The 72089-nt window shown below is 36.4% G+C and overlaps 1 long non-coding RNA gene across 1 annotated transcript; it reads right to left on the reverse strand.

The window, feature by feature from the left end:
- Window positions 1–1220: 1220 nt before the first annotated feature.
- Window positions 1221–56014, reverse strand: LOC147914685 (uncharacterized). Its single transcript, XR_015554876.1, has 3 exons — window positions 55930–56014; window positions 2557–2646; window positions 1221–1336 (listed from the first exon to the last, which is right to left on the reverse strand). It is a non-coding gene; the product is annotated as an uncharacterized LOC147914685 (long non-coding RNA).
- Between the last annotated feature and the right edge of the window lie 16075 nt (window positions 56015–72089).

Consider the following 72089-nt stretch of genomic DNA (forward strand, 5'->3'; position numbering starts at 1 on the left):
GTGAAAGATGAACTGTTTGTTTATGGTTAAAAGAGATTCTTGAACTGTATAGAATCATAAGCCCCCAAATATATTATTTGGGATTCAATTTCTATTTTTTCATAATATGAATGACTTAATGTGTTAAACAATGGACTAGCCTTTTTTTTTTTTTACCCAGTTCATGGTACTATTTTCTTACTCATGTAAAAGTAAATGTATAACTTGTTTTAGTAAAGATGTGGGTTAAACTGCACACCCATTTATTGGTATTTCTAAAGCAAAGTATACAACTCTGAGAAAAATGTATCAGCCCAGAGACTGGTAAGGTTATGCTCTTGTAGTGGAAAAGGGGGAAGGGCTACTTCTGCTAATTTCGTATGTTGATTTTGTCTTTGTTTTTCCAATTTGGTCTTCATTGATGCCTGTGCTAATTGAAATAACTGTTATCTCTTGTCCTAATAATCATACCAAGTATTTTTCTCAGTAAGTCTAGTTGTTAATATTACCAGCTTTGTCCTTGACTCACACATTCTCCTGGAAAATCAGAAAAGGCAAGTTCACCTCTGGTCTTCAATCAGGTTCCTGCTCCCCTGCTCTGTCGCCACCCATAGCCTCACTTTCTCCCCCAGGTTTCTGCTCTGCTGGTTTCAATGTTAGGGAATATTTCTTCTTAAGTGTTTTAGCTCATTTAGTCAACACTGATGAAAAAGCTCTGAATCGGCATCAGCTTTTGTTAAGGCTCTCAAAAAGTAGAGTTTTCTGAGGAAGATTGGCCCTGAGCTAACATCTGTTGCCAATCTTCCTCTTTTTTTTTTCTTTTTTCTCCCCAAAGCCCTGGTACATAGTTGTATATCCTAGTTGTAGGTCCTTCTAGTTCTTTCTGTGTGGGACGCTACCTCACTATGGCTTGATGAACCATGAGTAGGTCTGCGCCCAGGATCCGAACTGGTGAACCCCAGGTTGCCGAAGCATAATGTACAAAATTAACCACTACGCCACTGGGCTGGCCCCCTGAAAAAGCAGATTTTTATGTTGAAAAGCAAAATAAAAATATTCTACGAGTTAGGTTGGGGGGAATGTGAATGACTGCACTCAGTAGGATACTCAAAAACAAATCCTTTCTGTGCCTCCTGATCTCATCTCTTCCCCTCCTTCCCCCCCCCCCCCCAAGCCCAATTGGCAATTGTCTTAGTCTGCCTGGGCTGCTATAACAAAAATGCCATAGACTGGGTGGCTTAAAAAACATTTATTTCTCTCAGTTCTGGAGGTTGGGAAGTCCAAGATCAAGGAGCCAGCAGGTTCAGTGAATCCATTTCCTGGATCATTGATGGCTGTCTTCTTGCTCTGTCCCCATCTGGAGGAAGGAGGAAGAGAGCTCTCTGGGATTCTTTATAAGGGCACTAATCCCATTCCTGAGGGATCCACCCTCATGACCTAATCACCTCCCAATTATGAGGCCTGCCTCATAATACCATCATATTGGGGGTTAGGATTTCAACATTTGAATTTTGAGGGAGACATAATGGACATTCAGTCCATTACATCAATTAAATTCATTTTAAATTCATTGAATTTTATTCTGCTCCAAGCACTAGTCTTAGAACTGGACATATGATGTTTGGAAGAATCTGGTCCTAGGTCTTATTGAGCATGTTGTGCTATAATACTATAATACAGAAGTAAAAACTGCCTGAGGAGAACAGAGGAAGAAGTAAGTAAATCAATCTGGAGAACCAAGGCGTAATCAAAGAGTTACATTTCAGCTGAACTTTGAAAAATAAGTCATATTCTGCCACATGGAGTGGGGGAGCAGGGAAGTGTTTCTAGGAAAGGGGATGCCACATGTGCAAAGGCACAGAAGCATGCAAGATCATGGGCCATTAAGGGAACAAAAGGCATGGTGTTGGAGAGGCAGATGATGAATGAATTCGGAATTAGAGATGGGGCCATCTTGGGTCATATGTGCTTTGTTTAGTCCTATCTTGAGGAGCTTTTGGTTTTTTGACTAACCAGGAGTCTCACTATCATTATGCCAGTGGGATTTGTGACATATCTTGATATATGAATATTACCAGAGTGAGAATATTGTTGTGCCCACTATGGAAGCTAATGACCATATTGCTACTTGTAACTCTATTTATGGGATAATATTTGTATATCACTTAAATGTTCCAAATTAGGGAAATTGTGAAGTTAATCATGGTACATCCATAAAACAGAATATTATGAAATAATTTAAACATAATGATTGTGACATTGAGGAAAATCTCAATAGCATATTGCATTGCTCAATCACATAGCTAATAAATGGCAAATCGTAGTTTAAACTTTAGTCCTTTTGACTCCTAGTCCAATTCTCCCCATCACTAAACCATAAATATGAATTTTTCTTATGAATGAGAAAATACACTTTAGTAAAGTGTTTTCATTCATTTATCTCACAAACATTCATTAAATCATTATTATGTACTCATATTTTTCTTATTAAATGTGACATCTTTACATATAGCATACAGATCTTAAAATATAGTAGGAAAATATTTGCCTAATATTGGTAGAACGTCATTGTAAAACCTGTTTTAAATCTTGTTGGTGTCATCAGGATATGTTGATTTCCTCTGATTATCTTTCTGGTAGAGAATTCAGCAATTGGCACCATGAGAGCTAAATAAGGAAAAGTTATAAGCTTATTAAAATGAAAGATCCAAAGTACATTAGCAATCTAAGGAAAGAAAACCTATGTTTAATTACTTATAAGAAATGCAAAATTTATATCCAATCCCCAATCAAAAGTAATTGGATGCAAGATTTCATGAAAAGATAAATAAGCACTATTAATCTGTACGTAATTCATGTAAATCTGGAACTACACTGGATTGATATGACTTTGTAATTTTGTGAGTGTTAATGAAATTTTTAAAAAATGTTTTTTTGCAAATCAGTTTCTTTCTTCTGGCATAAGACTTGGCTAGAAACCTTGACAGGTGTGTTCATTCTCTTAGCTCACTGAGGAACCATTAAATGAATTACTTCTGCTGTGCACTTAGTGGCACTGGAGGTTTAAATCGTGAAAGCATGTTCCTATAAGCCTGAATTATTCCCAGGGAATATTTTACAGGTATCATGAAAAATCCTGCCATTATTTTTGTTTCTTCTGGAGCAACGAAGGAGCAACTTTAGAAAATAAGTGAGCCTATATCTTATTGCCCATTTCTTTTAACCAGAATATTCTTTAGGTTTTTGTGTGTCAATTTCAAATTGCTCAACTCTATTTTCTGGAAAGTCATATATATGACTTTTATTGAAACAGCTTTATTGAGGTTATAACTGACATGGCATAAACTATGCATATTTAGAGTGTATAGCTCGATGTTCTGAGGTATATACAACCATAAAACTAACATCACAATCAAGAAAATGAACATATTCATCACCCCTCAAAGTTTTCTCAGGCCTCTTTGTACTGTCTCCCTCCTGCCCTTCTTCCTTTTCCCCAAGCAACCACTCATCTGCTTTCTGTTGATATGAGTGAGTTTGCATTTTCTAGAGTTTTATATAGTGGGAATCACACAATGTTTACTCTTTTTATCTGGTTTCTTTCCCTCAGCATAATTATCTTGAGATTTATCTATGTTTTTGTGTGTGTCAACAATTTATTGCTTTTTTTGCTGAAAAATATTCCATTGTATCGCTATACTGCAACTTATTTATCTATTCACCTATGGATGACATTCGGTTGCTTTCAGTTTGGGGCTATTAACAAGTAAATAGCTATGGACATTTGTGTACCATTCTTTGTACAGAAATATCCTTCCATTTTTCTTGGGTAAATACCTGTAATAGCTGTGTCATATGGTAGATATATGTTTGAAATTTTTATGGAAACTTTTATATTTATTTAGTCTTTTTTTATGGCACAGAATATGATCTTACTTTGTAAATGTTCTTACTGCACTTCTAACAAATGTTTACTCCACTTTTTCCTAGGTGGAGCATTCAATGAATGTCAAGTAGGTTAGAACGGTTGAAATGCTATTCAAATCTCCTATGTCATTACTGATTTCTGTGCTTACTTATTTTTTCAATCGAGAGAAGACTATTGAAATTTTGTGCTATAAATATAGATATGTCTTTTTCTCTTTACAGTTCTATAAGTTTTTGTTTCATGTATTTTATTAGGTCCATAAATGTTTGGAATGATTATATCCTCTGGAGGAATTGACTCACATATCATTTGGAAATGTACTTTGTATAATATTAATAGGGACATTCCAGATTTCTTTTGATTCATGTTGACATGTTATATATTTTCTCATTCTTTTGCATTTAAGCTAGTTGTGTGTTTGTATTTAAAGTGGATTTCTTATAGGCAAGTACATAGTGGGGTCTTTATTTTTATCCATTCTGACAGTCTCTCTCTGTTAATTGGTGTATTTAGACCATTTACATGTAATGTTATTATCTGTAAGACTGAGTTTAAATCTAATATGTTGATATTTGTTTTATATTTATCTTTTCCTATCTTAATTCCCTTTTTCTTTATTTTGCCTTATTTTGGATTGGGTATTGTTTATAAGTTCATTTTATCTCTTTTGTTGGATTATTAGCTCTCTCAGTGGTTGCTTCAATGTTATTGTATGCATCTTTACCTTATCGCAGCCTGCAGTCAAGTTATATTCTTCACTTTCAGTATAATAACCTTCAAAATTACATTTCCATTTTTTTCCTTCTGGTCTTTGTGTTACAGGTGTTGTACATTTCACTTCTATTTATGTTACACTGCTTTTGTTTTACATTCGATTTTTTAAATAGATGCAAGTAATAAGAAAAATGTTTTTTTATTTACCCATGTAGTTATCATTCCTGGTGCTCATCATTGCTTTGTGCAGATAGAGATTTTCAACTGTTGTCATTTTCCTTCTGCCTGAAGGATTTTCTTTAACATATTTTGTACTACAGGTCTGCTGCAATGAAGTTTGATTTTCATCTCTCTGCTTAAAATGTTCACTTATGGATTCTAATTATAATAATGGATTTATTGTTCTTTTACATTAATTATACCATCTGAGACATTTCTGGGTCTATTTTTATGGATTGATTTTTCTGCTCATGTGGGCCACATTTTTCTTGCTTCTTTGTGTGCCTGTTGATTTTTTACCGGCAGCTAGATATTGTGAATGTTACCTTACTGTGTAAGGGTATTTCCTATAAATAATTCTTGAGCATTTTTCCAAGATTCAGCTAGCTGGAAGAGTTTAACTCACTCAAGTATTGCTTTTAAACTTTGTTATGCAGGGCCAGAATAATATTGCATGTGGGCCTAGTTCTTCCCACTATTGAGGCAAAACCCTTCTGAAGACTCTCCTTAGTATCCCATAATTATGAGATTTTCCACTCTGGCTGGTGGGAGCAGGATCTCCTCTCAGCCATGTGTGATATCCAGGGACTGTACCCTCGAGTCTTTTCTGGGCATTCTTTTACCAGTCTCAGTAGATCCTTCATACACATGCAATGATTAACATTCAGCTAAAGCCTCAAAGGAGCCCCCTGAAGACATCTGGAGCTCTCTCTGTCTCTGTCTCTGCCTCTGTCACTGTCTCTCTCTCAAGAATCATTCTTGATCTCTCCAAAAATTCTAAGAGAATGGATTTTAAGACACAAGTATCATAAAATAGAAATATTCTAATATAACAGTAATTTCTTTTTATACAAAAGACTCCAAAGAAAATAATTCATTAGTTTCTTTCAGTCAACATGTACTACTAAATACAAGCTATTACTTGACACCATTCTAAGTATTGTATAAATGTATAAGAGGTGGTATTTTAGCTCAAATATCTACAATATAATATGTGTACAAAAATGTTGGAAATTTCCACTCTAGGAAATTATGGGAAACAGTATTATCTCATAAAACACATACTTTGAAACCAAGCCTGCATTCAAATCCTGTTTTTGCCATTTACTAGCAATAATACAGACAACTCAATTAACAAATATTTTGCCTTGTGGATCTTATATTCTAGTGGTAAACAATGAATAAATGAACTAGGACATATACAATATACCATATGTTAAAAAGCTCTATGAAAAAATAAAACTGGGTAGGAGAGATAGGGAGTAAGGAAGGTTAAAGTATATGGCAGGTGCTTTTTTTTAATAGAGTTTTTAAAGAAGAACTTGTGATAATTGTGTCATTTGAGCAGTGTCTAAAGGAAGTAAGGAAGTGAATCAATTAGATATTTGGGTGAAGAGAGTTCTAGGAGAAGAAAACAGCAAATATAAATACTTTAAGGTAGTGGCAAGTTTGATGTATTTAGATAAAGAAGAAGCCCTATATAGTTGAAGTAAAAGAGGGAGAGAACAGGAGATAAGATCAGAAGATCATCTAGGCCATTTGAAGGACTTTGGTATCTGTGCTGAACACTGGGCAGGCATTTTAGTAGATAGTGCAATATAGTGATGAATAAGACTTACATTGTTCCTAATGTCAGAGAGTTTAAAACCAATCAAAGAACACAGTAAATCCTCCCTCCCTAGATGTTACTTGAAAGGTACAGAGATTTTAGGTAAATTATTTAAGTAAATTTCAAGTAAATTTATTAATGCCATTTGCCTGCTAAGAACAAAACTTATATTTGAACTCATCATTTTATTCAAGAACTCCTATTACCTTGAGTTATTTCACTCCAAACACCGGCCACATTCATAGATGATTACCTATTGTCTATCATTCCTCAATTCTTGTCTGCCATAATTGTCTTCTTTTATTATCTAAAGTAAGATTTCATCCCCTACAACCCTAACCCAAATTGATACATCTACCTTCAGATCTTGAAATATATATTAGGTCATAACAATTGTAGAATATGGAACAGAATTAAGACATAATCTGAAAAAGGTTCACGTATATTGGACTTATTGTGTAGAGGGAGCACACAAACTGGATCATGTATCTTTCAGAATCTTTTCTGTGGTAAACCTGAATCAGGGTTTTTGAACATAAAGCCAAGAAGTTTTTGCACTTTTTCTTAACTTATTAAAAGAATGAAAAGATACTAGGAAAATGTATTTTAACCTTCAAGTTCCTTGCAATTGATAGCAGATAATGTTGGGTTTGTGTTGGAAAATATTTCTTCCAGAGATATTTCTTGAAGGGCTTCGATTATAGTCACTTTTATCTTTTCTATTGAAGATGCTCCCTACCTATAGGAGCTTTTGCACATACCAGGAGGACAGAAACAATATTTGACAATGAAAGCACTTTCTATTGGACAGCTTGATTGGGAATGGTACATTTATAAGACGGTAAAATTGTAACACACAGTGGTACATTGTAACACACAATGTTTGCCAAGGAATAATGAATAAATTAACATTATGTCTGTCACGATCTGTCTTCAGGAGGTGACACAGAGTACTACAGGACCACATAGTCTCTTGGAGTCCCCGAATGAGTTTCACCTCAGAGTTACCAGGGAGAGACAAGGAATCTCCCAATCTTTGGGTCCTTTGTTCTTGGCAATGCACTGTGCTGTTAAACCTCTTCTGGATTTGGCCGCGCAAATCTCTCTCAGCTATTCCACAAATTATTTGTTATATCTTCTTCTAGCTGTATTTTTCTTAGGTAATCAGTGAAGCTAAAGTTCTGCTTAAGCAAAATCTTTCTCATTCCTTCTCAGGGTTACCAATATTGACAGGCTCACTTTTTTTAGGGGTCCACACACTTCCAGCTTCATTTTATAATTGCTTTGTGCCCCATCCTGGTTATCACAGCCCCTACCTACAACCCAGGTGGAAACATGGCTCTCAAGACGTGGAGTGGGTGTGCCCGGTGCCCTTGCTTCCATGCACTGGGCTTGGAGTAGGGTCAGAGATAGGCCGAAGGAACAACACCCTTTCTTTCATTTTTAGTTAATTTCTCTCAAAGCTTGTAACTAGATCTACCATGAAGACCAAACCATTTCTTGGTCTTAAAAATTTGGCATTTATTTATGCATACTATTTTTATTAAAAAATTATCAGTTTATATGATAAAATCATCTTTTTCTCTTAGAAAGAATAACTCTTTTCACCTGTAAATTATTAATATGCAAAATCAAACTACTACAATAAAGTTTACACTTCTAAAATATGTTTTAATTTCAAGTATAGTTTTATAAATAAGAGGAAAAGGTATTATTCTTGAATATTCTTATTTATGTTTTACATGAAAAATTGTATATTTTTCTGGTCAAGTCCTACTTTTGAGCTGTATTTTTATTTATTTTTTTTTTTTTTTAAATTTTTTGTTTATTGCAGTAACATTGGTTTATAACATTGTAAAAATTTCAGGTGTACATCATTGTACTTCTATTTCTGCATAGATTACATCATGTTCACCACAAAAATACTAATTACAACCCATCACCACACACATGTACCCAATTATCCCTTTCACCCTCCTCCCTCCCCCCTTCCCCTCTGGTAACCACCAATCCAATCTCTGTCCCTATGTGTTTGTTTATTGTTGTTATTATCTACTACTTAATGAAGGAAATCATACGGTATTTGACCTTCTCCCTCTGACTTATTTCACTTTGCATCATGCCCTCAATGTCCATCCATGTTGTCACAAATGGCTGGATTTCATCGTTTCTTATGGCTGAGTAGTATTCCATTGTGTATATATACCACAGCTTTTTTATCCATTCGTCCCTTGATGGGCACTTAGGTTGCTTCCAAGTCTTGGCTATCGTGAATAAGGCTGCAATGAACACAGGGGTGCATGTACCTTTGCAAATTGGTGTTTTCAAGTTCTTTGGATAAATACCCAACAGTGGAATAGCTGGATCATATGGTAGTTCTATCCTTGATTTTTTGAGGAATCTCCATACTGTTTTCCATAGTGGCTGCACCAGTTTGCACTCCCACCAGCAGTGTATAAGAGTTCCCTTCTCTCCACAACCTCTCCAACACATGTTGTTCCCTGTCTTGTTAATTATAGCCATTCCGACGGGCGTGAGGTGATATCTCATTGTAGTTTTGATTTGCATTTCCCTGATAGTTAGTGATTTTGAACATCTTTTCATGTGTCTGTTGGCCATCTGTATATCTTCTTTGGAGAAATGTCTGTTCAGGTCTTTTGCCCATTTTTTAATTGGGTTGGTAGTTTTTTTGTTGTTGAGATGCATGAGTTCTTTATATATTTTGGAGATTAAGCCCTTATCAGATGTATGGTTTGCAAATATCTTCTCCCAATTGTTAGGTTGTCTTTTTGTTTTGTTGATGGTTTCCTTTGCTGTGCAGAAGCTTTTTAGTTTGATGTAGTCCCATTTGTTTATTTTTTCTATTGTTTCTCTTGCCCGGTCAGATGTGGTGTTTGAAAAGATGTTGCTAAGACTGATGTCGAAGAGCGTACTGCCTATGTTTTCTTCTAGAACTTTCACAGCTTCAGGTCTTACATTCAAGTCTTTAATCCATTTGGAGTTAATTTTTGTGTATGGTGTAAGGTAAGGGTCTACTTTCATTTTTTTGCATATGGCTATCCAGTTTTCCCAACACCATTTGTTGAAGAGACTTTCTTTCCCCACTTGTATGTTCTTGGCTCCTTTGTCAAAGATTAGCTGTCCATAGATGTGTGGGTTTATTTCTGCGCTTTCGATTCTATTCCATTGATCTGTGTGTCTGTTTTTGTGCCAGTACCATGCTGTTTTGGTTACTATAGCTTTGTAGTATATTTTGAAATCAGGGAGTGTGGTACCTCCAGCTTTGTTCTTTTTCTCAGGATTCCTTTAGCTATTCGGGTCTTTTGTTGTTCCATATAAATTTTAGGATTCTTTGTTCTATTTCTGTGAAAAATGTTGTTGGAACTTTGATAGGGATTGCATTGAATCTATAGATGGCTTTAGGAAGTATGGACATCTTAACTATGTTAATTCTTCCAATCCAAGAGCATGGAATATCTTTCCATTTCTTTGTGTCTTCTTCAATTTCTTTCAGAAATGTTTTATAGTTTTCGTGTACAGATCTTTCACCTCTTTGGTTAAGTTTATTCCTAGGTATTTTATTCTTTTTGTTGCAATTGTAAATGGGATGGTATTCTTGATTTCTCTTTCTGCTACTTCGTTGTTAGTGTACAGAAATGCAACTGATTTTTGTATGTTGATTTTGTATCCTGCAACTTTCCCATATTCGTTTATTACTTCTAAAAGTTTTCTGGTGGATTCTTTAGGGTTTTCTATATATAAAATCATGTCATCTGCAAATAGTGACAGTTTCACTTCTTCCTTTCCCATTTGGATCCCTTTTATTTCTTTCTCTTGCCTGATTGCTCTGGCTAGGACTTCCAATACTATGTTAAATAGGAGTGGTGACAGTGGGCATCCTTGTCTGGTTCCTGTTCTTAGAGGGATAGCTTTCAGTTTTTCACCATTGAGGATGATATTAGCTGTGGGTTTCTCATATATGGTCTTTATTATGTTGAGGTACTTTCCTTCTATCCCCATTTTATTCAGAGTTTTTATCATAAATGGATGCTGGATCTTGTCAAATGCTTTCTCTGCATCTATTGAGATGATCATGTGATTTTTGTTCTTCATTTTATTAATGTAGTGTATTACGTTGATTGATTTGCGAATGTTAAACCATCCCTGCATACCTGGAATAAATCCCACTTGATCATGGTGTATAATCTTTTAACGTATTGTTGTATGCGATTTGCTAGTATTTTGTTGAGGATTTTCGCATCGATGTTCATCAGTGATATTGGCCTGTAATTTTCTTTTTGTGTTGTCCTTGTCTGGTTTTGGTATCAGGGTAATGTCAGCTTCAGAGAATGAGGTAGGAGCTTCCCCCTCCTCAATTTTTGGAAGAGTTTGAGAAGGATAGGTATTAAGTCTTCTTTGAATGTTTGGTAGAATTCACCAGGGAAGCCGTCTGGTCCTGGACTTTTATTTTTGGGGAGGTTTTTGATTACTGTTTCGATCTCCTTACTGGTGATTGGTCTATTCAAATTCTCTACTTCTTCTTGATCCAGTTTTGGAAGGTTGTATGATTCTAAGAATTTATCCATTTCTTCCAGATTGTCGAATTGGTTGGCATATAGTTTTTCATAGTATTCTCTTATAATCTTTTGTATTTCTGAGGTGTCTGTTGTAACCTCTCTTCTTTCATTTCTGATTTTACTTATTTGTGCCTTCTCTCTTTTTTTCTTGGTGAGTCTAGCTAAAGGTTTGTCTATTTTGTTGATCTTTTCAAAGAACCAGCTCTTGGTTTTATTAATTTTTCTATTGTTTTTTGGTCTCTATTTCATTTATTTCTGCTCTGATTTTTATTATTTCCCTTCTTCTACTGATTTTGGGCTTTGTTTGTTCTTCTTTTTCCAGTTCCTTTAGGTGCATTGTTAGATTGTTTATTTGAGATTTTTCTTGTTTGTTGAGATAGGCCTGTATTGCTATAAACTTCCCTCTTAGAACCGCTTTTGCTGTATCCCATAAATTCTGGCATGTCGTATTTTCATTTTCATTTGTCTCCAGGTATTTTTGATTTCTTCTTTGATTTCTTCATTAACCCAGTCGTTGTTCAGTAGCATTTTGTTTAATCTCCATGTATTTGTGGCTTTTCTGATTTTCTTCCTATAGTTGATTTCTAGTTTCATACCTTTGTGGTCAGAAAAGATGCTTGGTATTATTTCAATCTTCTTAAATTTATGGAGACTTGTTTTGTGGCCTAATATGTGATCAATCCTGGAGAACGTTCCATGTGCATTTGAAAAGAACGTGTGTTCTTCGGTTTTTGGATGGAATGCTCTGTATATATCTACTAGGTCCATCTGTTCTAGTGTGTCGTTCAAGGCCAATGTTTCCTTATTGATCTTCTGTTTGGATGATCTATCCGTTGGTGCAAGTGGAGTGTTAAAGTCCCCTACTATTATTGTGTTACTGTCTATTTCTGTTTTTATGTCTGTTAATAATTGCTTTATATATTTAGGTGCACCTACATTGGAGTGCGTAGATATTTACAAGTGTTATATCCTCTTGTTGGATTGTTCCCTTGATCATTATGTAATGCCCTTCTTTGTCTCGTTTTACAGTTTTTGTTTTAAAGTCTATTTTGTCTGATATGAGTACTGCTACCCCAGCTTTCTTTTCATTGCCATTTGCGTGGAGTATCTTTTTCCATCCCTTCACTTTCAGTTTGTGAGTGTCTTTAGGTCTGAAATGTGTCTCTTGTATGCAGCATATATATGGGTCTTGTTTTTTTATCCAGTCAGCCACCCTATGCCTTTTAATTGGAGCATTTAGTCCATTGACATTTAAAGTAGCTATTGATAAGTATGTACTTACTGCCATTTTTTAACTTTTTTTTTTTTTTCCCTCAGTGTTTTAGTAGTCCCTCTCTGTTCCTTACTTCTTCTATACAGAATTGATGGTCACTTTAGTTTGACCTCTGTCTGAAAGCTGTACTCTTTAACTACCCTCCTCCCTCCTTTTATGTTTTTGATATCATATCCAACCTCTTTTTTGTGCATTTGTATCCATTACGTTCTAATCGTGGAAATAGATAATTTTTCCTATTTGTGGTCTTCTCTTTTCCCCTTAAATAAGTCCCTTTAACATTTCTTGTAACACTGGTTTCTTGGTGACAAACTCCTTTAATTTTTGCTTATCTGGGAAAATTTTGATCTCTCCTTCCATTTTGAACGATAACCTTGCTGGGTAGAGTATTCTTGGCTGTAAGTTTTTTCCTTTTAGCACTTTAAATATATCATGCCATTCTCTTCTAGCCTGTAAGGTTTCTGCTGAGAAGTCAGCTGATAGCCTTATGGGGTTTCCTTTGTATGTAACTTGACATTCTCTTGCGGCTTTTAGGATTCTCTCTTTATCTTTAATTCTGGACATTTTGATTATGATGTGTCTTGGTGTGGGCCTCTTTGGGTTTATCTTGTTTGGGGCTCTCTGTGCCTCCTGTACCTGGATGTCTGTTTCCTTCCTTAGGTTAGGGAAGTTTTCATCTATTATTTCTTGAAATAGATTCTCTGCCCCCTTGTCTCGCTCTTCTCCTTCCGGGACACCTATAACACGGATGTTAGTGCGCTTGATGTTGTCCCAGAGGTCCCTTAGACTGTCCTCACTCTTTTTAATTCTTTTCTCTTTTACCTGTTCACCTTGGGTAATTTCTTCTAGTCTTTCTTCCAGCTCACTGATCCGTTCTTCTGTATCCTCTACTCTGCTTTTGAGTCCCTCTAATGAGTTTTTCATTTCCAGTATTGTATTCTTCTTTTCTGATTGGTTCGTTTTTATATCTTCCATTTCTTTGTTGACATTCTCACTGAGTCCATCTATTCTTCTCCCCAGATCAGTGAGCATCCTTAACACTCTTAGTTTGAACTCTCTGTCGGGTAGGTTGCTCATTTCTGTTTCACTAAGTTCCTTTTCTGGGGTTTTGTCCTGTTCCCTTACTTGGAATGTATTCTTTTGCCTCTTCATTTTGCCTCTTTCCCTGTGCTTGTGTCTACGTATTAGGTAGGTCAGCTACGTCTCCTGCTCTTGGATAGGTGACCTTATGTAAGTGATGGCTTAGGAGGCTTCCAGTGTGCTTCCCTCAGTTCTCAATGTTCCAGGGGTGACCCCTATGTGGGCTACGTGTATCCTTCTGCTGTGGCCTGTTTGCTCTCCCTGTAGGCGCCCAGGAGGCTGAGTTATGCTCCTGGCCAGCTGTTGTAATGCTCAGCTGCTTGTAGTTGTTGTGGGCCCTTCAGTCTCTTTATCAGGTGTGGGGAGCCCCAGCACAGTTGGCTGCAAGTTCTAATACCACATTTGTGTTGCAGTATTTCTTTTAAGTGAGTAGGCCCCCACCGTGGCAGGTTGTTAGGCTCAGGGCCTTACAATTGCTGTAAGCCTCTAGCCTATTAGGTCTCTTGTCAGCTCTCTGAGGATTGCAGCTGGGTGGGGCTGGCCTCAGGCACAGGAGCACCCAATTGTTTCAGGTTTTGGAAGGTGGGGCAAACCTCCTATGTGGGTCTTTGAGAAGTACAAGTCTTCTGTGGCTGAGAAGCCCTGCCGCCCACAGGTCCACACACACAGTCAACACAGTCCTGCCCCGTGTGAGCGCCCCGACCTCCCCAAGTGGACCCAGTCTCTCCAGGGCGGGAGCCCCACACACTCTGCCACCGCCCGACACTCTCCACCCGCTCCTGTGCACACCCTGCCCCGCTCAAGTCAGCTCAGTTGCCAGGCTGCAGAGAATCCAGTCACCAATCTATGCAGGCCCACACGTTGCCTGAGGGCTTGTTGTTGGGTGGGGCTAGTCTCTAGGGTGGGCTGCCTGCCCTGGCTGAGCTGGATTAAATCGGTGCTCTAGCGGGTGGAGCAGACCCTGGGCTAGCAGGTCTCAGGGAGAACTCCAATGGCGTCTGTGTCAGCACGCTCACACCAGGCCACAACAATGGCCGCCGCCAATGTCCCAGTCCCTGGAGAGGTCTCACCCCTCACCGAGATGCACTCAGGGCCTATTAGGTGAGTCTCTTGTCACCGAAGCACTGTGCACCTTTCTTTCTGGTGATTTTAGGATGCTTTCTGGAACGGGTGAGTTTGTGCGCGGGCCCTTTAAGAGCCAGTTTTAGTTTCTTTGTGAACCGGGTTTTCTGGGGTGCTACCCAATGCTTTAGTAGCAGGCAAAGTCAGATATTATGCTGCTGGTCTCAATTGTGCTGGGTCCACAAAATGCCCACAGCGGGGGCGCCCCCCGGCTCAGGGCCCCGCGCCTCCAGGGAGGCTGCGTACCTGTGAGCTGCTCCCGGCGGCCGTGAAGCTGGCGGCTTGTGAAGGCGGCGTTTTTCCTCTCCAGAAGGGAGTCTCTGCCTCTTCCACCTCAGTTAGGATTGTCCGTTGTTGCAGGAGTTCCTCTTATCCAGTTTTCAGTTCTGTCTCAGGGGTAATTTTTCCACGAGTAGTTGTAAATTGGCTGTGTCCACGGGAGGAGGTGAGTTCAGAGTCTGCCTACGCCGCCATCTTGACTCCGCCCTCTGAGCTGTATTAAAATGTAATAAAATGACATTTGTGGTGGTTACAGTATATTAGCAATTCTTTTTTCCATGCTTCAATTCTACGAGATCAGAAAGAATCTTGTGGTAAAACTGAAGTCTAATTTATGTGGAAACTTGGTATGTCAAATTTAATTCTGTTTGCAGATATTTATCCTCAACTAGCATGAAACAGCTTTGAAAAACCTTTGTTTTAATGTGTCATAGTAAAAAAAAACTACTAAATCCCCAAGGAAAATGAAAATGAACAGCAAGTCATGATTCTCAATCCTGTCAATGGAACCAAGGAGATTAAATGTGCCCTGTTAAGAGCTGCGAAGATTTCATTGAGTTTGTTGCATCTTGAAGCATTCCTAAAACCTGATAAAATGTCCAACTACCGCTGATTTAGTCTGGTAGTAATACCGGTACTAGTAGCATGTTGCTCACGTAAGAGAAGATGTGCTTACATTCTTCTGTCAAGAATCCTTCTCCTTGATTACCTCAATGCAGTCAAATACTTCTTTTCATCTGTTTAAATTTCATAGACATGATCCGTCTGTTGTTTTAACTGTTTTATTTCATGATAGTCTATGTTGTTAGTTAATATTTATGATGACTCAATAATCTAAAGTTTATCAGCATTGTCTCTACCCTGACCTTTCTATTATTATTCAAATAAGTATCTGCTTTTAGATCTATATTACCTCATCAGTAACTTCAAGTATTTTGCACCCTTCATGAACCAGGATCTATCTTTGAGGTTCACTTTGGAAAAACTAGAGTCTGATTTTGACCATAGCCAGAGGACTGGAGAATGAGAAGGATTTTTTAAAAAAAATTTAGGTATCATCTATTGAGCAAGTCAGCATATTTTATTCATCAGGAATACAAGAGTATAGGGCCAACCGGTGGCATAGTGGTTAAGTGCGTGCGCTCCACTTTGGCAGCCTGAGGGTTCACAGGTTCGGATCCAGGGCGCGCACCAACGCACCACTTGTCAAGCCATGCTGTGGCGGCATCCCGTATAAAGTAGAGGAGGATTGGCATCGGATGTTAGCTCAGGGCTGATCTTCCTCACCAAAAAAAAAAGAATACAAGAGTATGAATCGTGGAGTCAGACTAACTGGATTCAAACCCTAGATCTTCAACTTACTAGCTACCTGACTTTAGAGAAGTTACTTAACCACTTGTACCTCAGTTTGCCCTCTGTAAAAGTGTTTTATTTATTTATTATTGGCATAACAAAATTACCTACACCACGGGGTTGTTCTAATTCTAATTAACTTTCTGCAAATTAAGTGGAACAGTACTTCACAAAGAGTGTTATGAAAGTATTATTATTATTATTGATACTGTTATTAATAATATGAGTCCCTACCACCTAGGTAGGTTATGAAGATATAAAGATGAATCAAATATTTCCCTATGTTGGAAAAAATGTATGGTCCTCTGTGCAAGAAATAAGTAAACTCCAACATAATGTCACAAGTGTTATATTGTTAGTTTGTAAGTCTCACTGAGCAAGGTCCCTTGGCTTCTCTCAGAAGTCAAGTGAGAGCCAGCCCTGATGGCCTAGTGGTTCAAGTTCAACTCTCACCACTTCAGCACTGGGGTTCACTTCCCGGTGGTGGAACCACACTACCCATCTGTCAGTTGCCATGCTGTAGCAGCGGCTCACATAGAAGAACTAGAATGGTTTACAACTAGGATATACAACCATGTACTGGGGCTTTGGGGAGAGAAAAAAAAGAGGAAGATAGGTAACAGATGTTAGCTCAGGGCAAATCTTTCCCTAATTCTGAGGTTGGTCTTGAAATATTACTTGGAACTTCCCAAGTTATATGTTGTGGCAATTCTTATATTTCAATATAGTTTTGAAATGACTCTGGAGTGTGGAGGACAGAATAGACAATAAGAGAGACCAAAAACCTAGGGATCATGAAAGAGATGGGTGTGATATTTCAGGAGGTCAGTGGAGAGTGTTGGTGCAAATGTCATACCAGTGAGAATGGTAAGCGGAGAATGGCTAGATGAGATATTTTTAAGATTTGGGGCTTGATAACCAATTTGATATGGTATGTGATAGAGACAGGTTGATTTAGGATATTTAGGATAATGTATTGGTATTTGTGTTAAAAAAAATTGTCAAAGGTGTTCAGAGATATTTTTGACTGGCTTAATCTTGTAGAAGGGGGGCCTTTACACTGGATTCTAAAGGACAGGTAGATTTCTAAAGACAGACTTCATGGAAAGAAATAGGCACTTCAGGGACTGAGGTTCTTTTCAGCCCTACTTTACAATTCCTCTAAATTACATAAGAGAAAATTTGCCTTAGTTTCAGCAGGCAGAAGCAAGAATCTAAAATAGCCTCTCAAAGTTCAAATATTTATTCTGACACTTCAAAAACCAAATACAATGTGTCTGAGTCATCTTAGTTTTAAATGCAAAACGTGGAACACTGTTTTCACCCATCTGGAGGAAAACATGCCTATATAGCAAGGCAGAAAGATATAAATTTCATCTTTCATGTCTTACAAACTAAATTTATACTTATTGATGTAGGTATTATATATTTATGCATTTTAATCATCTTTTAAAAAATATTTTATGGAGTAAGCAAATATCAATCATATATTTACAAAAAAGCTGAAGCAACTCTATGGTGTTTGTTGCATGCATATGGCACCTGGGGGGTGTTTCTTATAGTCTTTATAGGTTTTTATGCTTTGGGTGTCTTAGTAAAGTGACATTCAATTTTCTTTTTCACTTTAGGTTTTAAAAAGAGACAACTAAATGGCTTTTACATATGAAGCCATTGACGTTTAAAATGTTTAATATCAATCATTTTAAAAGAAAAATAAGGTGGTGTATTTGGCACTGATTTATAAAGAGATGTTTGTGACTTTCTTAAAATTTTTTTTGAAAAGTTACATAAAATGTCTATTTACATCACTTTTTCATTGTTTGTTCTTGATCTTTTGTATATCCTGTGACTACTACTATATAGTAACTCTTGTTCTAATGTATGCCCTTTATAAAATGTAAGCTTACATGTCAGGCTTATAAAAAAGAGTGATTTTTTTTTTAGGAAATGCATTATTTTGGAAACATATGTAAATCTATAATATCACTCTTCTCATCAGTAGATAGACTTCCTAGAGAGCAAGCACAGGTATAGGAGTTAAGATTCGTGTATAACGTAGAAGGCCTATTTATAGTGCCTTTGGGGAAGGAACTGCTCTATATCTCCTAAGTTCAACATTAAGTTCATTTCATAAAGCAGCATGAATAAACTCTCAACTGTTAACGAAATAAATGTGCCCTTTGAGGAAGCACAGGCTCATTTGTCACTTGTAGCTCACTCAAACACTTGGAGGGCTGAAAATATTTCTATGTCCCAAACCTAGATGTAGTAAAAAAACTGGTCTTCAGAATGAAATTAGTGGAATATCTGATTCACCCTGTTGGCTGTATCAAAATGCAAACTCCTGGGTTCACTCCACATCTAGTGAATCAACTGTCAGTGAGTGGGGGCCCTGGAGTATGAGTTTTGATTAAGCCCCCCAGCTGCTTCATATGCCTTCTGAAGATAGAGATTGGATACACTTCTCATGTTTATTTGCCCTCTAATATAACATTTTAGCTTAAAAGTATGAAAAACAGTGGTGATTTTGGATGAAAATGTTGGGAAATTGCACTATATATGGTGTCTTGGGTATTTAGAAACTGGGAACTTACCTCTATGGAATGCCGACATGTTAGATGCTTTATACATATTATTTAATATAATCCTAACCACAATCTTATGGGAATAGGTATTATTATATCAATTTTACGGATGAGAGAACAGGCTTAAAGATGTTAAATAACTTTATCAGAGTTACACAGGTAATAAATGGAAAAAAAATTAAGTCCAGTTACATCAAACTTTCAAGTTCTTTCCACTGTATCAGGCTGCTGGCTTGGATGGGGCCGAAGGTGGGGTGGAAGGTTGGGCAGAGGAAGCAAGATTTTTTTGAAACAAACATATCAGGTAATAATCATTTGTTCTATTGGTTAATAGAACAAACTGGTAAGGAAGACATTCTTATACCAACTTCACCGATGAGATGCAAAGAGGTTAAGTAACTTGCTGATAAACACACATTTATTCATCCATTTATTTATTTACATATTACCTGGCTACAAAGGATGAGACAAGAGGCTGAACAAAGCATGTCTCGTGTCTGCCCTCATGGAGTTTGCAAACCAATTTAAGAGGCAAATAGATAAACTGATCTAAAGCATAATTTGTGATAAATGCTACAAGAGCAAAAATAACAGGAGATCTCTAATTTAGATTTGGGACTCAAAGAGGATCTATCCAGAGAAGGGACATTTGAGCTAAGAAAGTAGGAGTAAGATTAGCAAAGTAAAGAGTGAGAAGAAAAGTATTCCAGGTAGAGGGAATATCGTGTGAAAAGTCTATGAGGTGGAAAAAAACTTGGTACTTTAGGAACTGGAAGAGGAACCGTGTGGCCAGCACAGAGGACAAGGGGGGAGTGGTGCCACATGATGTTGGGATCAGTGACCAGATCACTTAGGCCTTTGATGGTAAAATGAAAGCTTCTTGGCCATTCTTCTATGTTAAAACAGAGATGAAGGGAGCGAGAGTCCAATTTACATCTTAAAAGATCCTTCTGGGTGTTCTGTAGATAGACTAGCTTGGTTATGGAGTAGTTCAAATGAGAAAAATGGATAAGACTCATTGAGAGTGGCAACAGAGACGTAGAAATGGAGAGTAATTTAAAAAATAAGTTTGGATTTAGAATCGCCTGAGCTTCACACCGGATGGGGAGACAACATAAGGATAAAGCTATATTGAAAATGATTTCTAATTTTCTGTCTTTAGCAACTGGATCAAGAGAGAATAGAGGGCCATATGCTGAGAAAGGAACACTACGGAGGAGCAGGTTGAAATACAGAAGGGAGGACTTGGATGGGAATATATATATGTGGGCTTTTTGAGCACAAAGATGGTATTTTAATCCATGACAATAAAGAGCTCACCTAAGGCAACAGTGTAGAATGAGAAACAAAGAAAGCCCAAGAGGTTAAGCAGGAAAGGAGCGAGTAAGTGAGACCAGAGAGACAGGAAGGAAATCAGGAGCATGATGGTGTCATGGAAACCAAGAAAAGAGAGAATTGTAAGGCTGGGATGGTCCCTCATTGTGCTGAGTGTTCCAGAGAAGGCTGACAAGAGGAGGGGTGAAAAATGTTCTCCATAAGATCGGACCTAGTGGATGGTTTTCAGGCCTAGCCTACTTTTGAAAATCTTGGCAGAAAAGTGTACAGGGAATCAGGGTAGAATTTGGAGATTTGGGGTCAGGAGAGGATACTTTTGCAAAGGAATAGCAAATCGAGAGTGCAAACCTAAATCTATCTACATTTTATCCACTGCATTGCCAACAGGAATTACTGGATTACTATGAGTAAGCAAAAAGTTCATAATGGTACATCAAACTCTGATTCTGTAAAATTAAAACTGGAAGAAAGAAAGTATTTAAATGGAGGGAGCAAAAAAAATGCTACACAGCTAGTTACCTGTAATATAATATGCCCCAATTGGGGAAGTACTAGAGATTCTTTAATTTACAACAGTATGTTCTGAACGTACCTACATTTGGAGAGTCTTCCAGGATTTCTAGTAATATTATGCCCCAGGCACGTTGCTGAGATTTCCTGTGTTTCTTCCAAAACATTTAACTTTGGAAGAAAAGTGCATTTTTCCTATGCGTTTGCTGTATTTTCCCTTAAATTCTGTGTTTTCTTAAAACTATATCCCATATCTACTGCATCCTTGTTAATGAACACTAGCAAAGTTACAATTTCATGGAAATTAATGTTGATTAAAATAGATTTTCTATCATTGATATAGAAAAGACATGATACATAATTGCTCGTAAAATTTAAGCAGCAATGGTGTGTAAATTGATTCCTTTAAGAGAAATGTGCTGTTTTAAGGTCACTATTTCATGCATGCATCATTCATTACCCATGGTGACGCTGCATTGCCTATTCAAAGTTATCTCAAAGCCAGAAACAAACAAAGAGCCGGGCCTAAGCCAGTGAGAAATGCAGTTTATTAGCATTTTTACAGATTCTTACAAATAAAGTTTCACTAAATGAATCCACTTGGGAATGGTCTTGAATAGATAATTTTCCTGCAAATCTTTCATCGTAGGATCAAGGATTATGAATTTCACAGCCATAGACAATGTTAAATTTATTTTATTCCAATCTCAGATACACATATTTATTTCTGAGTTTTATGCAAAATCAGCTACCATATATTATGTGCAAATGTTGGTTCATGCCATATTTTAATTACAAAGTAGAATCAGAAATCAATATGTGAAATTTTGGAAAAAGTCTACCTAGTAAATACTAGAATTTACTCACGTATCAAAATTCATTGTGATGAAAAACAGTATTTTTTACTGAAATTTACATTTGTCTATTGAAAGCAGTGGCGATAATTTATAAAACCTAAAATATTTTGACAATATAAGTGTTATGAAAATTAAGATCTTTTTCATGTCACTAGACTTTAACAAAGACTTCTTAGAATGAGGGCAGGAGCCCAGTTAGTATTGGGATGGATAAAATCAAGTGAACCTGCAGATGAAACCCAGACAGGTCTGATGGGGTAAAGTGGGGACTTAAGAATGAGTCCTTCCAAGATGATTACTGGAAGCCCAGCAAGTAACGCAGAGCAGAAACCAGAAAGGAAGGTGCTGGGAGGTCCCAGTAGGATGGGATAGCTCCTGTAGGGGATGAAAGTCAGGATTCAGTAATTCATTTACTCAGGGTGTGGTATATGCCTCCCGTGTACCAGGCAAGCTTTTAGAGGCTTCAGGTAGAGCAATGGACCTTACATTCTAGTGAAGAGGAGAGACAATAAATAATAAACATAATGAAAAAGTAACTGGTGGAAAGTGATAAATGCTATGAGAAAAACAAAACAAAACAAAAACAGGTGAGGCAAGAGGGATCAGAGCTGTGGAGTGTGGAGCAGGCTACGCTTTGAGGTGGGAAGATGAGCACAGGTCTAAAGGAGAAAGTGGTATCAATGTGGTGCGCCTCCTTCCTGGTGAAACCTAGAAGGAGGTGGGAGAATTAGCCACGCAGATATTTGGAGGAAGAGAAGGCTGTCTCCAGAGAAGGCTCCAAAGTGGGACGGTGCCTGACATGCTGGTGAGAAAGGGTCAGTGTGAATGAAGTCAAACGAGGCAGAGAGAGGGCACTGGACAGGGTCAGAGATGGACTGGCAGGGCCATCTTTCTCCAGCTTTCTTCTTCCGTGTACTACGTGTGCTCTTTTCTGTATTTTTCCCTTTCCTTAGTTCTAAAAGGAAGGGACTAGCATGATAGGCCGTATCACAAATAAATTGAAGGAGAAAGAAGTAGAAGCCTGATTCAGCAGGATGGGTAGACAGTAGGACTGTGGGTGAATGGCCGCACAGTCCCTGAGGATGTGAAGAGAAACAGGGTTGGACAGATTTGGGTTGAATCCTGCCTTGATTGTTAACTAGCTCTCTGACCTAAAAATGTGACTTAACTTCCTTGATCCTTAATCTCCTCAACAATAAAGTGGGCATCATGACACCTTTTCCCTGAAATTACCACGAGGATCAGATAACGCCTGTGAACAGTTGGGCACAGGTAGAAAGGCGTTAAGTAGGCACCTGTGACAAGTTGTCTTCCTCCCTTCCCTCTCTTGGCTCCTATCACTATTGTCACTGATTTCAGCTCAGAGGTTATTCTCTTCTCTGGAAATAACTTTTGCATTTGAGTAAAAGAACTACAATTCTGGCATTATATCAACAAAAGAACCCTTGAAACAGTTACATGGAATAAGTTGGACTCACAGAGAGAGTAAGAAAAGTATTTTAAAGTTTTTCCCACTGCACATTCAATCCTGTTCCATGGAACTATTTTTTTGCCAATCCCCATTGGATAAGACCTAGAGAAAGTTCCAGGCTTTTCCTGATCACTTTTAACAAATGTCTCTGTTGGGTGGGCTAACTGCAATGGAAAAGAGGGGCCTGGTGGTCTTGTCATTATTTTCCTGCCTACACTGCCCCTCCCCCACCACCTGGCTGCCTCTGGGAGACAGGAGAGGTGAGTGACAGGTAAGTTCTTACTTGACTGAGATTGTCCTGAGCTGGCATTGTGTCGGGTCTGGCAGAGGTTTAAAACTGACACTTGTTCCTGTGGGGTGATTTTGGGGTTCTCCTGAAATTATGGGACTCTCCCTCTTGCAGATCCCTTGAAATGAATTACTTTATCTGTTTCAACTAGCCATTGATAAGTTCTGCTCAGCCCCAAGGCACCCAGTAGTGTACTCCCAGCTGCTCTCTGCCAGGGTCACCTCACCTCTCCACGGGGCTCTCTTGGACAAGATCTGAGACCAGACATCCCCTGTTTGCCTTGCTTGCTCATGTGGCCCATTTTTGTGGCACAGGAATTAGTCATGCGTCTTTATCCCGACAAATTCTGGAAATGCAGGCTATCTTCAATGTCTTACTCTGCTCTCAGAGCAGCTAGAATTCTCAAGCTTTAGATTTCTCAGATTTGAGTCTGACACCAATGAGTTCATCCCTCAAGATCCAGGAGACACATAGTCTCTTGAAGCACCTTTTTCTAAGCTTAAAATGAGGCTCAAATGCCTCCCCTGTCCTCTAATGTGGGTGGGATGGAACTCACAGCCCATAGATAACTTCCTCTGGACAAATCTTCCAACATTCAATATTTTAGCTTCTATACTTTAAACCCTGAGTGAGCAAGGAACCACAGATCAAAAACAAGTGCTTTGCCATCTCCTTTCTAAGTCCTGCATAGATATTATTATTGTGGAGTAAGTAGAAATTCTGACTGGGGAACTTAGCCAAAAGACTAAGAGACTAAGACTGAAATCATACCATTTTGCATCTTGTTTTTGGTGAGAAAGATTGTCCCTGAGCTAACATCTGTGCCAATCTTCGTCTATTTTTTAATGTGGGACACTGCCACAGCATGGCTTGATGAGTGGTGTAGGTCCGTGCCCAGGATCTGAACCCATGGACCTTGGCTGCAGGGAGTGTGCTGAACTTAACCACTATGCCACCAGGCTAGTCCCCCATTTTGCATCTTTTTACACTGTTTTCTCAAGAAACAAAATAAAGAGTGTGTTATTTTAGAATAAGAAGTCCTTGTCTCTCCAACTATCCATGCCACAAATATAAACAAAAGTCAAAAAAAAAAAGAAAAAATAGCCACCAGAAAGGCTGGGAAACTATCCAAGAAGGCACCAAGTGGGAGAGGTGCAAATTTATTGTTCCTGTCAGATGTATTTAGTATTTGTTTCAAATACTAAAACCATACCCAATCCTACTATCAGCATAATTTATTCTCCTAAGAATAATCTATATATATTTAATATTCCAAGTTATATAATTATTTACCTAAGGCACTGATTTTTTATATGATCCCATGTTTGACTCTTTGAAAATGAATCTTTTCCTCATAACTTTCAATATTATTAGATTCAAATAAGTATTTTCTCTTCAAAATAATTACCAAGATAAGAAACTTTCCTCTATTGAGGACAGATTTCATTTATTTGTTTTTTGAATGACTGAATGTGACTTGGATCCAAATCTAATGATTATGTGTGATCAAACTGGAAAACAACATTTGTAGGGGAAAAAATTAAAGACTTGACTTTAAAGTGATGAGACTGGTTTCTCATGTATACCAAAAGGATTCTACAAAGAGGCATTACAAACAGTGATATGGAAAAGAGCAACATCCTTGAAGGAGGGGCATTGCTTTTCAAGTTGATTACTTGACAGAACACAGCACTAATTTAGATAGAAATTTCTGAGAAGATTAATAGCATTATTTATCTTCTCAGCTCATATGTCATACATGAAAAGCTAAAACAAAGATAGTTGAATATTGCTGATATTGAAGACTTTATACTTACTGTATTTTCATCTTGATTTGGAATTTGTGCATTGATTTTAAAAGGAAATTCATCTGTGAGTCAATTCTTTAGAACTCAAATGCTCTCTATTTCTAACTCTCACTCATTTATAGTACTCGAAAGACATACAATAATTAGGTGAAATTTAGAAATATTCTCTACCCTACTTATTTTCTTACAACCTTAAACAAATAATTACTCAGAGTTAAGCCTACTAGCATATTTTATGAGCGTTAAATCCAGAAATAAAGATGAGTGACATTCAATGAATGTTAAATATCTCTACTAGATACTCTTTTAAAGAGGAAGAAATTAATTAGTTTGCTTTTAGACAACACTATCAATGTTTTCTTTGCTTCTCCCCACAAATGAACAGCAGTGTAGCATTACTTAGATGCAATCAATGTAGTGTTACTTTAAAATACTCACTATTGTTAGTAATGAATGTGTTTCCTAGGAACCAACCATAATATTTATGAAAAGTGGGCTCAAGAAAAACAAGTGAAGTTTTCAACTATTTCAATTGGCGTGGACGTTAATAAATACACATAAAAGAAATGATGTATTTTCAGCACAAATACAGAAAACTGACCATTCCTACTATGAAACAACTATATTTCAGGTTTATCAGACTGAATTTAATTGGTTTGCCTTATGGTCTACTTGTTAGAAATTAAGTCACTTCCCTTCTATAAATGTATCTTCCACAAAATTCTAATATTTGAAATATATTACAAAAGTTAGTTGAATCTATGACTTCTCCTCACAACAAATTTGTGAGTAGATTGCTTTCAAATTAATTGAAATTGGAAGGAAAAATTATCCAGGACGATCATAATAAAATAAGACACAAATAAGCTTCTCAAAGAGAGCTATTTGATGTTCACTTATCGTGAATAAAAGAGGGGTAATGAAATCCTCTGAATGTACTTTTTTTCCCTATCTGGGGACTTATAAAATAGAGAAATATAAGAGAAAAAGCCATTTACTAAAAACAAACAATCTTTACATTTAAAATCTATTTATTGTGGTGGTGGGTTGTAATTAGTATTTTGGTGGTGAACATGATGTAATCTATGCAGAAATAGAAGTACAATGATGTACACCTGAAATTTTTACAATGTTATAAACCAATGTTACTGCAATAAACAAAAAATTAAAAAAAAAAAAAGCATAGAGAAATTTAGGTAACAAAAAAAAAAAAATAAAATAAAATAAAATGAAGCAGTAATATTTCAAAAAAATAAATAAATAAAAGCTGCTGCTATTAGCACTCAATGCTAGAAATGGCCATTAAAGAGTGAGTTTCATTTGGTAAACTAAAGGGAATATAAGCAAAACAATGTCTTTAATATCTATAAAATTTCAAAAAATTCTAATTTTTTTAAAATGTAACTCTGTTTTTGCCACAGTGAAAACTGTGTATATAGGAATGAAATATTCCTCTGTCCATTTCTTAAGTTGTTTCCATTGACTTGGATTTATCCTCTAATCCGGATTCCAAGTGTGAAAGAACATCTTGGTCCTTCAAAGAAAATAAGCCATTGAAATTTGATTTTCTTTTAGCTCGGCATCCTACACGTTTGAGGAATAAATGATCATGTAATGATAAAAAAAAAAAAAAATTCTGAATGGGGACAATATAGCTCACCCTTAATTTATTATTATTTTAGGGAAAGTGAGAACATGCATCAAGACTAGTCAAGAAGAAAAACCTCCCAAAGGTTGAGTGCCCCCTGAGGAAGACTGGTAAAGATGCTGGGTTAAAGTTCTATGATGATTCTGGCTCTCACATTTCCAGGTTCATGTCAGCTTAAGGCTGAAATTCTCACTCTCAGGAGATTAATGACATGTAGGATGAAACGAAAAAAAAAAGTATAGTCTCAGTGTTAAATGGTGCTATAAAATAAGAAAAATCATTACAAACCATCATAATTTTTTTAGTGTTTTATGGACTCATCTATGTATTGGCTAAATGACTAAGAGGCTGGAGTCTTCTAAAGAAATTGTCACTGTTTATGTGCAAGATACAATGGAGACATTATTGCAGGAAGAAGAAGATATACTAGAATCAATGGATTGATAGTGACTAACTGTAAAAAAAAAAATAAAATAAAATAAAATCTATTTATTTTTCGTATATGACTGTAAAGTCACTGTAGTAGACATTGCAGTTGACTCACCAACATCCATTCCATCCCAGGTTATTTTTCTGAGCCAATCATCGTAATGCCTTTCTTTTTTTCTTGCCAATAATTAGTTCAGAAGTGGATGTATGACCCAAATTTTGTGGATTAAAAGTGAAGAAAAGTCAACTGAGAGACCTGAGAAAATTTTTCTCTCTTAAGCGAGAGTAACAAGAAGGAGTGCTTTATTTTTTCCTCCAGAAGAATACATATCAAGAACTTTTATATCCATCTTGCTACCTTCCTGAATCTGAAGCCAGTACCAAGGATCACAGAGCAGATAATGGAAGTGGAGGCACAGCTGACAGCTCAAACACCAACTCTGGAGCACCTACCCCATGATGTACTTCCTATTACATAATGTAGTATTATATTCATTTGTTTATTTACTTATGGCCTCCGTCCTCACTAAAGCTTTGTGAAGCAAGGACTTTGTTTTATTCGCAGCTATATCTCCAAAGCCTAGGTCAGTAACTGGTGTGTGGTAGGTACTCAATAATTGTAAAATGAATAATGAACAACAAACTTTGTTACTTTAAAGACAGCTTGAATCAGAGTTTTCTCTTACTTGTAACTGAAACCACATTAATTGATAAAACCATTTTTTAGTGTTCTGAAAAAAATTACTATATTAGTTTTGAAGTTCTACTTATAGCATAGCAAGAGAACATCTGCATAACCATGTATTGGTGAAGCAATTCAGAATCTATTTATGATGTATTACGGGAGTATGAGCAGATGAATACAGATATTGATGTTGTTAGCAGCCAGGTTCTCACTGTAGAAAAAGGGAGATACAAATACAAAGGAGGAAGACAAGGAAAAACCTGTGACAATGAATTGGAATTGGAGGTATCATTAAAATATATATGTATGTGTATTTTCACATATTTATGTATGTGTGTACATATACACATATTTATGTGGATATATTTGGTCGTATGCATTATGTACCTATAGCTTTTAGTTGTTTCCACTGAAAGAAATTATAACCAAGATTCACCAGTGACAACGAGCACACCTAGTGCCCAGAACTTGGTTTCTAACACTATTCCTCACTAAAAGGGACTAGGGCTCCTCAGAGAAATGACAGATTCCAGGGCTGGGGCAGGGAAGGAGCAAGATGGGCTGGCAATACCTTGTTACATGAGAAATGAAGGAACTGCCTAACAAAATGACAGGAGCATGTCACAAGGACACAGGAGCCCAAAGTGTCTCTAACTGGCCAAATCTGGGACACCTGGGGCACTGAAATAACAAAAGAATATAATTAATTATAAATCATTGAAGAAATAGGAATTCATATACCCCTACTGATATTAAATACATAACTAAACAAATAAACTGGAGAGAAGTGTTGACTGGTACCTCTGGAGGAAGTGCTAGAGTTAGAAAACCATCATTTTCAAACCATCATGGTTTGGATTGGTTCATCAAGAAGAATCAATGGATGCTAAATCTAGGTGGGGGGATTTGATGAGGGGTGGAATATACGTATGATCTTAAAATGTCTCCCAACAGATTGTTTATTCATTACCAGGAAAAATAGTAAGTGTAAAGTGAAAAAACTGGATAATCTCTTAAACAGGTTATCAAAATTAATACCACCAGTAGTAGCCTCCGGATTTGATACCCTGAGAAGGACATAACATTACTTTTGTAGTTTTCCAAGTCAAAATGCTTTCCTTAAGTCTAATCATGAGGAAAAGTCAGACAAATAAAAAATGAGGAGTGTTCTATTACAAAAATAAGGGAAGTATTCCTTAAAAATTCAATGTCATAAAAAACCAAGAAAGACTGAGAAATTGTATAGATTAAAGGATCCTGGCAACTAAATGCAACACATTACCCTGGACTAGATCTGGCACTGGAGAATTTAAAAAAATGCTAGAAACGACATTATTAGCCAATTATCAAAATTGGCATATAGACATCAGCTTATATAGAAGTATTGCATCAATTTTAAATAACTGAAGCTGATAACTCTGCTATAGTTATGTAAGCGAATATCTTTATTCCTTGGAAACGCATTAAAGTATTTAGGAAGAAAGGGCCATGATGTATACAATTTTGTCTCAAAAGCTCTAAACAAAAACAACATATATAAAGAAACAGCAAATGATAAAACAAATGGGGCAAAATGTTAACATAGGTGAATCTGGAGAAATTGTAAAAAATTGTTTTGTTTACTATTTTTGTACTTTTCTGTGTTTGAATATTTCCTAATAAAAGTGGTTTTGTGAAGCTTTTGTTTGTTTAATGTGGTAAACTTTGGCATTTTTTAGACTTTCTTAGATCACTCCATGATAATACTAAAATAAATGAAATGTTTTTAAAGTGATATTAAAAGATATATGCCAAAAGAGAAAGAACTTTATTCAAACTCAAATCAGAAAATCTTTACATCAAGTAGAACCGGATTGCTTTGGCGTTCAGATAACCAATGTTTGTGCGGGGAAAAAAACAGAGATCTTTGAAAAATATTTTCCTTTGCATTTGAGAGGTTAACAAAAGAGACATTAAAGCAGGACTAAGTAAGAATTCGAATTAAACCTGGAACCCTGATGACACTAGGTAATCTTGTCTTTCTCTTAGAACCAGCTGTAATGATAATATAGATTTTTTATTTTAAATAGAAGAGGTGAGAAAAGAGTAGATGATAAATTTGAATGTATTATGGCTTATATTTTCTCCTAAATAAACCACAACTAGCCTTCTGATAAAATACACTATAAATGAAAGTTAGTTTTGAATGTAAGTTATTAGCATGACTTAAGAAACAATGGAATTAATTGTGAGGTGTCAATAAATAGGATGATAAAGAAACAGATTGATGGAAATGTGAATTTTATTTGTTAGAAGCATTACTGCCTGAGGTTATAATTACTTACAAAGTAGGAGAATGAAACTGGCTATATATGCAGGAAGATATTTAACTAAAATCCAGCAGAATCAGTTAATAGCTTTATCAAGAATATTGCTGCTGTCAACTTCTATTGCCATTGCAGGCCAAATAACAAATCTAAGACTATTGTACTAATAGGAAGCACAGATGGAAATTGTAGTTTATTAAAATCTCATCTTAAAGAAGTGGCTGTTTTATTCTATTAAAAGTTCTATCTATTGGTGTTCATGTTCTTAGCCACAGCATTTCCTGAGTGACCTATGCTGAGAGGGTGTATAGTGGTTTTACAAAGAGCCATGACTGGGGGGATGTTATTTGTCCCTATGAATTTTTTTAAAATAATTGCTTTATTGAGATATAATTTACATACTATAAAATTCATCCTTTAAAAGAGTACAATTGAGTGCTTTTTAGTATACTCACAAGGTTGTGCAATCACTACTATCTAATTTTGGAACATTTTTGTCATCTCAGAAAGAAACCCTGGAAAGATACCTGTTAGCCATTACATCATCTCAAAAAAAAACATACCCATTAGCAGTCATTCCCCCCACCCCTGTCCCTGAGGACCAAGGAACTACTTTCTGTCAGTATGGATTTGCTCATGGCCCTTAGTGTCTGAGCTCCTTCACTTAGCACACTGTTTTCAGGATTCACCCACGCTGCAGTGTGTATCAGCACCTCCTTGCTTTGTATGGCTGGATAATGTTAGATTGTATGAATATACCACACTTTGTATTTCTATTCATCAGTTGACGGACAATTGGGTTGCTCCCACCTTTTGACTATAATGCTGCTGTGTACAGTTGTGTACATGCTTTTTTGTGCACACGTGTTTTCAATTCCCTTGGCTATATACCTAGGAGTGGAATTACCAGGTTATATGATAATTCTATGTTTAATATTTCGAGTCAAATTATTTCCCACAGTGGCTGCACTATTTTAAATCCCCACCAGTAACGTATGAGGATTCCAATTTCTCTACATCTTTGCCATCTTTGCAATTGTCTGTCTTTTTTATTATAGTCATATTAGTGGGTGTGAAGTGGACTCTCACTGTGGATGTGATTTATATTCCTTAATAGCTAATGATGTTGGGCATCTTTTTATGTGTTTATCAGGCATTTATGTATCTTTGGAGAAATGTCTATTCTAATCCTTTGCCCATTTTTAATTGAGTTGTTTTATATTGTTGAGCTGTAAGTGTTCTTTACATATTCTAGATATAAGACCCTTTTCAGATATTTCACAGATATCTTCTCCCATTCTCTAGGTTGTCTTTTCACTTTCTTTATGGTGTCCTTTGAAGTAAAAATTTTTATTTATGATAAAGTCCAATTTATCTATTTTTTTTTATTTGGTTGCTTGTGCTTTTGGTGTCATGTTTAAGAAACCATTACTTAATCAAAAGTCAGCAAGATTTACACCTATAATTTCTTATAAGAGTTTTATACTTTTAGCTCTTACACTTAGGTCTACGATCTATGTTGAGTTAATTCCTCTACATGGTGTAAAGTAGGGGCTCAGTTTTTTTTGTGTGTGTGTAAGGAAGATCAGCCCTGAGCTAACATCCATGCTAATGCTCCTCTTTTTGCTGAGGAAGACAGGCTCTGAGCTAACATCTATTGCCAATCCTCCTCCTTTTTTTTTCCCCCAAGCCCCAGTAGATAGCTGTATGTCATAGATGCACATCCTTCTAGTTGCCGTATGCGGGATGCGGCCTCAGCATGGCCCGAGAAGCGGTGCGTCGGTGCGCGCCCGGATCCGAACCCGGGCCGCCAGTAGTGGAGCTTGTGCACTTAACCGCTAAGCCACAGGGCCGGCCTGGGGCTCGTTTTTTTGCATGTGAAAATCCAGATGCCCCAACAACATTTGTGGAAAAGACTATTCTTTCTCTTGTATATTGCCTTGCATCCTTGTATAAATAATTGACAATAGATGTGGGGATTTATTTCTTGACTCGCTATCCTAGTCCACTGATCTATAAGTTTATCCTTATGACAGTACTACACTGTCTTGATTGCTGTAGTAGTGTAGAAAAATTTTGAAATCTGAAAGTATAAGTCCTCCAACTTGCTTCTTCTTTCTGAGAATATTTTGGCTATTCTAAGTCCCTTGAATTTCCATCTGAATTTTAAGATCAGCTTAAATGTCTGCAAAAAAGACAGCAGGAGTTTTGATGTGTTGTTTTGTAGTTTCAGTGTGCAAGTTTTGCACTTATTTTGCTATATTTAGCATAAGTATTTTTACCCTTTTTGATACTATTGTGAATACATTTTTTTCTTAATTTCATTTTCAGATTGTTCATATTAGTGTTTCAAAATAAAATTGCTTTTGTATATTGATCTTGTGTCCTACAAACTTGCTGAATCCATTTATTAACTCTAATGGTTTTATTGTTACTTATGATTTTCTATATTCAAGAATATGTCCCATTCAAATAGTTATAGTTTAATTTTTCCCTTCCAATCTGTACTCATTTATTTCTTTTCCTTGACTTGTTGACCTCGTTAGAACCTCCAGTATAATGTTGAATAGAATTAATGAGAGTAGAAATCCTTGTCTTGTTCTTGATCTCAAGGGGAAAACATTCAGTCTTTTACCATTAAGTATGATGTAGCTTTTTTGTAGATAACCTGTATCAAGTTGACAAAGTTCCATTCTATTCCATAGTGTTTTTACCTTCAATAGGTGTTATATTTGGTCTGTAGTTTTCTTTTTGTAATGCTTTGTTCTGCTTTGGTGTCAGGATAATACGGGACTCAGAATGAGCTGAAATGTGTTCCTTGCTCTTCTATTTTGGAAGAGTTTGTGAAGGATTGGTGTCAAATTTCCACTAAACATTTGGTAGAATTCACTATGAAGCCATCAGGACCCAGACTTTTCTTTGTGGGAAGTCTTTATTTACTAATTCAATGTCTTTATTTATTATTGATCTATTCAGATTTTCTATTTCTTCTTGAGTCAATTTTGGTAGTTTATGTTTTTCTTGAAATTTTCCAATATCATCTATTTTATCTAATTGGTTATTTAAGGGTGTGTTTTGCTTTGTGAATCTGTATGTTTATACTATTTTTTGACAAATCTGGGAAGGTTTTAGCCATTACTTCTTTTAGTGCTTTTTCATCTCTGCCCTCTTTCTTCTCTACTTCCAGACCTTCAGTGATATGAATGTTGGGTCTTTTGTCATAGTCCAACATGTTCCTGAGGCTCTGTTAACTTTTTTTTTTTTTTTTTAGCTTATTTTCTCTCTCTTTTTCAGACTGGATATTTTCTGTTGTTCTCTCTCCAGTTCCTAATTTTTTCCTCTTCCCTCTATCTTGACATTGAGCACATCAACTAAGTTTTTAAAATTATAGTTATTATATGTTTATTTTATAAAATACATTTGGTTCTTCTTTATATCTTGTCTTTCTTGACTGAGACTTTCTATCCTTTTCTTGAGGCTTTCGCATTTTTCATTTGTTTCAGGCATGTTTGCAATTGCTTGTTACAGAATTTATATCACGACTACTTTAAAATCCTTGTCTGATAACCTTAACATGTCTTTTCCTTGGTGTTGGCATCTTGATTGTCATTGGCTTTTGTCATTCAATTTGAGATCTTCTTTGTTCTTGATAATCAGCAATTTTTTATTTAAATCAAGACATTTTCATAATAGGTTATAAGACTGGATCTTTTTTAAAAATTCTTTTTTTAGCTGCCTTACTATGACACCAATCCTGCAAGGATGGGGAAGGGAAGCTTCATTATTGCCAGGTGGAGATGGGAGTCCAGGTTCACTACTCAGCCTCCATTGACACTTAAGAGGAGTGTCATTATTATTGCTGGATCTCCCCATGTGATCACCACTGATGCTATGGTGGGAGTGGCTTTGTTACTGCTGGGTGATGTTGAAAGTCATGACTCCCCACTAGGCCTCTTCTGATACGTCTCTATCAGAGTGGGGTGTGGGAAGGGTGCTTTGTTAATGCTGAATGGGTGTGAAAGTTCAATCTTCCTGTGTGGTCTCCATTGATGCCTCTGGTGATGGACTTCATTGCCATCCAGTGGGAATGATAGCCCCAACTTCTTCTCTCTTACAGAGAAGAGAAGATATCCTCTTCTCTGATACAATACCAGCAGGGATGGTAGGGCCCCTCATTATAGCCTCGCAAGTGTGAAAGTCTAGGTGCCACACACAGCTTCTCCTGATGTGGGTGAGAATGTGGCCATAGATTTTTCTGTAGTTTTTTCGGTTTGGCTGAAGTAAAGCAGTTGTTGTCTGTGAGTTTTCTGTCTTGCTAGTCTGCCCTTTCTTGTGGCTAGAGAGAGCAGGCTTTTGTTGTTGTTGTTTTTGTTGCTTGAAATCTGCACTCATTGGTATTTCTAGGTTTTTGTCTTGTTCAGCTCCAAGTCTGGGATACAAGAGGCAAAAAGAAAACCCAGGGAACTCACTACCATATTGTTCCTTGGGCCTCAAGTTTCCTAGCTAATCTTGGTTCTTTTTACTTTTCAGAATCTTCTTATGTTTGTTTATATATAATGCCTAGAGTTCTTGGTTGTATTTACTGAAAGAAATAGGGAAAAGTGTGCTTATTCCATCTTTCTGGAAGCAGAAGTCTTGTTTCTTTTACTATTTTTTTAAATGAATTACTATCACAATAGTTTACCTGGATATTACAATTAACATCTTAAAACAATTTAGTTCAGATGAATATCAACTTGATTTCAATAGCGTACCAAAAGTTTGTTCCTATATACCTCCATATCCTCCTCTTCCTTTGTGCCATTATTGTGTGGCTTTGAGGTACTGCCTACTGTCCTTTCTTTTTAATCTGAAGGACTACCTTTGATATTTCTTCTAGGGCAGGTCTGCTAGCAATGAATGCTCTCAGTATTTGTCCATCTGGGAATGTCTTAATATCTCCTTCATTTTTGAAGGGTAGTTTTGCTGAATATAGAATTCTTTGTTTACAGTCTTTTTCTTTTAGTACTTAGAATATGTCGTCCTGCTGTCGTCTATTCTCCATGGTGTCTGTTGAGAAGTCAGTGGTTATTCTTCTTGAGGTTCCTTTGTACATGATGATTAGCTTTACTCATTGCTTTCAAAATTCTCTTTGGATTTGGCTCTCAAATACAAACTATTTGACTATGATGTTTCTACTTATGCTACTGGAGTTTGCTGAACTTCTTGAATGTGCAAATTAATACTTTTTATCAAATTTGGAAAGTTTTTGGCCATTACTTCTTCAAATATTATTTTTTGCCCTCCCTCTCCTCTTCTTCTAAGATTTCCATTATGCATATGTTGGTACAACTGATGTTGTCTCATAGGTCTCTGAGAACCTGTTAATTTTCTTTATTCTTCTATCTTTTGGTTCCTCAGATTGGACAACTGCAATTGACTTATCTTCAAATTCACTGATCCTTTCTTTTCCAGTTCAAAGCTGATTTTGAATGCCTCTAGTGAATGTTGCATTTCAGCTATTCAGAATTTCTATTTGGTTAGTTTTTTTTTTAAAAAATGATCTTTATATCTTTATTGATATTCTTCATTTGGTGGGACATCATTCTCATACTTTCTTTTAATTCTTTAGACATGTTGTCCTTTAGTTCTTTGAACATACTTAAAATGGCTCATTTGAAGTATTTGTCTAGTAAGGTCAATGTCTGGGTTTCTTTACAGACAGTTTCTTTGACTGTTTTTTATCTTATGTATGGGCCATACTTTGTGTGCCTTATATTTTTTTTGTTGAAAATTGGACATTTTAAATAAAATAATGTGACAACTCTAGTAATCAGATATCACTTCAGGATTTTCTATGCATTTTGTTGCTGTTGTTTATTTGTTTAGTGACTTTCCTGGACTAATTCTATAAAGTTTGTATTCTTTGTCATGTGTAGCCACTGAAGTTTCTGCTTAGTGAGAAAAACTACCTTTATATTTCTCCCTTCTATAAAATAAATCTTTGAATGGAGAGGGTACTAATAAGAGAGAGAAAAATGAAAAAAAAAAGACGTTAATGAAACCAGGTGACATGGTAAGGACATGGATGTGTGCCACATTGCCCAGATCCCTACAGTCACTACTTATACATTGGGCTGAATTTAGAGAAGAATGTGGGACTCCTGCATGCCAGAGTCAAAGGATGGCTGCTGAATTCCTCAGTTTACCCGCTCCAAGTCCTGAAAAATATACTTGATTTTTTTTCCTTAATGCTACAATCTAAAAGCATATAGTATAATATAGTTAGAGATAAAATGTGATTGTTGCTTATCCTCATTTTTAAAGATAAGGAAAATGATATTGAGAGGAGTTAGGTGATTTTTCCCAAGTCACCAAATTCTTAGCAGCAGAGTTGAGTTTTAAAACCCAATCTCGAGAGTGATATCAGCATCACGGCAGAGTGAGCTTTCCCATCAACTCTTCCCCCAACAAGATACAACAAAAGGGACATTCACAGACCAACAAGAGACACTTACGCTGCACAAAGGGACATTGGAAAGACCCACACTGCTGCACATCTGGGAGTGGACGTGCTGGGGCCCCTGGAGGAAGTGGGGAGAGGTAAGGAGAAATCCTCTCCCTCCCCATCAGATCAGCGATTCATGTCCACGAGGCACCCAGAGAGGGGGAGGGGAGGCCCTCTGCAGGGAAACTGTAGCTCTTCGGGCTCTCTCAGCCAGTGGGAAACTCCCACTCAGAGGACGCAGAACTGCTACAGAGGTGTCATCAATATTTGAGCACCCCAGGAGAGCCGATAACAAGGGGTGAGTGAGAAGCCCCCCCCCCCAGGGACCCAGTGGGCAAAAGAGGGAGCCAGTCCCCTGCCATATGCCTGACACTGCAGCTCAGCTGACCAGTCAGAGCAGTCCTGGCGGAGCGTGGGCAGTGGCAGTGGAGTGCAGGCGGCAGCGGCGGAGTGCAGGGGGCTCAGATTACACAGCCCTCAACCCCCACATAGTGGCGGCAAGTGGAAACTGCATTCAGATATTTCCAGGATGAGGAAAAACAAAGCGAATACAGCAACCACAATGCAAAAGTACATTGAATTGTCAGACCAGAAGGACAATGACAAGCACCCAGAAATTAACCCTGAAGGCACATGACTCCATAACCTAAACAACAGAGAATTCAAAATAGCTATCATAAAAAAGCTCAACGAAATACAAGAAAACACAGATAAACAATTCAACGAGATAAGGAGTTTCTTCACAAAAGAGATTGAAATCATAGAGAAAATCCAATCAGTATTGATGGAGATGAAGAATACAATGGAGGAGATAAAGGAGAATCTGGAATCTTTAAAGAACATAGCTGACAATATGGAGGAAAGAATTAGCATTATGGAGGAAAGAATTAGCATTATTGAGGATAGGAATACAGATATGCTCCAGATGGAGGAGGAGAGAGAACTAAGACTAAAAAGAAATGAAGAAAGTCTCTGAGAAATATCTGACTCAATTAGGAAATGTAACATAAGAATTATAGGTATTCCCGAGGGAGAAGAGAGGGAAAGAGGAACAGAGAGCCTATTCAAGGAAATAACAGCTGAGAACTTCCCAAATCTGGGGAAGGAGCAAGAAATACCAGTAAGTGAAGCCAATATGTCACCTAAATATGTCAACAGGCAAAGGCCCACTCCAAGGCGGATAGTAGTAAAGCTGGCAAAAGTCAGTGACAAAGAAACAATATTAAGGGCAGCTAGACAAAAACAAAAATAACGTACAAAGAAACTCCCATCAGGCTTTCAGTGGATTTCTCAATAGAAAGTTTACAGGTTGGGGAGACTGGAATGATATATTCAAAACACTGAAAGACAAAAACTTTCAGCCAAGAATACTCTATCCAGTGAAAATATCCTTCAAATATGATGGAGAAATAATAACTTTTCCAGATAAACAAAAGCTAAGAGAGGTCATGGCCATGAGACCCCCACTACAAGAAATGCTCAAGAAGGCCCTCGGGCCTGAAAAAAAGAAGAGAAAGGGAATACAAATCTTGGAGCAAGGAGATAAATAGGTAGAAAAAATCAGAAAAATAAAAAAAGAAGAGAAAGGAAATACAAATCATGGAGCAAGGAGATAAATAGGTAGAAAAAATCAGAAAAATAGTAAATCTTTGCCAGAATATGTTAACAACAACTTAAATACCAAAATCAAAGATCAAAGGAAGGGATTCACCAAAAATAAATATAACCTCTTCACTTTAAACACACACCCACAACACAAGATAGAATAAGTTGTGACAGGAATAACTTAGAAGGGGAAGAGGAAAGAGATCAAATGACTTAGTATGAGGAAATAAAAGGCCATCAGATAATGGACTATCTCATACACAAGATTTTTTATACAAACATCAAGGTAACCACTCAACAAATAATCAGAACAAAATCACGTATGATAAATAAAGAGAAAACTAAAAGAGTCATAAGACAGAACAACCAAACTGAATTGGCAGTCCAAAACACATGGGACAAGAAATGAAGGAAATGCAAAAGAACTGGAAAATAAGTGATAAAACAGCAAAATTAAGCCCTCATATATCAATAATTACACTAAATGTAAATGGATTGACCTCTCCAATCAAAAGACACAGAGTGGCAGGATGGATTAAAAAGCAAGAGCCAACAATATGCTGCCTCCAGGAAACACATCTCAGCTCTTAAGATAAGCACAGGCTCAGAGTGAAAGGAAGGAAGATAATACTCTAACCTAATGGCAAACAAAAGAAAGCAGGCATTGCCATACTCATAGCAGACAAAGTAGACCTCAAGATAAAACAGGTTAAGAGAGACAAAGAGGGACAATATATAATGATAAAAGGGACACTCCACCAAGAAGACATATCAATTATAAGTATATATGCACCCATCATAGGAACACCAAAGTACATGAAGTAACTATTAAAAAAACCTAAAGGGAGACATTAACAACAACACAATAATAGCAGGAGATCTTAATACCCCATTTACATCAATGGATAGATCATCCAGACAAAAAGTCAATAAAGAAACAGTGGACTTAAATGAAAAACTGGACAAGATGGACCTAGTAGACATATACAGAGCACTCCATCCAAAAACAGCTGACTACACATTCTTCTCAAGCATGCATGGAACATTCTCAATGATAGACCATATGTTGGGAAACAAGGCAAGCCTCAATAAATTTAAGAAGATAGAAATCGTAACAAGCATCTTTTCAGACCATAATGCTATGAAACTGGAAATCAACTACAAGAAAAAAGCTGGGAAAGTGACAAAGATGTGGAGGTTAAACAACATGCTACTAAACGACCAATGGATCACTGATGAAATTAAAGGAGAAATAAAAAAAATCTGGAAACAAATGAAGATGAAAATATGCCATACCAACTCATATGAGATGTGGCAAAAGCGGTCCTGAGAGGAAAATTCATAGCAATACATGCCCACCTTAACAAACAAGAAAAAGCCCAAAGAAGAAACCTTAAATTACACCTAACAGAACTAGAAAAAGAACAAAGACATAAGTCAGCCGAAGGAGAGAAATAATAAAAATTAGAGCAGAAATAAATGAAATGGAGACCAAAAATACAGTAGAAAGGATTAATGAAACAAAGAATTGGTTTTTTGAGAAGATAAACAAAATTGACAAACCCTTAGCCAGACTTACTAAGAAAAAAAGAGAAAAGGCTCAAATAAATAAAATTAGAAATTAAAGAGGAGAAATTACAATGGATACCATAGAAATACAAAGGATTATAAGAGAATACTACAAGAAACTATATGCCAATAAATTGGACAATCTAGAAGAAATGGATAAATTCTTAGACTCATACAACTTCCCAAAACTGAACCAAGAAGAAATAGAGAATCTGAATAGATGATTCACAAGCAAAGAGAATGAAATAGTAATCAAAAATCTCCCCAAAAATAAAAGTCCAGGACCAGATGGCTTCTCGAGTGAATTTTACCAAACATTCAAAGAAGATTTAATACCCATCCTTCTCAAACTATTCCAAAAATTAGAGGAAGATGGAACATTTCCTAACTCATTCTATGAGGCCAACATCACCCTGATAGCAAAGTCAGACAAAGACAATATAAAAAAGGAAAATTAGAGGCCAATATCACTGATGAACATAGATGCAAAAATCCTCAACAAAATATTGGCAAACTGAATACAACAATACATTAAAAAGATCATACACCATGATACAGTGGGATTTATACCAGGGACGCAGGGATGGTTCAACATCTGCAAATCAATCAACATGATACACCACATCAACAAAATGAAGAATAAAAACCACACGGTCATCTCAATAGATGCAGAGAAGGCATTTGACAAGATCCAACATCCATTTATGATAAAAACTCTCAACAAAATGGGTATAGAAGGAAAGTACCTCAACATAATAAAGGCTATTTATGACAAACCCACAGCCAACATCATACTCAACAGGGAAAGTCTGAAAGCCATTTCTCTGAGAATAGGAATGAGACAAGTCTGCCCACTCTCACCACTCTTATTCAACATAGTACTGGAGGTTTTGGCCAGAGCAATTAGGCAAGAAAAAGGAATAAAGGGGATCCAAATAGGCAACGAAGAAGTGAAACTCTCACTATTTGCAGACGGCATGATTTTATATATAGAAAACCCTAAAGAAACCATTGGAAAACTGTTAGAAATAATCAACAACTACAGCAAAGTTGCAGGGTACAAAATCAACCTACAAAAATCAGTTGCATTTCTGTATGCTAATAACAAACTAACAGAAAGAGAGCTCAGAAAGATAATGCCATTTACAATTCCATCAAAAAGAATAAAATATCTAGGAATAAATCTTACCAAGGAAGTGAAAGACCTATGCAATGAAAACTACAAGACATCATTGAAAGAAATCGATGATGACATAAAGAAATGCAAAGATATCCCATGCACAAGGATGGGAAGAATAAACATAGTTAAAACATCTATATTTCCTAAAGCAATCTACAGATTCAATGAAATCCCATCACAATCCCAGTAACATTCTTCACAGAAATAGAAAAAAGAATACTAAAATTCATATGGGGCCACAAAAGACCCCGAATAGGAAGGGAGACATGTATATGGTGATTGTCAAACAAAAATGTACAACCAAAATTTCTCTATGTTATAAACTATTAAGACATCAATAACAACAACACAAAAACCTAATCTCTTTTCCATTCACTATGCTACTTTCATTATATAGCATTCTATTATATCAATAGATAAAACTTTTTTTTTCTTTTGACTTAACACAATGTGATTACTGTCTTGTGACTTTTTTACATACTATGTGTGATATGGAACTCAGACTGAAGAGTTTCCATAATAAATAGTTCTATAGTTCTGTATCATATAATGAGACAGAGCTTCCAGATATAATGGAGAAGTGTATTTTGCAGGTGAGCGGCCTGCAATTTTTGTGTGGAGTGCCACATCACTTGATACATGAATATTAGGATAGATGTGAAAGTGAATTCTCTTTGCTTTGTAAGCATGGTGTGCCATCATCTAAATATAGTGTAAGCTTCTTGAAACTATTTCCTTCTCTTTAATTTTTTCTTTTAAATGTTGCAATGTATTTTTCCAAAATGTCTAAGTGTAATAAAAAATTAACTTCATCACCCCCAATAACCATAAACATTATAAAGTAGCCTATGTTAATGTCTCCTTATCATATTCTTTTTAAAAATGAATATTATTAAAGGATTAGGGCATGTCTGAAATATGGGTCTTAGTTATATCTTGAAATTTGTCCATAATAAATAAATAAATAAATACCAAAAAAAAATATTATAGCCAGAAATGATTTTCTGATTTGGCAACATTGATTTTCTGATTTGGCAACATTATTATTCATTGGAGCTCCCATTTATACTAGCATTTTAGATGAAAAATTAGCCTTGGTATCCAATTCAACTTTAACAATCAAGTCTGGAAATAGTATATTGATTCAGAATTTTGGAACATCACTTCTCATCATATCATGTTGCAACAAAATGTATCATGGCATGATGAGCCTGGCTTCAATCTTTGATATGTATAATTACAAGAAAAAAAAATGTGGATCAGGATTATCAAAAGTAAAACCAAAAAGGAAAGAATGTATATAATGACAACTACAGAAAAGACAACACCTAATAGACCCCACTGTTGAAGTGTCGGGGTTTCTGCTTCCTAATGATGGAAGCCATAGGTCTGAGGATAAGAAGCTTTAGTTGTGAAAGAATGGCTTTCCCAATGCCATGACCTCTCCAGATCCCCAAGAGTCAAACTGTCTCAGAAATTGAGTGGCATTCAGGGACAATAGAGTGATAGTATCTCCCTGAGATGGGAGAGATCAAGGTTATATAGATATTTCCAAATGATCCAGAGTCCTTTAACATCAGCTGACTGCCATTCCTGGGTTGTGAAGCAGAAGAAAGATCTAAGTGATAATGTGTGGCTGTGAATTACATGAGGTTAATGGTGTTCTGATCCAGCCTGTTCTCGTTAATATGAGATTGAGAAGGCAGATAAAAAGGTAGGAGATACCAACTTTAGAGGCAAGCTAATTCCAGCTAAGTCTCTGTAAGTCATTCATTAGTTTGCCAATTAAAAAATCACTCTAGCACTCACATTCCCATGATATTTTCTGCCACAACTTTTGATTTGTGGAATAATGCTATGGCGGGGGATGGGGGGGTCGGGGCAGGGAGGAGGAAAAGAGGGAGGGAGGGAGGGGGAGAAAAACTAGAACCCGGCCCTAGTTAAAGGCATCTTATCTCTATCAGATGTTTTTTTTTTAAATACAACATACTCAGCATTGAACTAATAGAAATTAGGAGTCATGGGCACTAGGCCATCCTATCTACGCCTTGCTTTGTAACTTAGAGATGCTACCAAAAAAACTCTTTGGTTTTCACTATTCTTTGTCAAAAAATTGGAATGTTTAACTAGAATGTGTATAAAGTTCTGTCTCAATTACAATAATGATAGCATCAATTATGTGCCAGGTTTTTTACACACACAATCTCATTTAAGGATCACAACAGTTAACTTCTATAACCTCCATTTTATAGATGAGATTATGAAGGCCTAGGGCAGTTAAACAGTTTATCTCAGTTAATCTTATAAAAGAAAGAGGAACAGACAAGGTGATTGGATCTTAGGTCTGTTTGGCTCCAAAGACTATGAAAATTTTACTACACCAATCCATAGTACTTTGCAAAATAATAGATATTTATTTAAATGTTGGAATGAATGATATTTCTTCAATTTTAACTGAAAGCAAGAAATTCAACTTTCATAAGGATATGGGGGTCTCTTCACGAGACAGCTTGTATTACGTTATCAACGTTCTTTCCTGGCATGGTGTCTGGGTCACGGTAGGCACTGAGCATCCCAAATGAATGGAAGAACTGACTGTGCTGGCCACAGAATCATCCACACTCCCTTCCCCAATCTATTGGACGTAGTTGTATTTTACTTCTTCATGAAAGATGATCCCTGATTTCTTCATTCTTTCCTAAAGTGACTATTAAAAGAAAGACATGTACTAAAATATAGCCTAACAACCAAAAAAAAACAGTGATTACATGTTCGTTTTCAGAAAAGAATCCCAAATGATAGACATGAAGCTCACCATCATCAAAAGACGTTCATTAGCAGATCTTTCAGGTGACCTAGAAGCAGACTTTATTAAAAAAAACTCATACACTTTACTAATCATGAGCTATTCACTCTGTGTTTTAAGTGAATGTTAAATAGAGTATATGCCTTGGAGTCAGACAAACCAGGCTTCCAAACCTAGCAATGTGGCTCTAGGCAAATCCCTTAGCTTCCTCTTGAGAATGGGCAAAATTATTGTACTTCTATGGTGGTAATGAGAATTAGAAGAAATATTACTAAATTATTGGCAAATAAGCCCTCAATGATTGGTATTTACTATGGTGAGAAACAAAGGAGATGTCCTCTTTGGCTTGCTATGTGAAGAAAGTGAGTTTTTTAAAATAGGATAAATTTGTATTATTTTATCAGACTTTAAGTGTGTCAAGATGTTTCTATGGATAACTGTCTGGGGAAGCACATAACTAATATGAGTTATATTTTCCAGTTTTATTGATGCCTGTTTTTCTCCCACGTTTGTCTTTCAGGGACTGTATTACATTGCAAAGCTAATATAGATGATTTCTTGAATCGTTTTGCTATGGAATCAGCTCTAAACAAATTTATCTGCACAGTATCAGCTGAAGAGAAGCTGTATAACGGCAATTTCATGGAGTAGAACATAGCTCATTAGGACTGTGAGGTACCATCCCGGAACACATGAATGGGGGATACCTGGGCTGACCTTACACAAGGACTGTAGAACAAACTCACTGTACACAGCCACACAGTTTGAATCTAACAAAACATTATTACCCTTGCCTTTGATTTCTTTGGAATGCCACCAAGGACCTGTTGTTGTAACATGACTGCGGTCTCTGTTTATTAACTTAATGTCGTAACCTGACTGTTTTGTAACTGGCGTGAAAATTACAGAATCAAAACCCTGAGTGTGTACATGCAAATTATTCAGGTTAAAAGACATGCAGTTAGGAAATACAGAGACCCAAATCCCTTTGCTAATTTTAACTTCATATAACTCACAATTTTGAGATAATAGGAAGATCTCAAGAGTATCAATGATATACAGCAGCCAACAAGTTTAGAGTAATAGCAAAAGTCTCTTTGTTTGGTTTAAATTAAGCTAGTTTGTAAATATATAAAAAGATTTTTTTTTTTTTTTTTAAATTTCAGGTTTCCCTTCTGTGTTTCCATTCTTGCAGTCTGGTGTAATCAATGATACAAATAGTTAGATGTAATTCTATATTGTCAAACCCAGGATTGTCATTCCACAATAGAGATCCATCCACCTTCCCCCATTATCTTTAGCCATAGGAACCTAAGGAAGGACACCTTTGGTCCACAGACTGAGCATATTCAGTGAGACTTTTTCATGGTTCTGTTTCACAGATAGCATACAAAAAATAACAGCTTAGGCACTGGAATCAAATAGACCTGAACTCAGATGCAATTTGCTAATTCACTTATTCATTCAGCAACTACTTATGGGCCAAACACTATTTTGGATAAAATAGTGAACAAAATAGATAAGTTCCTGGCTTCATATTTTTTTTATTATTCTACAGAAAAGAAGGATTCAGAAAATAAAGAACAATAAGTAAGAGCAGACACAGTGACTGCTGTGATATGGAGAAGGTATTTTTTGACAGATTATTAGCTCAATTTACTAGATATTTTACTTTTGGAAAGAGGTTCAATATCTCTAAGCAACTGTAAAAGGTAGAAAATATTACTAAATTCATAGGGCTGAAATGAAACAATATATATAAAGTGCTGAACTCAGTGACTAGTACATAGGAAGTACTCAAAAAAAAATCTAAGCCAATAGAGGGGAACTTTCTCAACTTGATAAAGATTGTCTACAAAAGCCCACAGCTAACATTATACTTAATGGTGAGAAACTTGAAGCATTCTCACTAAGATCAGATAGAAGACAAGGATGTCCCCTCTCACCAATTCTTTTCAAGATTGTACTGGAAGTCCTTGCTCGTGCAATAAGGCAAGAAAACGAAGTAAAGGCATACAGATTGGGAAGGAAGACCTAAAATTGGTTTTGTTCACAGATAAAATGATTGTCTATGTAGAACATTCAAAAAATTGACACCCAAACTCCTGGAACAAATAAGGGATTATAGCAAGGTTGCAGGATACAAGGGTAATATACAAAAGTCAGTTGCTTTCCTATATATCAACAATAAACAAGTGGAATTTGAAACAAAACAACACAATACTATTTACAGTAGCACCCCAAAAATGAAATACTTTGGTATAAATCTAACAAAATATATACAAGATCTATATAAGGAAAACTACAAAACTCTGATTAACTAAATCAAAGAAAAACTAAATAAATGGAGAGATACTCCATGTTCACAGATAAGAAGACTCAATATTGTCAGGATGTCATTTCTTCCCAACTTAATCTATAGATTCAATGCAATCCCATTAAAAACCCAGAAAATTATTTTATGGACATTAACAAACTAATTCTAAAGTTTATATGGGGAGGTAAAAGACATAGAATACCTAATACAATTTTAGAACAAAGTTGAAGGACTAATGCTACCTGAATTCAAGACCTACTATAAAGCTACAGTAATCAAGATGGTGTGATATTGGCAAAAGAACAGGCAAAAGATCAATGGAACAAAATAGAGTTTCCAGAAATAGACAGCCATAAATATAATCAACTGATCTTTGACAAAGGGGCAAAGGCTGTACAATGGAGCAAAGACTGTCTCTTCAACAAATGGTGCTGAAAAAACTGGACATCCACCTGCACAAAATGACTTTAGACACAGACATTATACTCTTCACAAAATTTAACTCAAAATGGATTATAGACCTAAATGTAAAACACAAAATTATAAACCTCCTAGAAGATAACATAGGAGAAAATCTAGATGACCTCGGATATGGTGATATCTTTTTAGATACAACACCAAAGACACAATTCAGAAAAAAATAATTTATAAGTTGGACATCATTAAAATGAAAAAATTTTGCTCTGTAAAAGACAATAGCAAAAGAATTAGAAGACAAGACACAGACTGGGAGAAAATATTTGCAAAAGATACATCTTATAAAGACTGTTTATCTGTATAATCCAAATTATACAAAGAGTTCTTAAAACTCAACAATAAGAAAACAAACAACCTGATTAAAAAGTGGGACAAAGATCTTAACAGACAGCTTGACAAAGAAGATATACAGATCAAAAATAAGCATATGAAAATACGCTCCACATCATAAGTCATCAGGGAAATGCAAATCAAAACGACAATGAGATAACACTACACACCTATTGGAATGGCCAAAATCAGGAACACTGACAACATCAAACGCTGATGAGGGTGTGGAGCAACAGGAACTCTCATTCATTGCTGGTGGTAATGAAAAATGGTACAGTCATTTTGGAAGACAGTTCAGTGCTTTCTTACAAAACCAAACATACTCTTACCATATGATCCAGCAATTGTACTCCATTGTGTTTACCCAAAGGAGTTGAAAATTTATGTCCACATAAAAACCTGTACATGAATGTCTATAGTAACTTTACTCATAATTGTCAAAACTTAGTAGCAATCAAAATGTCCTTCAGCAGATGAATGGATAAATAAACGGTGGTAAATTCAGCACTAAAAAGAAATTATCTACCAAGCTATGAAAAGACATAGAGGAAACTTAAATACACATTACTAAGTGAAAGAAGCCAATTTCAGAAGGCTACATACTGTATGATACCAACTATAGGACATTCTGGAAATGGCAAAATTATGGAGACAATAAAAAGATCAATGTTTGCCAAGAGTTGGAGGGAGGGAGAGAGAAATAGGTGGAACATAGAAGAATTAGGGCAGTGAAAATACTCTGTATGATATTATTATGAAGGATATATGTTACCATACATTTGTCTAAACCCATAGAACATACAACACCAAAAATGAACCCTAAGGTAAACTATGGACTTTGTGTGATTATGATGTGTCAATGTAGGTTCATCCTTGGTGAAAAATGTACCATTCTGGTGAGTGACATTGATAATGGGGTAGGCTATGCATACGTTGGGACAAGGAATATATGGGAAATCTACCTTCCTCTTAATTTTATTGTAAATCTAAAGCTGCTCTAAAAAAAGTCTTTTAAAAAATCTAAGCCATTGTTTTCATTGCTAATTAAGTTTGTTAATTAACCTTGATTTGCATTTTCTCTCCCTACTCACCATTTACATTTATCCCACAAATTAAGGAAATATTTATTATTTACCGTGTCAAAGCACCATTTTAAGTGTTGGTGGGTATGTAATAAAAAACAAAGCAAAAACAACAACAAAACACCTGTCCACCAGGAGCCTCCATTTTAGCACACATGATTTCATTAGGTTGCACCATACGATTGGTGTATAATAGGTTAAAAACAGTTGAATAAGGAATTTATTCAAACTGCAGCTTCTCGTATCTCTGAAGTAAAAGTGTGGACCCTCAATTTGTATTTGTAAAAGATTTTAAGTTATTTAAAGTGTAAATCAGAGACCTGAGTGTTTAGCTACATACGAGTGGCCTTTCAATGTTTTTGAGAAGGGTCTGATCTTTATACTACAAAACAGTGTGGACTCCCACATGATAAAGTTTGTAGTTTATTATTCAATCCATAGATACCTATATTTGAAGACCATTTAATAAAAATCTCTTTTCTCAACATTAATTTTGTTTTCTAAAAACCATTATGTTTTGAAATAATTTCTTGACATATATGTAAAATCTAAGGTTGTAGCCAAATTAGGACAGTGTAAATGCAATACTCGATTACATTAAAAGGAAACAAAATAATTAAAATGAAATTATCAAAAGACAAAATTTGGCTTCCTATAAGTAAAATAGAGTTCTGGAACCTAGGATCAGCTCCTGACTATGCTATATGAGAGTCCAGGTCTGAGGAATTGGTGTTTTGTATTCTTGGCTGGGAGCATGGAGTCTGGAGTTGATGAGGTTGGGTTAGAAAACTGGCTCTGCCATTTTCCGTGTGAAAGTGGAAACGTGAGTTAGCCTCTCTGTGCCTCCGTTTCCTCATGTGTAAAGTTGAGATAATACTAGCTCTTTTGTTAAAGTTTCTTATGAAGATTAAACATACGTATATGTAAGGTGCTTCGAAAGGTGCGTCCCACACGGCAAGTGCCATCTATGTAACTGTTGCTTTTATCAATATTAGTATTCATTAATACAAGATGAAACTTTGTCATTGCTTAGACTGAATGTTTATGTCCTTTTAAAATTCATATGTTGAAACCCAAACCCCAATGTGATGGTATTTGGAGGTGGGACTTTTGGGAAGTGATTAGGTCATAAGGACAGAGCTCTCATGAATGGGATGAGTGCTCTTATGAAAGAGACACCAGGGAGCCCTCTCACCCCTTCTACCATATGAGAACACAGTGAGAAGACGACTGTGTACGAACCGGGAAGCCTTGTCACCAGATACCAAATCTGCCATCTTGATCTTGGACTTCCTAGTCTCAAGAACTGTGAGAAATAAATTTCTGTTGTTCATAAGCCACTCAGTCGGTGGTATCTTCGTTATAGCACCTGAATGACTATGACGGTCATTTTGCAAAGAATTAACTTATATCAAATGTTTTGTCCTCTTTTGTGCCTTTCCTGTTCATCTTACTGAGTAAGTGAAGAAAATGAAAAAACTATTTCTCACATGAGATTAAATTCCCCAGAGAAGATTTCTTAAATACCTGTTGCTCATTAAGAATAAAAGTCTAGGTGGCAAAGGATCTTGGTTTTAGTCTCAGCTCCCCCAGAACTATTATTCTTGTCAATCAAATCAGGTAACCTCTCTGAGACTCTGTTTGCACATCTGTATAATAGGGACAATTAAAACCTTAGTTATGTGTAGATATTTGAGATCTTGCCATGAACTGTTAACTTGAATATATACATGTAAGATGGTATTGTATTACCTGGATTAATAATATACTATTTTTCTCAAAATGCCCTCAAAGTGGCATCTGAAAGAGAAAACACACTGTAGAAAATAGCTCCTTCTGATATCGTATAGGGTGATGGCATAGGTGGAAAAATCAAGTTCCGTTTTTCTAAGTGTTGAAATTTCCTGTGCGTTTACTGTGTAGGTAAGGGTCCTGAGAATTAGACAATACTGCCAAAGTAGTCAAGTTTATCAAGCCTAACTCCTTTCAGAGAGACAGTATTTTCCACTGGAGAATGTTACTTTTTTCCAAACCAAGGGAAGAACGCTGGTAATACTAATAATGATAATAACAAATAGCTATAATACTAATAGCTAACACTTATATAGAACTTTCTGTGTCAGGCACTATACTCAGCATTTTACATCATCTTACTTACACTGTATTTGGGCCACCAATCAAAAGTTGTGGTCTGCCACTGTCTAGGTTGACATTACAACTGAATTGACATTACTCATTCATGAAATGAATACTTATAGAGGGCCTAATATGTGCTAGATTTCTATTTGGAAAGTTGAAGCTAGATATTCCCACTGTGCCTCGGATCCCAGTCATTTTTGGTTCTGTGAAAATGTAAGCTGCTTTATTCCTCAATCTTTCACAAATTCTCATATACAAATTATTTTGTTCTATTTCTCTGCTTCCCTTCATTCCTACTCTTTCCCCTGAAAGTCTGGAACTTGTTTGACATAGGAAATAAACTACCTTACACTCTCAAACTCTCCAGAGAATGCTCCCTTCTTTCCAAGCTTAACTGAACTTGACTCAACTTCACGGCTCGTCTTGCTCTGCAACCACCCAGGGCGTAGGATGCTCCTGCAGGGATAGGCCACGAACCACAGGCACAGGTCCGTGGGTGTGGGATCGCCATTTTTCTTAGCATCCAATCACCATCCTACGTCTTTGTTTGCAAAGAGAAATCATCTTCTTTTGGAAATTGTGTCATCTGGCTCAGTTCAACATAAACTGGGTTTTTTTTTTTTTCACAAAAGCCAATAACTTAATAGATATAAATTGATATCAGCTCATTTTAAATTTATGTATATTCAGACAGAAAATTACAAAGACAGCCATTTAAATTATTTTTCACTTTTAAAATTTTCATAGAATATATAGTAGTATAGTCAGAAGACCATACAATAAACTCATTCTAAAGATGAAGCAGTTCACATCCCCCATAGATAAAATGATTATCTTGCAAGTTTTTTCTCTTCCTGAAAGTTTCTCGCTTAACCAAAATTAATTTGTTTTAAAATGCAATCAATAAATGTTAAAAGCTAACAAACTCAAAGTCAGATTTGAGGCATTGGAAGAATAAATGGTAGATACTTGGACTCTTGCTATCAGGAGCACGAGACAAGCAGCAAAAGTAATGAGACTATTTTGCTCTAATAATAAATTAATAACTTCTAATCATGCTTATTTCTGTTTGATTTTCCCTCTCCAAGTACAGAGTCAGCACACAGTTCTCTGCCAGAATGGAGAGCAGCATTAACATCCCTGACACGGAACAAATGACCACCCCCTGGGGAGTTTTCTTGTGGCCACAGCAGTTTCCAAGCTGAGAGAATGATAAAAAAAAAAAAGGTAAACACTGGTTCCAGAAAAGTAATTTAAACTTTCTTCTAGAGGCTTTAGTTTCTGAGCTGCAAATGCCCTTTCAACCTCTCATTTTGATTTCCTTAATTGAACACACATTTCCTGAAAAATTTATTGTTTGCACAATAGTGATAAGTGCATGATCCTGAATAATTATCCCCGAACTATTAATTCTATAAAATCATAGAGAATGTCTATTTCATTCACCAGCACACCTAACACCCAACATAGTGCCTAGCACATCGGTGGTGCCTGATAAGGATTTGATGAGTGAATGAATGAATAAGAACAATGTCAGAAGGGACTGAGAAAGTCTGGCTAACTCAGACAAGGGTCAAGCATTCAGTCACATGTTAATCACCAATCTGAAAGCTCTGCAAAATAAGTAACAAAGAAAGCCATTACATATTTAAATAGGGCTCAGACATGCCCTTGTGGTGAATTGAGGGCAAGGTAGCAGGCAGTCTGATGTTAATATACTTGTGGGTGAGAATGACATTTATAGTTCCTTCCTTCCAGTTCAAGGAGAAGGTCCTAGTATAAACCACAGGCAGGGCTATTATTTGCTTCAGAGGTAGTCTCCTGAATGCAGTCACGAAGGAAAATCCAGGCCAATAAGCATGCACACCAATGAATTGTTACCACCAAATTTGTCATGCCTGCATCTTCCTGGAGAATTTAATCCCCAAATATTTGCATTAATTTCCACATGTTCGATCCTGATTTAACAGTTTGCACAGTGGTTATTTTTCCCCCTGGTGATCTTGGAAATGACCAGGGAGGCTTAAGTTATGTACTTTGAGACATGTGGCTCTAAGATTTTGCTATTTTCACAGTGGAGAGGTTTCAAAATTGGTGGCCTCCATCCAACTTCCTACTTGTATTTCTTCTGCGTGGATTATGGAAAATATTTTTATGCCCTTACCTCCTCTCGTTTTTTCTTTGCATTGCTACAACTTAGAATGTCCATCTTTCTATGTAATTCTTAGGGGCTTTTCTGAAGGTGCACTAAATTTACAGTATAAATGGGAGGCTTCTAGGAAGGCTGTGGGCTGCTATGGTGGTGCACACTTAACCAGCGTGTCTGTCTCTTAGATCATCATTCTAGGAACTGCACTGCATGAATAAACATTAGTCTTACCTGGGATCACAATGTTCAGAGTCGAGTCACTGTGATGTGAACTCACATCTGCTGTTTATTGTTAGTCTTTTTATTGAGGTGTTCAGACAGGTTGGGAGTTTTGATTTTTGGCTTTTTGTTTTGTATGTTTTAGAAAGAACAACATCATTTGAAAAGCAAACACTAATACTGCCCTATTTACACAGATTATGCTTACTTAGAACACTGCCTCTAAAGAGGCATTGTGCAATACATTGAAAATGAAAGGATTCACTATGTACGTTTTTCATTTTAGTTTAACATTTTTTGAACTAATGCTACTTATGGTTGCCTGAAGCAGACCATACATGGAATGTATACTTGTCTCACACGTAACTTCAGAAGCTATATCTAGTTCTATCCCTGTTTATTGCCTAAACATATATTTAAAAACTTATAGTTCACATACATGTCTTTCATTTGCGCCCTTTCGAAAAGCTATCCGGCTCAGTGTCCAAGGAGAAAACTGAATGTGAACAGTACACATAAACTCAAGAAACTCTCTGAGAAACAAATCGACCTCAATTTTAGAGGAGGAATTTAGTAAATTTTTTAAAAAAGTAGTGAATATGAGGGCCGGCCCGGTACCATAGTGGTTAAGTGCACGTGCTCCACTGTGGCAGCCCAGGGTTTGCAGGTTCAGATCCCAGGTGCACATCAACTGCATCGCTTGTCAAGCCATGCTGTGGCGGCGTCCCATATAAAGTAGAGGAAGATGGGCATGGATGTTAGCCCAGGGCCAGTCTTCCTTGGCAAAAAAGAGGAGGATTGGCATCGGATGTTAGCTCAGGGCTAATCTTCCTCACCAAAAAAAAAAATAAATAAAAAACAGTGAATATTTAGTGAGCACTTATAAGATACCACACACTATTTTCAGTGTTTTATATAGATTATTTCATTTAAACCTCACAGTGATTCTCAGCAGTAGGCATTTCTATTATCCTCATTCCACAACTTGAAAGTGGTACCTGGAGTCCAGCTCCTGCACTGTCAATTGCTCAGACTTCTCATCTCTAATAATTATTTCTTCCACCTGCCTTTAGCTACCCACTCCTCTGGGTACACCCCTGATTTTATCATCACAGATCACCTTTAAAAGCTCAAATTCAAGTAAGCCACTTTTTACCTAGCACCTCTAATGCTTCTAACCCACCTATTTTGATTCTCCAATTTCAACAGGACTGTGTTAGAACAATACAGAGATTAGCAAGTACCCAGGCAAGGCTAATACACAAATGCACACCAGTTTCATATTTTTAGGTTCATAGGTTGGACAATTCAGTACTGGAATTCTATCAACTTTCTCCAAATTGTTATATAGATTTATTGCAATTATAATCAAAATATCAAATAGTTACTTTATTTTTTTTTAAGAACTTGAAAACAAACTCTAAAATTTGTGTGGAAATGCAAAGGACTAAAAATGTCCAAGACAGTGTGAAGAAAAATATCAAGGTTACGGGGCTTGCTCTACAAATATCGAGAATGATTATAAAGATAGGGTAATTAAGAGCAGGTAGTGTTAGTGAAAGGGTGGATAAAGATATGGTGAAACATGTTCTAAGCTCAGAAACAGACCCACACAAATATGAACATTTGATTTTTAGTAATAATAGTTCTGTAAAACATTGAGAGAAACAGTTTTTTCAACAACTATTCTAAAAACTGATTATCCACAAGTCAAACAGAAAATTAAATGAAACTCTGTCTCACCTAATACAGACACACACACACACACACACACAATCAATTCCAGACGAGTTATAGACCTAAAAGTGAAAAACACCAAATAAAAGTTCTAGAATATAATATAGTAGTCTCTCAATATAATCTTCAGGAGTTGGGGGGTAGGGAGTGGTTTATTAAGCAAGACAAAAAGAATTACGCAAAAACAGGAAGACTCATAAATGGACTACATTACAATTAAGAACTCATGCTCATCAAAGGATAGCACTTCAAGAGTAAAAAAGGCAACCTACAATTAATAAAAATATATTGACAACACACGTAACCAATAAAATCTCATATTCAGAATATATTAAAAATTCTTAAAATGCAATAAGAAAAAGGCAAAACATGGAAAAATGGGCAAAAATCTTAAAAAGCACTTCAAAAAATGCTCAGTCTTACTAATAATCAGGGAAATAAACGCAACCTAAAATCACAATAAGATACAAATCACCAATGAATAGAATGGCAACAATCCAACAGCCTCATAACACCAAGTGTGGGCAAGTATGTAGGTCAATAGGGATTTTCACAATTTGCTGGTGAGAATGTAGACTGTTAAGATCACTTTCGAAAACAGTTGGCCGTATCTCGTAGATCTGGAAGGCAGACATAATATGACACAGCCTATTTCATGCCTAGGCATAAGCCCCATAAAAATGCTTCCTGTGCTCACTAGGATACATGGACTTGAAGGTTCATAGTGCATAGTTCAAAACTACAAATAACCGAAATGCCAACCGTAAAAATAGATAAACAAATTATAGTATATTCATATGATGGAATACTAAACAGAAATGAAAATAAACTACGGATGCACACAAAAACATCTATGAATCTTAAAAACATAATGTTAAGGGAAAGAAACCAATACAGTAAGAAAAGTACTGTATGATTTCATTTATATAAAATTCAAAAACAACAACAATAACCTTTTTTTTACTGATGTATTTTTAGCTAGTAGCTCTAAAGTAAAGAAGGGAAATAAATACTGTAAAATTCAGGAAAGTTATTAAAGCAGGAGAGAGAGAGAGGTTTATGATGGGGAAGCTTCCGGGGACCTGCTGTGTTCCGTGTCTTGATCTGACTAGGGGTCACAGAGTGCTTGTCCTCCATCAATTTGTTAAGCTTATGTTTTCTTATCTTTGTTACATATTAGTAAAAAATAAGATGTAATTATATTAAAACAGCTGTAGAAGCAGATATCGCATTTTAATGTTTGTAGACAATTCTTTGAAGAAAAGGTTGAAAGATTACCATAGAGCAACATCTTGAAAGAGTAAGAAGAATGAGAGAGAGTGTGTCCCGATACTGATAAGATTTGAAATATTTACAAATCAATGAAAGCAAAAAATGTAAAATGGTAAGCAAGGTAAAAAGAGAATGCGAGTTGCAGCTTGGACCTAGAAGATGAAAGGAGCTTGGATCAATCAGGGTGCCACCTGGATACAGACGGCACGTTCAAAAGGCTTTACTTGAAAGGGATGGAGTACCCACAGAGGTGTGAACAGGATTAAGGGAACTAGAAGGATTGGTGAGGCACCCAGGGACTTGTAACAGTGGGAAGTCCTTAAGACTCCTTGGCCTAAGGAGCCAAGGAGGGGAATGAACGGTTTAGCCAAGTCCAAGTGAGAGCTGAGGCTGAGAAGGAACTGTTGCCCATAGGAGCCAGAACCCATAAGCAGACCCTGCTAAAATTGCAACGAAGCAGGAAAGGGGCACAGTGCAAAAGACAGGGGTGGGGAAACAAATCACCTGATATCTTTTTCCTCCTGCCGCAGCATCTAATTTCCTTCCACTGCTTGCCATGTCCAAACCCGACTGAAGATCAGAAGGTGTGAGTGGTTGAGGGTGTAGTCTGAAGAGGCTAGTCTTCTACGACTCTGAACAGGGCAGAGAAAGGCAGAGCAATCACGTCGGGTTGGGAGGAGCAAATGCAGAATAATCACACAGGACTGCTGGAAACAGAGAAAGCCTAGTGCAAAAAGGACACTTCTCCTTAGGCAAGAGGAACTCTAGAAACGCATGGGTGATAATGCAGAGACAATTTTGGTGGAAGGGAAAGATAGTTAAGGAGCTCTTTTCTGATTGCCTTAATCTCAGTAGAGTCAATGCAGGGATTGCCTGCTTGCAGGGAAGTCAAACAAGAGTAGATCAGGCCATTTGGGAAGATTAGAGGAAATCAAATGACTTTGGTGGGAAATTTAGCAAGAAGTCAATTAGGTATGGGTAAAAGAACTGCTGAGTTGCACTAATGGCAACTGAATTTTTCATATAACGGCAATTTCCGTATTTCAGTGTTTAAGCACATATTAATCAAAACCACTTATACAGAAGTGAAAAAAGTTTTCTTTATTTAACTGCTTCTAAGGCAAAAAGAATTTTGACTGCAGGAATTGTGTTTTATTCATACCTATGCCCACAGCTCCTCTCCTCCCTCACCCACATTACAGACACCAAACACATGTGCACACTTGTGTGTGTGCATACACACACACACATATACCATCTAACACAGCACATTTATATAAATTGGTGCTTGAAATTTTCCTAATCACGATAGGCATTTCTTACCTTAATCTATTGTAATTAACCTAATACAAAAATACATATAAAGAGTGTTGGTTGGTTGAGTCCTGGGTTTTAGTCCTAGTTCCACTAGGTAATTTTGGTATGTGCTGTGGTCTGAATGTTTGTGTCCCCCTAAAATTCACATATTGAAACACTATTGCCCAAAGTGATGGTATTAGGAGGTGGGCCTTTTGGAGGTGCTTAAGCCATGAGGGTAGAAATCCCACGAATGCGATTAGTGCCTTACAAAGTGACTCCAGAGGGATCCCTAGCTCCTTCCACTAAGTGAGGACACAGTAAGAAGGCACCAGCTATGACTCAGGAAGAGAGTCCTCACCAGAAGGTGACCATGCTGGTGCTTTGATCTAGACTTCTCAGCCTCCAGAACTTTGAGCCATAAATTTCTGTTGTTTATAAGCCACCCAATCTGTGGTATTTAGAGCAGTCTGATGAAGCCAGACTAAGACAGTTAGGTCAGGCGTACATCCTCCTTAAGCTTCAATTCAGTAAGCATTGCTTCATGGAGCCATTCTATGCAAGGCAATACGAAAGATGGTTTCTGCAGTTGATTATTTTGATGGAAACCAGAAGCGTATATGCCAAATAGTTCAAGAATATTTGATTGACATGTGCATATATATTTTTCCTCATCTCTCTTCATATATTTTCTGACCTTACCAGTAAATGGTGATATTAAATTAAAGCAAGACAATAATTATCTACTAATCATATAGTATAGTAAAAATTTTCTAACCTGTTCTTGGGAAATATTTAGATTTTCTTTTAAAGCCAAATGATTTAAAAAAGACATTTGTGATCATAGCTTCTGAAATAATGGGTGTTCATTCCCCAAACTATCCAGCAGTGCATACCTGAAGTGTGCTTAGCCTAGCCTCTATTAGGTAACAATGAAGACATCAAGTCATATTAAGCCAATAGTTTTTAGCCGGAAGGTAAAGATCAGCAAGAATTTTTGAAGGTTCAGGTATACTGACATCAGGAGTATGGCAGTAGTTGAAATGGATATTAGTCACCTATTATTATTAAAGCTGTACCTAAGGAATATCTTTCATGATGGAGTCAGAAGAGTGTGTGGTTTTGAGCATTATATACTCTCTGGAAATTGGGATATGACTTTAAGATGAGAGATATGATCAGAGGCTATATTCTTACAGAGGAGAGTCTCTGTCCAGAGTTAAGGTGTTCATTATGCAAACCTTTACTGAGGGACAGCTATGTGCACGGCAAGCTATCAGGCACTAAGCAGAGTGCCAGCAGGAGGGGCAGAGGTGGGGGTGTAGAAACACCACTACTCCATGACCTGTTCTATTCAGAAATGATTCATTGCCTTTGGTAATGACAACAGCAGAATCCATAGTTCTCTTTGAATCATTCCATTCTTAATACCTGCCAATCCGAGAGTAGATAATAATCAGTTGTTAGACATTTCCATCAATAGCCCCAGGGTAGTGTCCTTGAGATGCTATCTGAAAAATTTCTTCATTAAGGAATGAGCCAGCTCTGAGAAGAGGACTGAGTGTGCACTGCTTAAACACAGGGTGTAGTGGTGGGGTTACCAAGGGACAGTGATCAAGCAGAAGGGTAAATAGCATACTTTGATTCTAAGGCTATGTTTACACCAGTTTCTGGAATATGGGAAAGTCATTTGAGAGCCAGGAGACATATTTCTTATCCAATCTGCCACTAATTATCAATGCAAAATGTGATATTTTGGCATGGGTATTTTGGCATCAAAGTGTAAAAACGTTGGAATATATTTCCAAGAAATATATGTGTAACAGACCTCTCCAACCAGCATCTTCATCTGCAAGCCAACTGAATACAGGGGTAGGCAGGGATCAGCAATAGGCAGTAAGGTATCTGTTACTTGACAATATTTTTGACAATAAAAAGTATTAGGTAGCATCACAATGTCACATATCACCATTTACTAATCTTAGGTAAGTTATTTGACCATTCTGGGTCTTGGTTTTCTCAATAAAAACTGAAGTAGTTGAGTTAAATTATCTCTAAGTTATCTTTAACTCTAACAGACTGTGGAACAATAATTGTTTAAGGTAAAGAAAACATAACCAGATCTTGTGCATGATCCTTAAAGTCCACTTTTTATGTGACCAATCATAATGGGCAAAATGTCTTTTCTGCCGCAAGATATTTGTTATTATTAGAACTATTATCAATAGTATCCAAACTCTACTAGACTAGAGCCTGAAGTCTTCACAATGCGGCTTTGACTAATTAGTTGATGTATAAATAAGATTCGAAGCTTTAGCATTATTGTAGTTTAACCAGGCTAGAGTCTTTTAGAGTCAATATTTCTTTTGAGTGATTCTTAATATTCACATATGCAAAATATCACAAAGAATCATGCAAGCTCAACACTGTGTCCATTGGTCAATACTGAGAGCTCAAAACTTTAGCACACACATTTTTTTCTTGTTAGTTTTTATTTTGATTTTTCATAATTACAGTAAAATACACATAAAATAATATTTATCATTTCAACCATTCTAAAAAGTACAGTTCAGTGGCATTAAATATATTCACAATGTTGTGCAACCAGCACCATTATCTAGTTCCAGAACTTTTCCATTCCCTCAAATGGAAACCCCAAACCCGTTAGCAGTCACTCCCTATTCCCCCCTCTTTCAGCCCCTGTCAACCACTAATCTACTTTCTGTCTCTATGGGTTTACCCATTATGGATATTTCTTATGAAAATGAGATCATATAATATGTGAACTTTTGTGACTGGCTTCTTTCACTTATCAAGTTTTCAAGGTTCATCTATGTTATAGCAGGTATCAATACTTCTATTTTTTTTATGCTTGAATAATATTCTATTGTATGTATGTACCACATTTTGTTTACCCATTCATTGGTTGGTGGACTTTTGGATTGTTTCCGTTCTTTTGACCATTGTGAATAATGCTGCTATGGAGACTCATATACAAGTTCTCATTTGAAGACTGTTTTCAATTATCTTAGGCAAACACTTAAGAGCAGAATTGTTGAGTCACGTGTCTAACTATGTTTAACCTACTAAGATATTGCCAAACCGTTAATCAACTGTAGTCGCACCATTTTGCATTCAGTACATGTATTTTTAAATATAATAGATAAAATTATTATACTAATAAGATGGCTGAAGGCTGAGAAATTAGGTAACTTACTTACCCAAGGTCACCATCTATAATTTGTTGGTTTCCTGATTAAACTTGGAGCTCGTCAATCATAAGCCTGAGTCCATAAAAACACAGACAGGAAAACATATCTGATGTGTGTTTTTTCCTGGGATATGAAGAATTATAGCTTTATTTTCACATTTATTTTGTTGTTGCTGTAAACTGAATTAAACGTTCCCCATCAAATTTCCTATTTCCTCTTAGTTTGACTTACCTTCTGTTACCAAATAGGGCACAGTTTAAAGTTATTTGGATTATATAATGCACTTATTCATTCAGTCCTTCACATGCAACAAACACTTATTTGGCAACCTCGCAGCATGATAGCTGAATATTCGCTATTAAACTCTAACAAAATTCCACACTCTTTGCTCTAAAACATTTTACCTAATTTGCATAACAAGAGAGTAGTTGTGGTCTGTTTGCTTCTTTATTGAAAAGGAGAACCTAGTGATTTTAGAAGGGAAGAAATACCATTGAGACTAAAATGCATACGTCAGGATGAATGTCGTCTCTCTAGACCCTCAAGCGATGAGGTCACACGATGGTATTAAGGTGAAAGCACCTGCAGGCCACAGGGCTGTACTCGGCAGGAACTTCCCCTTACAGAATTCCAGAGTCTCTGAGGAGCACGCGTGGACACTGCTTTCACATGTTCCCCGCTGTATATATGAACTTCAAACACCCTTAGGCACATTAAGGAATTGATTTAGTTCGATTGCCAGTGTCACAGAGCTCATGAAAATAGATCTAATCTTGTTGGGATGGATTAAAAAAATTGTCCCGTTCCTTGTATAATCTGTATAGCTAGTAGGAGTATAGGAAGTCAGGGGAATACGATCACATTACACAATGATTTCTAGGGCATTGAGTATTCCTACGAGAAATAATATGTAGAGAATTTCTTAAAGCCAGACATTAAAGAAGAATGGTTTTAGTAAAGTGAGGTGCAGGGAGTTATACAAACATTATTGCTAAAAATACATATTCAGTATTTGAACAGGCAACATATGATTTCAGCTGATTGTCTGTCCTGCAACCTATTTTAGCAGGTACTCAAAAAATAACCAGGCACTGTATTAGGCCCTCCAAATACATTGCCTTATTTCATATGTACCTATGTGAGAGACATCATCATGAAATATGCATGTGAACATAAATATATGTATGTATGCATTTATTTCATGGCAATGTCCCATATAAAAGAAATAGTATTAACAAAATATCAATATATTTACAACTTAAATGTTTTATTATTTTATGCATAAGCAAATAGATTAAAATGTGGTCTTTCTTCAGCTACGTGTAAGTTTCACTTGGAGTTGAATTTTCATAAAACAATGATTTACGCTTGTTTTAGATGAAAGCAATGGCTTCTTCAATAGTTTTAAGACAGAGCTTTGAAAAAGTGATGGGGTGTAACCTGAAGATGGACTAGTTGAAACATCTGACTCTGCATCATGTTGATAACACTTTTCTGAAACTATCACCTGCTTTGTGAGACACTTGATATAGCTGCAAAAAAAAGTAGCAAAGATTAGAGCACAGACACTGGATCTCACTTAACAAAATAGATATAGTGCTAGTTTGGCTGCCTACGTATGGTGGCATCCCATTGAATTCCACATGGGATCTTTTTGTACTAAGTCTATGTAATCAAACCCATTGTTAGCCAATTTTATATGGAAATTAGTCCCATCCTATAAATGGATTACTCTGTTCACTGCAGTCTGTGCTGAATCCTATCATGCATTTTCTCTTTTACTCTGCGTGATTCATTGAATATTTTATGGGCTTGTTTACTACAGAGAATGAAAGGTAACTTGTGAAGTTGGCTTGAGAAAAATCCAGGTGAGGACGAGTAATGTAAAGACTTAATTACATTTCTCAGTAATCCTCAACCCACCAGGATTACATCAGCAGGAAAATGGTACCCAAAATGAAATCTCTGCAGATATCACACATACCAAGTGAGCTTACAGACTTCCCCAGAAATCCTAGCAGGTGGCGGTAAAACATCTTTGAATGACCCACCAATAAGTTACAACATGGTGGAGAAAGAAGCCATTGTTTCATATAGTTAGGGTGCTAGAATTTTCAATAGGAATGCAACAATTAACTATTTGAGTTTCTTAAACATGAACATTCTGAATATGCCTTTGTTTTTTTTTAAAGATTTTATTTATTTATTTTTTTTCCCCCCAAAGCCCCAGTAGATAGCTGTATGTCATAGTTTCACATCCTCTAGTCGCTGTATGTGGGACGCGGCACCAGCATGGCTGGAGAAGCGGTGGGTCGGTGCACGCCGGGGATCTAAACCCGGGCTGCCAGCAGCAGAGCGCGTGCACTCAACCGCCAAGCCACGGGGCCGGCCCCTATGCCTTTGTTTTTAATTGAACTATATAAATTGTCATTTACTTTCAGCAATAATCATAGTCAATGGAAAAGAAAAGATAAAGAGTATGTTTTGAATACTTCCAGTGCCATCTATTGGCTGTTAAATGTGTTGTTTCAATGCTAAGCCAAAACATACCAATCACTGGGTAAGTAGGAAGACATTTCACACATTCAAGACAAAAACACATCCAATCGGATGTTTGAAGGGTTAGAAATATCACAATGTACCTCAGGATTCTTATATGTAGTATTCCAAACCAGATAATATATTTGGTATATAAGAAGAAGGAGTAAACAGAGATATAAATATTTTAAGCATAAATTCTAGACTCACAAGGATCTGGTACATCGTATTCAATACCAACCATAGAATATTTTACTTATGTTTCAAACAAAACTAATGACTCTTCTTTATATAATGAATAATTTTCTAAAAGCCTTGCTGATTTTACACACTCAATGTTAATCTTCTTTTTGTCATTGTAAGCATAAAGGAAGCTGTTTTGTGTCACATAAATGGCTCAATTAATAGCATTTTCTCTTCGTGCAAGGATCAGAAATGAACCGAGTAAAGATTGTGAAGTAGATTTTTAAAGACATCTTTTCTAAAACTCCCTTTTTACATGTGTATTATAATTGCTAGATTAGATAATTTGAACATTCAAATTAAAGGACATGCAATTAATTAGTTTCAGGTAAAATTGTTTTCTCATTCAATTTTGCTAGCACAGCTAATTGAATAATGAAGAGTTAAGCCAAGGAAAAAGAAAGCCACTCTTAAAATTTGGCTCTCTCTTCCTGCTTCTCATAATGAGGACTTTCCTACATTTACAATCCATAAAAGTCCTCACTGAGAGAGAGAGAGAAAGAGAGAGAGAAAGTGGGGAGAGAGGGAGAGAGAGAAATATTGGGATGAATTGGTAGTCTTGGTGTATCCAAAAATAATACAATTTTCTCATGGTATAGTGAGTTGTTAAAATTTCTCCCTTTTTGATCTCCAATCCACCTCACTTTGGGTTTGCGAATATGTATGTAGTTTTTAACGCTATATTTTTATATAACACTTCAATATACTGCACATTTTTCACTTGTTTCTGCCATATTAATTAATTGTTAACTACTTATTAAAAACTTTATAAGCTCTTACAGTGAGGTGAAATACACATTTGAAGTCATATATTAAAGAGAAATTTAATGTTTAATTTTTCTGAGCTACTGTTAGTTTTCTCTATTTTTTTTCTTTTTGTATTTCTATGGTGATACTTCAGTTTTACCAAAAAAAATAACAAAGTCCTTACAGCATCTGAAGGATTTCATTAGTGATATAACTGCTATAGATCTAAGTCTATTTGGAAATGGGACCCGTTTTTCCAATATTTCTTCTATTCAAATAATTGTTTTCATATATGGAAGACAGATAAAACAGTCCATTCCACTGTCAATGCCACCGATTTTGCTTCAGGAGGGTTAGCTACGCAATGAAACATACAAAAATGGCTGTGAAAACTATATAGGTGCTTGGCTCTTGTCTATAATTTATGCAAACAGAGGTCTTTTTGATTTTACAAAGTATTCAATATTCAGAACGTGTGAATAAAATTGTGGTACTCTGTGCTTGAAAATAAACAGAACACATGAAATCAAACCCCAAAAGAAACACACAAAAGAAGAGGCCTGTCCTGTCTTAAACTCATGCTTTGTCTCTAATGACTTCATCAGTCATGGCTTATACTGGCTCCCAAAGGTGGTCATTCTCCAGAGAACTGGTTTACTGCCTGGTAAGATCATGACATCCTTGAAGGTGAATCTCAGGGTTTGAGATGATTCAGCAATGTCCAGGAACTTGTCTGCATTTGCCCCATGAAAAATTAATACGGCTCAGAACATAAAGGGAGTTCTCATCAATGCATTGCTATTTAAGTTGTCATTTGTATACACATCCTGACAAGAAGCTAAGTACGGATGCTGGGATCAATTTAGATAAGAAAACTAAGGGAGATGAAAAGGGAGAATCTAGTTGAATTACTTTTTTGTACAAATGAGAATGAAGCTACATGTGCAAGTGTACATGCCTTTCACAGTTCACAGCATAGATCTACTCGGCAGTTTACATCAATGTCTCTACATTTTCTAGCTAAACAGAAATCCTACTGGAGATCCGGCTCTGTGTTTCCTCCAGGGAACCAGATAGCTGCGGCCATCCTGGCTTTGCTTCCTCTATCAATCTATAATGATTAAGGATCTGAGCTCTGGAAGCAGACTGCTTGGCTTTAAATCCCTACTCTGACACTTATCTCCTGGATAAACTGGGGCAAATTACATAAAGCCTCTGAGCCTCAGTTTCTTTGTGTGTAAAATAAAAATAATACCTTCTAGCACTGTGGAAAGATCATGTATGATGGTACCTTTAAAGAGCTTGTTATTGGGCCTAACTACGCAGAGTAGACATTTAACAAATTTTAGCCATTATTATTATGTAAGATTCAAGCTTGTTTGGTTAAAAAAAAAGTGATTTATTTGAAGGAGAAAAAAGAGTGGGACACAATCAAACAATTGGATCCCAGCCAGCCTAAAGCTTCCAGTTCAGTTTTGTGACTCTCAACCGAGAAAGACACAAACTCATTTGTGGTTTGGCTCCTTACGGTAGTATCACGAGCAGGGCAGTAGAGGACAGAGCTGACGTCAGATTCTAACCAGCACCCCGTGCAGTCAGGATAAAGATGTTTACTGAATACACAAGTGCCCCGTGTCATAGGAACTTGTGAAATCAGTGCTTTTCCTCTCGGGGCAGCCCTGCAGGCACCAGCACGGCTCCTTCACCCACAACAGAGAAGGCCACCCTGACAACACCCAGGACATCTCTCTGGAAGACCCTCTTCCGTCAACACTCGTACTCCAAGGTCAACCCCTTCGCTGATCATCAGATCCCAATTCACACAAAACATGGAGAATTTAAGAATTTATTTTAAAAAATCTTTGAATAGCAAACATGGAGAGATGAGAACTGAAAGAAAGAGATGGAGAGAGAAAAGAGAATGGGTGGATGGGAATTCAGAGAGAAAGTGAAATTCAGAGTCAGAAGGTGAGAGAGTGAGAGAGAGAAATAAAAGGGCCATAGCCACAGGATAGCCAGGGCATCGGGGGAGAGGCAAGAAGAGAAGAAATAGCAGAGGAGAGGGCAAGGGAAGACGGTGCGGTGGGGTGAGGGTGCTGAGAAGCTTCTTCTGAAACCACGTGAGCCGCACAGAGACAGCACATTTATTTCTGCCTGGCAACGCCCTCTCTTCTACTGCTTATCCCTGCTTTTGTGCCAGCCTTAGTTTTAAGTGTTTTCTTTAACTTCTGTATTCTTTACAGCAACTGTATGAGGTGGGTAGATACTATTAGAATCATCATTTTTATAGTTGAGAAAACTTAGGCGCAGAAATAATAATCAACTAGAAGAAACACACACCGCTGTTTCCCTTTTCCTTACGGGTAACGAAGGAGTCACCTTTGATCACCCTCTTGAAGGAACTCCAATCTCTCCCATTTAAGCCCCTCCTTGATTTTTACAGTCAATGCATCACAGAAAACCAAATTCCTCAGTTCTGGCATTTTACAGTGGGATCAATTACTCGATCTCAATTAATCAACTAACAGGTCTCATCTTATTTATAAAAATGCTACCACTGGATATTTGAAGTGTTTTTGAGAGGACTGAAATGAACTTCATTCTATCTATTTCAATTAAAAGGCATGAAATGTAGTGTGCTTATGATTAAAAGATTTTTAAAATATTGTTTTTCTAAGGAATATCTTAAAATTTAAGCCTTTCCTTATTTTAGGCCGAGCTCATCCTTCCAATAATCACGATATGTGGCTAAATTAAGCATTACACCTACCATTAGTAACTAATGATCAACTGAAAAGGAAAAAAAAAGCCCCAAAGTTGAAAACTAAACTATTTTGGAATTGAAATTTTGAGAAGGATATTTTCCATGCTTTCCCATTATATAGTGTTTTAATAGCATTTAGAATTTGGGAAATAAGTTTTGCAATTTTTTTAGTTAATTTCCACAATACTGCTGTGAAGAAGGTAGGTGTTACACATTGTGTGATTACAATTAGGTATCAGTTGAATATTTTAAACCACATTTTAGGTACAATGGTTTCAAATAGGCGATTATTAAAAGATAAGAAAGTTAAAGTTCATGTACGAAACTCTTAACTAACATTATATTGTCTACTCGAGACTGTATTGTTGTGATTGGTATGTAGATTTTTAGGGTAAACAATCTCATGATATGAAAATAGAATAAACTGGAACCTAAAAGTTTAACATAGTAAGAATTTCCTTGAGTGTGACTTTAGCTCTGTGATGCTGCAGCAAGCTCACAAAATATTTCTGAGTATACATTATATATATTTGACCTGGTAAAATTATGACTAATTAATAAAAGGAAAAGGAAAGAATGATGAAGAAAAAAAGAGAAGAATGGGAGGAGGAAGAGGAGAAAAAGGAGGAAGAATTACTTTTAGGTTACAGAGCATTTTTAAGATATGTTACCTCATAAAAGCCCTATGAAATATTATTATTTCTGTTTTACAGATAAGGAAACTGAGGCATAAGTTTTAAATAAGTTACCTAAGGTCACGTAAATGTAATTGGAACAACATGAAATCGATATCATAGGATACCATTATTTTCAATAGAGATACTTCTGTGTGTGTGTGTGTGTATGTGTGTGTCTTTGCTAAATCACTTCAGCATCAATGAATAATCATTTTGCCATATGCTCCGAAATGAAATAAAAATAATGTCTATTTCCAACAGCTCATGCTTTATAACCATTTTATAACATTTAGAAAGTTTAACAAGAAACCTTTTCTCTTGGGCTGTATTCAAATGATTTATGATAATGTCCTTAGCAAAAAGACACATCATTATTGTGATTAATCTCATCTGGTGACAGTACCATTGCACAACTAAATCATCACGGTGGAAAGAAACAAAATCAGTAACTGCATTTAGCAGATTTAGTGACGATGCCTGTTCAAGTATTGCAAAATTTATATTAAATTACCTCCATATGGCATTAACACTGTTCACTGCCTGCTGAAGACCTCAGTCTAAAAAAATCAGTGATTTTCCATTTCTATTGCATACATGTGTTTAGACCTGTCAGCTACTTGAGATAAAACTGGTATTTGGGGAAAAGCCACTCTCATTAGTGCTGTTCTGAAACCGTTCTTTGCCTACAATTTTCAGGTGAGCAATTCTTTTCCTATTTGGAAAACATATTTTCCAGTAAACGTGGTCTCATAATATTCTCCATAACTCCTGACCCTGGTCCCTAGATGAGATGCTGTTGCCAAATTTCGAGTTTTCTATTTCCATTATTAACCTACTATATACCAATAAACTTGGTTTTATAGCATTATTTCATTTACTCTGATTTAAAACTTAAGTTGGAGTTCCATGAAACATTTAATACTTCTATTTCAAGAGGACCAAAAAGCTATCTCATTTCAAATAAACAGACTGAACTTTAATGTTCCCATCTTTGTCCGTTCTGCCCCACGAATATTACTCCTTCCTCTCCATAGCATATTGGCACACCTCTGCTGTCCACTGAATGTGAAGTTTAGCTGTTTGCACATCCACCATCCTCTTTGGATGGTAAGCTCACTGACACAGGGGCCTTGTCTTACTTATCTCACAATGTTTCTACACGGTAAATAACTGTCAAATGAATAATAATAATATTTATAACGGTTAATGGCTAAAATATGAATGCTTACTTTGCTATGCACTTGACTTACATCAGCTTAGTTAACCCTTGCAGCAATTCATAAAGTAGATTCTATCATGATCCTCACTTTAGAAACTGAAACAACTGAGAAGATTAAGTCCCACAAGCTTTCACACAATCGGTACAGTGGTGAAGCCAAAGTTGAATCCCAAGCAGCCTGACTCAAAAGTCGATGCCTTAAAGCCCTTAAAGTCCCACAACCCTGTGTTGCTTGTGAGGGCTTTGGCATCAAAGAATTAATGGTTCTTGATTACCAAGACTGTCTATAACTTTTATCAGTTACATCTGATGTAGAATTACATGGCCATTTGATATGTTTTATTTAGCACGTGTGATAGTTAACTTTATGTGTCATTTTGGCTGGGCCAAGGGATGCCCAGAGAGCTGGTAAAACATTTTTTCTGGGTGTGTCTGTGAGGGTGTTTCTGAAAGAGATTAGCATTTCCATCAGTAGATGGAGTAAAGAAGACCTGCCCTCACCAATGTGGCCAGGCATCATCCAATCCACTGAGGGCCCGAATAGAACAAAAAAGCAGGGGAATGGTGAATTCTTTCTCTCTTCTTGACCTGGACATCCATCTTCTCTGCTCTCAGCTATCGGAGCTCCTGGTTCTCAAGCCTTCGTACTCTGAGATTTACGCCAGCAGCTTCCCCACCCCCCACCTCCCAGTTCTCAGGCCTTCAGCTCCCCTGGTTCCTAGGCCTTTGGACTCGGCCTGAATTCTACCACAGGCTTTCCTGATTCTCCAGCTTGCAGATGGAGTTTGTGGGACTCCTTGGCCTCCATAAACTGCAGAAGCCAATTCCCATAACAAATCTCCTTTTATAGATATCTATATATATCCTATTGGTTCTGTTTCTCTGGAGAACTCTGACTAATATATTGTGGTTTGTGTGTTTATTTTTTTTTCAGTAAGTAAGAACTTTTCATTACCCATGCTCAGAGATAAGTGGATTGATTAAGATATTCCAAAACTGTAGATAATCCAAAATGCTTTTATATTTGGCATACTGTTTAAATATTTTGCATCAGAATTGACTTTCTAAAAATGATTTTTAGACTTTAAGTTTTATGTGCGTAGGGACTGGGCCTGTCTTTCTCCCCAATGAATCCTCAGCAACTAGCACAGCAGCTAGATCATAATAAGTGCTCAGAAAATTTTGAGCTTCATGGCTAACTATTGCCATTGATATTAAATTGTTTTTCTCTAAAAACAAGGTAAAGTGAGTAGTTTGAAAGATACATTGGGATCATAAAAGATTTGTAACAAAAAAGAATCAAGTTGGACTAGTGTGTAATCACCAAAAGAGATGAATCAAGAGTTCTTTTTTCTACCCTTTCCACTCCAACCAAATTTGAGATGCTCATGTATGTTGTTTCAATGCATAAAAAAATACCTATGCTGGATCATAAATAAAGGTTGTAAAATTAGAATTAGAAAATATAATAATAGTCTGCCTTGTTAGAGGTTAAATGTGGTCTTAGGAGAGGGTGAAAGATTACCATCCAAAATCCTATTTAGCCCTAAGTTTTGATAATTACCTTATTAATTAACTCAGCTCTTCAAAATTAGCATAAATAAATGCTTATCAGATCAACATTTACTAACCCCAAAATAGAACAAGAAGTATTTTGGAAATGGCACTGTACTTTATTTGATCCTGAGGCCCTCTCCCATATGGACAGGCTAGCTGTAAAGCATCCACTGACCCAAGAGGTAGTTGTCACATCATAACTGGGGGAGTGGGGGGAAGGGTGGAAAATAGGCATTAAATTCAAGCTAAGATATAAAATGCAATGTTTTGGAAGACTACCTAATCTATTTTTTTCCCAATCCCAGAGTAGTTTTAAAAATAAAAGGAAACTCTTTAGGTTGCAAAAAAAAACGTGTAAAACTAAGAGAACTATGGAGTTAGACACTGCCAGGGGTTTCTGAGATGACCTAGGCCAAGCTTCCTAACCCACAGTAGTGATCACAGAAAACTCAGAGGAGTTAAAGATCTGAGAGTGGAGATCACATACATATTTCTGAACCAATTACCAGTTTAGCATGTCATGGGAAGTAGGATTTTAGCAGATGGAAAGAGGGCAGTGCATCTTATCATGAGGAAAACAGGCAGGGAGACCTTTATAGCCCCCTTTCTCTACCACCACTGTTAGGTGCCCATATCCTCATGAATTGCTCCATGGTAACCAGTCAAGATGTGCCTCCCCAGACCATGTATAATGGACAAAAGCAAGTTTTGCAACAATATCAGAGTATAGACTGCTTACCTTTCTACCCTTTTTAGAGTGTTCCTAATATATCCCTTCTACATATCCATTATCAAATTAGTTGAAACATGATTTGATCAAGTTAATAGGTAGGATGTCAATTCAAAATCCAGTCATTAATTTCATTGCTATGGAGTTAAACCAGCCTGATCCTACTTTCATCTCTGAAAGACAGTATTTGATCAGTTCAACTGGAAAATGTTGTATAGTTGGAAAATACTTTCCAATTTTCAAAAAAAAAATGCACTCAAAAATCCTTGCTATAAAGATGCTAGTAAAGATTGAAGAACATCACAGTTGAGATATATAAAAATGAACTTCCAAGGAACTTTGAGGAGGACTAAAAATAAAATTAATTTTGAAATGAATGAAAAAAATTTAGCATGAAATAACTTCTGAGTAAATAAAGTCATACAGATTTATAAAAGGAGATATGCTACAAGGTAAATTTATACGATGGGAAAATGTCATTTTATATTACACGGAAAAAATCTCTTTCCTTTCACCTGAAGTTGTTTCTCAAATGCCCAAGCACTATATTACCAGCTGGCCTTTTAGAGAGGGTCCATTATTTCCTTTTTGAAGCAGCAGGCTGTTCTTCTGATGAGTATATGTCTGGAGGCCATTTTCCTGACATTTTATTTGATAGACTGTCCACTTTGCCCTAAGAAAACTGAGGGCTAAACTTAGTTTAAAAAATACTGGGACATCCTTATTTCAAATGACAATTGAGGAATGGAAAATGATAAAATGAAAACTGTTTGTGATAGTTTCATCTTCAATCAGCCTCACTCTGGCCTTCGGCAGCTGGTTTAAATTTCACTTTTATTTAATCGGAAAAATTGGCAAGAATAGCATCATGAGCAACATTGAAGGCCTATAGCTTTTTCTCCTCCATGCTGTGTGATCTTGGACACATTCCTTAATTTTTCTAAACCTCAGTAACCTCATCTGTAAAATGGAAATGATAAAATTACTAACTTCCTAAAGCTATTTTGAAGACTAAATGAAATAATGCCTTTAGAGCGTTTAACAGAGTTCTTGACACCTCTTAATCACTTCATAAATATTAGACATTATTACCTAATAATTTTGTACTTTTATTTATAAATAATTTTTTCTCCAAATTGTAGGAGATTTGGATGATATTTGACATTTTAAACTATATATATTTTTTATTTTTAAAATTTATCTGCTATAGATAAAATTGCATTATTGCATAAGTTGTTTCCTGTAGATGCAGTCGTAGAATATAAATATTGATCTTAACCAGGCTAACACGTTTTCTAGGTGAATAAAATGTGATGACAAAAAAAAAAAATCTGTGATTAAGTGGATTGGAAATGGGTATGATTTGACCGAAATTGAAAGAAGAGATTCATTTGTGCATTTTCTGTTGAGGATATGTCAGCCATAAAATATTTTAAAGAGAAGAGTGACAAAGCCCATGTAAGAAGGAAGGAGTTGAATGACGGAGAACAAAGAAAATGTTTAGTCATTGATTCCAGAATGGAGATGAGGTCGAGAGAGTAGTCAGAAGTCCAGGGACTGAAATGGTGGTTGGCTCTGAAGAATAAAATTTTGAGCTGAAAACATTAGGAATATGAGACACTCTTCCTAAAAACCCAACAACAACAAAAGACTGTTAAATTTTCATGTTACTGACAATATC

The sequence above is a fragment of the Ceratotherium simum genome, chromosome 17, assembly GCF_057802395.1.
Source record: "Ceratotherium simum simum isolate JZ-2026a chromosome 17, ASM5780239v1, whole genome shotgun sequence".
Lineage (NCBI taxonomy): Eukaryota > Metazoa > Chordata > Mammalia > Perissodactyla > Rhinocerotidae > Ceratotherium > Ceratotherium simum.